This window comes from Elaeis guineensis, chromosome 13, assembly GCF_000442705.2.
Source record: "Elaeis guineensis isolate ETL-2024a chromosome 13, EG11, whole genome shotgun sequence".
Lineage (NCBI taxonomy): Eukaryota > Viridiplantae > Streptophyta > Magnoliopsida > Arecales > Arecaceae > Elaeis > Elaeis guineensis.
The window spans coordinates 61,430,199-61,502,287 of record NC_026005.2 but is presented as its reverse complement, the minus strand read 5'-3'; the positions used below and the strand labels follow the sequence as shown (position 1 = coordinate 61,502,287).

Below are 72,089 nucleotides of genomic sequence, written 5' to 3'. Positions count from 1 at the left end.
CTTATCTAAGAATACTGCTGGACAAATGAGATGGCACAAAGAAGGACCATGCAAGCAGTCCGCTATGCTGTGTCATCCATCGAAAAGCGAGGTATGGAAGCAATTTGATGCTTGCCATCCTTTATTTGCTCAAAAATCATGCAATATCCGGTTGGGTCTATCTACGAATGGTTTTATATCGTTCAATCATGTAGTGGCCCCTTATTCATGTTGGCCAATCTTTATCACTCTATATAATCTACCACTTGGGATGTGCATGAAAGAACATAACATCTTTCTTACATTAGTCATTTTGGATCACAACATCCTGGTAGAATATTGATGTATATCTAAGGCCTCTTGTTGATGAGCTGAAATTATTATGGTCTGATGGCATTCATACTTTTGATGCAACGAAGAAACAGAATTTTATAATGAAGGCTATGTTGATGTGGACCATTAGTGATTTTTCTGTTTGTGGGATGCTATCAGGATGAAGTACTTATGGGAAGCTAGCATGACCCTATTGCATGGAGAATACAAAATCATTTGAGCTTGAGCATGGTCGTAAGCCCTGCTGGCTCAATTGTCATCGTCAATTTCTCTCTGGGCATCATCCTTTTCGAAAGCAGCAAGACAGTTTCAAGAGAAATAAGATAGAGAAGGACCATATGCCCCAGTGCTTCAGTGATATGGGAGTATTTCAGAGGGTATTCCAATTGGACGAAATCCTGTTTGGTATTGAATTGGACAAGCAAAAGCCTCGGGGGTTCGGTACAACTCATAATTGGGTGAAGCGAAGTATTGTCCTACTGGTCCACCAATTTGGTTCGTCATAACCTTAACATCATGCATATAGAGAAGAATGTATTCGATAATATTTTCTACATTCTTATAGATGTCAAGGGCAAAATGAAGGACAATCCCAAGGCTCGAGCAGATATGAAGAACATATGCAAGCATCCTCCATTAGAGTTGGTTAAGGTGTCACCTAAACAATTTATGAAGCCCAAAGTATCTTATACCTTAACAAGGGTACAGCTAAAGCATGTTTGCGAATGGTGTAAAAGCCCTAAATTCCAAGATGGTTATGCAAGTAATCTAACTCGATGCGTTAATATCAAAGATTACAGATTTTATGGGCTAAAGAGTCATGACTGCCATATATTCATGCAACAATTATTTTCATTGTCTTGACGTGATCTTCTTTTCAACTCCATATAGAATTTTTTTACCAAGCTTAGCCTTCTATTCAAAGATATTTATGCTACTGAACTATTCACCGATCACATCTCCAGTCTTGAGGCTAGCAGTGTAGAGACCATATGCAAGTTGGAGAAAATATTCTCTCCCAGCTTCTTTGACTCCATGGAGCACCTTGTGATTCATCTGGCATATGAAGTTAGGATGAGGGGCCTAGTGCAGTACAGGTGGATGTATCCATTTAAAAGATACATGCACAGTCTCAAGAAGAAAGTAAAAAATAAGGCCCAAGTTGAAGGTTCTATTGTGGAGGCTTATATAATAGAAGAGATTTTAAATTTCAGTCGATACTACTTTGATCCCAGTGTGCAGACCAAGCTAACTCAAGTGGGCCAAAATGATGACGGTGGTGCTGAGGGATCAGAGTGGGAGTTCTCAATATTTGTCTATCCGGCTCGAAAATTTGGGCATAAGATTTGTCAGATTTTCTCTAATACTGAACTTCAACAAATAGAGACATGTTTTGCGAAACTACGCGAATGTCGACCCATATATCCTATAAGTGTCCATCACAATTTCAACTCTTTAATCACTTATTTCAGTATACTTATGTATGTTTAGGCAATATAATGAGATGCTAAAAGGAGAAAACTCAAGCATAAGTGATGAAGAAATATCAACACAATGCTAAGAGAACTTTGCATGTTAGTTCCGTCAATTGGTAAGTATCCATTATCATTTTATATGTTTTAATTTCTCCAATTTATTCTTTTTATAATATACAAATTATTCAAAAAAGTGAGTCCATACCAATGAAGCCGAGACCATTAGGTTACGGGCCTGAAAAATATGAAACATGCTATAATGACTATAACATAAATAGTTTCAAATTTCACATCTAGCAATATGAAAATCATAAAAGCACAATGAACAGTAGTGTGTGTATAAAAGGCAACTGGTGGGAACATAAGATAGAGAGTGACTACTATGGAATCCTCGAAGAAGTGATTAAGATGAGCTACATTGGAGGTAATATTGTCATTCTATTTAAGTGCCAATGGTTCGATACCGACAATGGTATGAAAGTTGATCCACGGTATGGGCTTATTAAAATCAAACATGGATCAAAAGCTTATGTCAATGAGCCATTTGTACTAGCTGCACAAACTACTCAAATATATTATACTCCTTTTCCATTAAGAAAAAGAGGAAGAAAAAATTGATGGGTTATATGTAAAATTAAGTTTCGAGCTGTTCATTATGTACTCGAAGAAGAAGAAGAGCTCCAATTACCAAAATACTTTCAAGAGGATGAGATAGTAGGAGTTCATCAATCATTCGATGATTTGGAATTGGATGCTCCAGAAATTCTCCTACGTGAAGATGGCCAATATGAGGAGATAGATCCAACTGAGATTATTTTAAAGGACAATCATCCCCAAGAATGGGAAGAAGAGGAAGAAGAAGAGGAAGAGGTGGAAGAAAAAGAAGAATCAGAAGAAGATTTCAAAGGATACCAAACATCTGAAGAGGCCGATGAGTAATGTTAAGTATATAATTCTTGGATCATTTTAATTACTTGTCTTACATCATTTTAAATCTTGCATTGCTATCTATAATTATATAATTAATTTGATGAATCTATTTATTTTTATTTTCAAAGAGCATACATTATATCTTCCAGAGGTCTGAGCCGTGCCAGTCGAGGATAGAGCTCTCGAGGAGAGAGCGATCACGTGGCTAGCTCGCATGGTTCTGCACCTCTCTCATCGGATGGTAAGCTCTAACACTTAATTTATATATTTTGTTTATATTATTTTATCATTTATTAACTAATATAATATTTTTTGTATTAAATATTTTGCTCTCAGATTTGAAGGATAAAGGGTCACTAGTGACCTCACAGTCGCATGCAGTAGCGACCGTCAGCTCTCAGACACAGTGCCATGGTCGAGGATCCATCTGGCTCGTGGCACCTCTGATTCGGTTAGAGGATAGAGAGATCATCTATATCCAGAGCTGCTCGTAAGTACTACATGCTAAATTAATATGTTTAGAATTTAGTAATTTTAGAATTAACATTTATTCTTCGAAATCAATTTTACGGTACATTCAGAGAGCCTTCTATGTCTCGTGTCGTTATCGAGATCATACGTCAATTGATGCTGGGATCGGTGAACGAGTTCTCAAGTTGGCCGTCGGGAGCTCGTGATGCAGCCTGAGAGATATTTCTAGTAAGTCAAAACTAGTTTAATTTTTAATTTTTCAGTACATTAGTATTTTAATTAGATATTAATATACGCTTACTCTTATCTTGCAGGAGTACTACCGATTCGAGACTCTCCAGGATGAGGAGGCTGACCGTCGGACCTTCGAGGAGGTGGCCACATGGAGGTTCCGAGATAGCCTCTACAGCCTCGGTAATCCACCATTCAGCACACCAATTCTCCATCACCATCGGACTAGAGATTCTTCATGGATCACTGGATGTGGGCAGACATATGGCCGGCCCTTTACGATCAATGGAGTAGCAAAAAATACTCTGATAGGTGATAGAGGGCTCGACAGAATCAGACCATCCAGCAAGATCTGATCACACACGAGCAGCTCGGTCGGCACACATATTGTGTTTGACAAATTGGTAAGAAATCTATATCAAAACTATTCACTAGAATTGTAAAAACTCTTATATGCATGCTTTAATTAATTTAATTTTATTATTTACTTATTGTAGATACGACAGCTGGGTCATCTACCAGATCAGTTGTAGTTGTGGGAGGCCACACACCAGTCTAGGAGGACTGATGACTATTTAGATTCTACGTCGTGACATATCACGATAAGAACTTTAAATTTTATTTACTAATTAAATTATTACAGGATTTAATTTTTATATTAGAACTAATATATTTTTGAACTGTGCAGATGCATTATGCAGAGTACATTGCTGAGAGGTATGGCGATGACCTGTCTTCTCAACCCCTCTTAACCTTGAGGGATGGCTCAATGCCACTGAAGGTGTGAGTAGGAGATAGATCATAAGATTCGGTCATAGCTTCGACCCTCTACTGGCTCGATATCCTTCGACGTCTTCACAGGTCTCAACATTCCAGACCTGCAGCAATGCGCACATGGAGGAAGTCATGCAGAGGCTTCCGAGCCAGCAACCTCAGAGCCTCTTGAATGCCATCCGTGATACGATCATGAAGCTTCTCTGGGATCCACAGCTGTGTGATCGACTGGGCTCGTCATCCCAGCCGTCATATCAAGTAATTATATTACTAAACCCTTTTACTTATTTTAAGCTTTCATATTTAGAAACTACATATATTTAGGTTTGAGTCCAAAAAGGGGATCTAGGGGCTAAAAATTTAATCTAACCGTCTAATAGATGGGCCGAGGGTATTTATAGCACCGTATTATTGAATAGAATATATAGGAATAATCTGTTCAAAAATCAAAAAAATGTATCGAAAGATACACCTCCATATCGAAACTTACTAATATTGTTTTATTTTTTTCGTTACAGGATATTGGAATATTTGGCTCTTATCCACCAGCTGCTGAAGAGGAGCGGGAGGAGGAGGCAGATGATCATGAGGATAGGACCTAATTTTTTTTTGATGTATTATATTTTTTTGATACTGATTGTAAAAAAAATTATATAATTTATATTTTAAAAAATATAATTAATTTTTAATTTTTATTATCATATTATCTTTGGATTTTAATTATAACAAGTATTAGGAACCATAATTCATTATGATTAATTAAAATAAATTTTAAAATATATTTTTATTAATTTTTAAAAAAATAAAATTAATTATTAGCGACAATATTAGCGATGAAGAATACCGTCGCTAATACTTATTAATGACGGCATCAGCGATGATATCGCTGTCTCTAATATTTTTTTAAAAAAATTATTTAATTTAAAAATTAAAAAAATTAGAGACAGCATTAGTGACGGTATTTTTGTCGCTAATAATTATTAGCGACAATATTAGCCATGAAAATATTATCACTAATATTTTTTTAATTTTTTTAAAAATTTAATTTAAAAATTAAAAAATAATTAGCGATGAAGTTATTGTGCTGCTAACACCATTGCTAATAAACATATTAGCGACGGTGACATTTTCTGTCGCTAATAAGAATATTTAGCGACAAGATTTTCTCAAATTGACTGTTACGATGAAATTAGCGACGACAACGTTATTAGCAATGGCAGATGGACTCTTAATGAGGATACATGGCCATTGCTAATAGTCCAGATTCTTATAGTGTCACCCATTGGGTTTGCCTATATGGTGGGGAGGAGAGTTCTTCCCTTAACTTATCCTCCGAATCGAATATTCTCTAATGGGGTTGGAGGCCTTATAGTCACGCCCAGAGGAGATAGTCATGTAGGGACGCCTCCCTCCCAACCCATTTTGTTTTATCAAAAAAAAAAAATAATACGCATAAGTGAAATTAAGAGATCAAATATATCAGATCCCAACATTCATTAGTCTAATAATGATATGCTACTGATCATATTAAATGTCTTAGATTGACATCATGGTTAAAGAGTTTTGAGTCTTTTTATCTCTTGGTCGAAAAAGAGTTCCAAGTATAAAAGTGAAATCATATTTGTGTCATATACATGAATATAAATTTTTGATGTTTCATGTCATGTTTCACCGCAATTACCAGAATAGTAGGTTTAAATAAATAAAAATTGGCATCTAAAACCTCTCTTCTTGGCTAAAGCTGAATGACATCAAAGATTTATATTAAATGATTTTCATAATGTAATTGACAAATATTTGCTAGACTAAATGCTTAAATTAGAGACATAAATAGCATTGAAAGAAGATTCTGATATCCTTATCATTTGGTTGGAGTCAATTGCCAAAGTATGAAACAATACAATTACTTAAACTTATAATATATGCATTTATTAAAGTAAACAATTCAACTAAATGAATAAACTTCGAGTTGGCATTGTGGCAGCTTGAGGTTGAACCAAAAGGCTAGTTCGCCGATCATGACTATATGTATATGACATGGGAGCCATGGTTAAAACTGAAATTGGATTAGATACGAATTAGATACCAGTATATCTATGTTTATATTTATTTTATTTATCGAATATAGATATGGATACAGATGTTAGTCAAATAAAAAAAATTTATATTGATATTTACTTTAAATAGATATAAATATAAATTAGATATCGAAAGTAAAAATATAAAATCTAAAAATAAATTAAATAATTAAACTTTATCATTATAGAATCAAATTATTACTGGATAGATAATAAATCAAGTTAATGAATAGCATGTTCATATGATCATTTGTTTCTCTAATTAAATTTATGAGTGTTATATAAAATTAAATAAGATGATAATTATGAAATCAAATAGTTAGATATGGATCAGATATTTATCTATTTGTATTCATATCTATTTCTCTTTGATGGATATGAACATGACTATGGATATAGATACTCAGATATTGAAATTTTTATCTATATTTAGATATGAAAATAGGTCCAAATGAATATTATACGATCCACTTTCACCCCTAGCCTCTTTTTCTGATTTAATATAAAATAAAAGAGCTAAAGCTGAATTAAAAGAAATTAAGCTAGTAGGTTTACCATTGTGATATACTTACACAACAAAACTTCAACCATACTCATGAACCTATTAGTTTGTGCCCTATAAGTTTCCTTTCCTAGTAATCCTCATCCTCCAATTAACAAAGATACTCAGCCCAGGTGCCTCCTGCGATCCAAACATAGCCATAGTTCTGGAACATCAAGATTCTGAAGCTGTACCGCATGAAAAAGGTAGATACTTTAAATCAGTGCATTTCAAAAAAAAAAAAAAAATCTTAATCTGAATCAGCAAAAACGCCAAAGTCTCAGTCATCCTGAAATAACCCTTCCGTAATTTCTTTTTGAAAAAAAGTACATTTTGGTATTCTGTGGTTAACATGTTTTATTAAAAAGAATCCAATTTTTTTTTTTTTTTTTTGCACTTAAAGATCCGTGGTCTAACATCATTAGCACTTAAGAAAAAATTACCAGACGATGTCAATGATTGCTTACGTGGCAATCTGACATGACAAGATGAGTCCCACATGCAAAAAATTTTTTAAAAAAATCTAATTTATCCAAATAACTATACATCATTTTTAAACTCTAGAATTTCTAATGGTCCCATTTTATCAAAATCATGTAGAACAGAGAAAAAAAAGAGAGTAGGAGAGAGATGAGTTTTAATTCATCGAACTCGCATACATCAGCATTCCAAACTCCAAGCAATGATCGAAGATGCTCGTGTGGTAATGTAGCTCCAATCCAGATATTTTGGTCAGATGAGAATATAGGTAGAAAATACCACAACTGTGCAAAATTTTCAAGTAATTATAAGTGTGGCTTCTTTGAGTAGATTGATTCAAAGGAGAAGCCAATGGGGGCAGAGGTTATTCCCAACTTGATGAAGCGTATCAAAAGCTATGAGAAGGAAATTATGATATGTAAGGTGAGAGAGGCTAAGCTTGAAATGGAAGTGAGTCGAGCAAAGGAGCAAGTCTGTCGTTTGGATAGCACTCTAATATGCTATCAGAAAAAAAATGATCAAGATGCATATGAAGCTAGAACAAAATCATCAAGAGAGAATAAAGAATGTGAAGCACAATTTTTTTTCAGTTATAAGCTTCTTTGTACTTTTGATTGTGCTATTTGTGTTATTGAAAAATTAGTGTAAGTAATGCAAATGGCAGAATATGTTTGCCATGATGTTAAGATGTGATGTAATTGGTGTTAAAATGTAATTGGTGGTGTAGGTGTAGGACATGCCTTGTATTTGACATGCCAGATGTTTGTGAAAATATTTGAATAAAAATATGATATTTTGGTAAACTTGGTTTGATTTGTTAATTGAATTTACAATGAAAATATGATGTTTTGTTAAACTTGGTTTGATTTGTAAATTGAATTTGCAATGAGATATTATGTGTAAATGACCTGTAAATGGAATTGAGAATTACATGACATTGATAGCAAACTGAAAGTACATGGTAATATTACTTCAAAATTATCAATAACCTGAATTACATAATAACTATGCAAATATCACTTAATTATATAATAATCTTTTTACCAATGTTTTGCTGCATTACTTAAACAAAACAAAAAGTACTTATGCAATCATATTGCATATAAAAAGGCCTTTGTAATCACACTGAAAATAAAAAAACCTGTTTAATCTAGCTTCAAACTCATTTACCTATCTATACTAATTACAACCAACAAATAGCTTCAAACTGTTACTCATGTGCCCAAAATACATAACAAGATTTTCAAAACTTATGTTCAATCAAAAGAATTTTCCAAAACCTACAACTATCTCAATGTGTAGCTCATCCATAATAATCTTTAATTGGACTTGTTACGGGCCTTCTTCCTGGGAGAAGTCTTTATTCCTACTTGTTTTAGTTTTCCAATTGGTTGCATGTAGCCAGCTAGCTCATTTGCCCTCTTGACATTTTATAGGTTTGAAGGTGAAATGGTGATAGGTTCAATAAGTGGTTGCTTTCCTTTAGTTCTTACTAGTCTTGGAGGCTTAAATGATCCCATTTTAGCTTGAAAAAATAGATTACAAATTAGTTTATTATTATGAAATTATATTAACTTTTAAACCAGGTTAAATATGATCTCTAACCTTACTTTGTTGTGTAGCTATCTGATTGCTTGCAGTATGAGTGCATTGTCGAGAGCTTTGATGGGTTGCTGGATTGTTGCTTTGCTGTTGACTTAGAAGCATAGACCCTGAATGACAGCTTTGCTGTGTGTTTGGCTGTTCAACTACCTTTTTTGGTCTTCCCTTTTTCTTTTTTATCTCTCCCTATACATACATACATACATACATACATATGTATATGTGTATATATATATATATATATATATATATATATATATATATATATATGTATATATATATATGTATATATATATATGTATATATATATATGTATATATATATATATGTGTATATATATATATATATATAAAAGAGTAAATAAAAATAGTATTTTGATATATTACTGATAAGAATTGATATACTTTTTACCTAAGTTTGCTCTAAACCAACTTGATTACTTTTTCTCCTTTCTGCATTCTGACTCTGAGAATCTGTTTGTTGAGGAACACCTTGGGCTTGTTTGATTGCTCTCATACACTTTTGTTAAGGAGTTTCACCAGTAACAGTTGTTTTACAACCTCTCACATTGTGGCTTTCTTAGCCACAATTACCACAAAATACTAGTTTATCATCTCTTGATACTCTGAATAGATCTTTTCCTTCATCAACACTTCTAATCCTCTTTTGTTTGGGTCGCCTGCTGGTTTTCTCACTATAGGGGGGTAAATATCAGTATATTCTATTTTCTCCCATTCTTGCTGGCTTCGCACTGGATGGATCGCATTATTGTATACTGCCACATATGTGGATTTATGATAATATTGATGCACAAATATCTCTGACTTCTTCCTATTTTCATGTATTGCTGCAATCGTATGTTTATAAGAGATTCCAGACAAATCCTATAGCCTACAGCTGCAAGTGAGTGAATTCAGTTCAACAACATGTGTGTTATAGGAATTCACTTCATACCTTCTTTCTTCCGCTGGAGTACAGAAATAGTTTCTTGCCTCATATTTTTTTTTCTCTAAAAGGTCTTGTATGTTTGGATAAATATCTCTCTTATATTTTAGCATTCCAGTGTATTTCACATGGAAGCATTTCATTAGCCTTCTTTTGATCCACTCAGACATGCTCAAAATAGGCATGTCTCTAGCAGTCTTTATCAATGAGTTGAATCTCTCATTGATATTGTTTTGCAGAGCATCACATTTTGTTCTGATGGAGAAAAATATTCTTGCCCAGCGTCTTGGATCCTTACTCATCAACCAGTCATATGCATTTTCATCATATTCCTTTAATTTTGTCATAGCATAATCAAAAGTCTTCTTTGTCTGCAAACCACATCTTCTTTTTGTACTCTAACCCTCTAAAAATATTATTATAATTCTCGTAAAGATGTTTGACACAATACCTATGCTTTACCCTAGGCATAAGTTCCTGAAATGTCTCTAATAGTCTCTGTGATATAAATTATTAAAATGAGTTTAATTTAAAAAAAGAATTAAAAAATAAGAGATAAATTTTTCATACCTTTTGTTGGTCTGAAATAAAGACCCAACCTGTCTTAGATGGATGTCTAAAAGCTTCAAACAGTAGCTTCAAAAACCATAACCAAGATTCTTTGCATTCTATGTCAACACAGGCAATGGCAAGGAGAAACAAATTCTCAATACCATCTCTTCCAATAGCACACAATAGTTGACACCCATACATGTCTTCAAATGACATCTATCTAAACCAATTATTGACCTCAATCTAGCAAAGCATCCTTGCTTTTGTGCCGAGAACCTCATATACATGTATTGAAATATAGGTACCAAATTTCTGACACTATATTCACCTTGCTCTTCAGTGACATTTTTATATGCTATTGATGCTTCATATATATTTAGGTATGGTAGCACACTCTATTTTTACACAACTACTAGGATTTGTTGCCCTAATAGTAGCTGCATAGTCATACAACCTAGTGTATTGCTACTTCAAATCTCCTAATATAAACTTCTTCGCTTGTCTTTTAGCTCTATAGCAGGAATGATGAAAATCTCAACTCCAAGTTCTCTCTAGATTTTCTTATTCCTTGCATTTACCTCCCAGTCTAGATTATCTCTCACTTTATCTATAAATTTGTTTGATATGTATTTTGAATTCACCAAATTATTCTTGAAACTCCTTGGATACTGATGCTTTGGTTTAAAACTTTTAATTTGGATGGATGTACTTTGTCCCATTTTAGAAGCATGAATTCTGAAGCCACATTTTTTCTTGCAAATGGCTGTTATCTTGGTCTTGAAATTCTTAACAAACTTATAATCAAAATCTCTTTTGACTACCCATTCCTTTAATGCCTATCTGAACACATAGGCATTTGTGAACTTCATCCTCAAGCACAATTGTGGATCCTTCAAACCATTGACCTCATCAAAATCTGGATAAACTTCTTGCTCATCTTTAGAACCTTGAAGGTTATGTAACTCTTCATTAGAGTTTGCATCTTCATTGAATTTATCAAAGTCTTCTTCTTGCAAGTCATTTACCTCAACATCATCTCTGTTTGTTTCACCATCATTTTTTCTTGTTTCTTTAGATAGAGAGTTGCTTGCATCTGCATATGGTACATTGATAAATATATCATCATCACTACCCTCCATATCATTATAGAGCTAACTAGCTTCACTACAATTAAAGTCATTATCATGTAAATCCTCAGATAATTCTTCTGCAGGTTTATAGCCACTATCCATTGAATCTTCACTCCAACTATGCCCTGTTTTAATAGTCTGTCCCATCTTTGAATCTCCATCTCTGTCAGCTGTATGAAACTCACTAGCTTCAAAACCAAACCACCAATGGATAAACGTGCTTCTACAAAGTAAACTTTAATATCCCCCATCCCTTTATTGTAATCTAGCATATTAGCAATATTCAGATCACTCAAAATCTCTTCATAAGATTCTGGTCCTGTCAACCCAGCAATCTTAAACCACATCTGTGCTCCATCTTTGTATCTCCGTTCTTTGGCATATCCCAGCATCTCAAACATTAATAGATAGTCTATGTCAATATTGTCATAGTATGTCACTTCACTACCCTTATAAACCATAGTATCCATAGACTGCCACTTCTCTCTATGGTGAATTGCTAAATTCACTCTTTCAATCATCCTAGTCTGTTAATTACATGAAATTTATATAAATTTTAATAAAGATTCAAATATTGACAGATATATGCAAGACCCAAAATAAATCCATTCGACATGTATGCAAAACCCATAGCACTCCCATTCGAAGACCTATGAAGATGATAAAAGCTCACACTACAACAACTCCTATCTTTCCAACAGATGATAAAAGCTCACATCACAACAACCCAACATATCCTAAACCCATATCAAATCCATTCGAATCTTACCCATTTACATATACATACCTTTTGTCGCAAGAAAGGGATAAAAATATTCGGAGAGGGCTGCCTCCAACAATGACTCCACACAATAATGACTCCACACAACACTTCAGCAACTGGAAGAGAAAAATTGTCCTTATAATTGTAGTCGCTTCTTTAGTGGAGAGAATCGGTAGTCGTTTCTTCGATCATAACTATATGAGTTAACATGACCACAAAAAGTTCGGATTGGAGCTACATTACCACCGAGCATCTTCGATGATTGCTTGGAGTTTGGATGAATTGAAATTCATCTCTCCCACTCATTTTTTTTCCTCTGTTCTATACGATTTTGATGAAATGGGGGCATTAGAAATTCTAAGGTTTAAAAACAATGTATAGTTATTTAGATAAATTAGATTCTATTTTATTTTAAAATTCGCATATGGGATTCATCTTGATACATCAGACTGCCACGTAGGCAACATTAATGTCGTTTGGTAATTTTTTCTTAAGTACTAACGGCGTTTGATTACGGACCCTTAAGTGCAAAAAAAAAAAAAAATCTCAGGCTCTTTTTAATAAAATATGTAAATTATAGGGTATCTAAGTGTATTTTCTTTTTTTTTTTTTGGCAAACTAAATAATCCTTCCGTAATTGAATGGGCTCTATGCAACAGTACATGAACATCCTGTAGTGTAGGGTGTACTCAATTATGAACATTACGCCATGTATATAATGGATGGCCGTGACTCGTGGATTGAACCTCTCCAAACCAACCCAACTTATATAGACTTTTGCATGAACCACCTGATCTCCACGTAGCTAGGGGATCGATAGACTTAAGCATGATTTGTACCATGCAAATTATAGTTATTAGGACATGGCATTTAAAAGTTTTAATACTTTACAGCAGTAAATAGTGGTGCTCAAGTAAACACCGAGGGGTGTTTTGGTCAAATAAGATATCCCATTGAATAATAGTTAATTTGTATATCTTTATATATAAAGAAAGCTAGCTCTTGACCTAAAATCTGAAACCCCATATAAATGAAGGACCCAAAATGTGATGCTTCTATGTGAACACAGAGCGGACACTACCTTCCTTTACAAATTACGACAGATTTTATATTCATCCCTCTCTCCCCTTTCGATTGTTTACTATAAAGAAAATTCATGTACATGGCACATGAAATATACTAGGAGAGGATTTAAAAGCTAAATTCTCCTAGGAGAAGCATTGAAACTACTAGTTTAAAACTAAAAGGATCTATCATAATTATCTGTGAAAGCAAACGGTAATTAAGAATCCATTTTTATTTTAGACACAAGTTATGTTGCAGACTCTCCAAGAAAAAAATCACTCGTCCAGCATGGAATTCTCTTTTACTTGTTTTTGCTCTAGATTTATAACTAACACCATGCATATATGCTCGTATGGAGCATGCAAAAGAAATTTTTCTCATGAGTAGGGGTATGCTTTTCTTTTCAATTAGATAGTGATAAATTGGCTTTATAGAGTTGCATCATTGTAAGGTTTGGCAATTTTTCATGTGACATTGATTTTGTTGGGTGCGAGCCAATTAAATGGCCTCAGATCCCACTAGACCTCTTATGTCCCACCAAATTAAACAGTGGATTAAACCTGGTCGATGGTGAAAATTTAACAGGGTTGCTTCATTTACTTAATTTATTAATTTGATAGATATCATATACAAGACTCCATGACTCCATCCTTCCCAACAGATTTGATACGTTGAAGTACCATCACTAATCGACCAGTCAAAAAGTTCAGGCAAAATATAATTTGCTTTAATTTGATAAATACACTTGGAAACAACTCACTAAGATTACAACTTGAAATTATTCTTGCCTCAGAATCTGGTCTAAAATTAGCAGCTCTACAGATCTTTACAAGTTTCAATGACTCGGTCCGGGTACTCCAATTTTGACTCAAGAGGAGGGAACGATTGAGACATTCTACTGTAGAAGACCAATTGAGCTCCACTAAAACTCTCACGACAACCTCGCCATCTGCCTCACCAACCCCGTAGCTTTCTCTTTGACCAAGTCCTCCCACAGGCTTCTCTTTAAACCCACATGTCAAGTTTGTACAGTTCTTGTATTATTCTTGATCAAACACACATTACACCAAATCTCCAAACTCCTATACTCTTTAACACCCTTCCAAATCTCTCCATCTAAGGTACACCAAGCCAGCAAGATAGTGTGTGTAAGCCCCTGCAATGACCAAAACATGGAACAGCTGATGGCTATGGCCGGCCAGGTCAAACTTTCCCGGCATCCACCGCTCCGGGATCCTTGTCGCGTAGACCAACACGCCGAGCACGTAGAATGCTCCCATCACCATCTCATAACCGGTCGTCAGAACTGCCTCCGGCCGGTCTCCGAACATCATCACCTTGTGCACGATCGGCAGCAATCCTGATAGTCCCATGCACACGAAGAGCCCGGCCCGGACAAACCGGAACTCCGGCGTCTCGAACACCGGCACGAGTGAGACCAGCACGGCGGCTATACCGAAGGCGGTGATGAAGCTGATGTAGAGGGTTTGGAAGAAGGGATCACACATGAAGGAGTAGTAGACAAGAGGGTAGAAGGAGGTGACAATGAGGGCTGTTATGCCACCGTAGTCCAGGCGGAGCATGACGTAGCACGTGTGCTCGGAATGGCACGAGAGGAGGTGGCAGGCACTGCTCATTATGAGGCAAAACATGGCACCACAAAGGTAGGCATAGAAGGGCCATCGAGTAGTGATTTGTCGTGCCTGGTCCGTCTCGATTTTGTTAGTGAGGTTGGCTTGGCGGAGAGAACTCATGGTGACAAGTCCATGGTGGTGGAGATTTAGAGGGTCAGAAACATTGGTGGTGGACGTAAGGTTGGCCAAATGCAATGGTGCTGGAGAGGACACAGTTGTGTCCATTGGGACCATCATCACCGTAAATGCGGTGAGAGAGAGGAAGAGGAAGAATCCAATCAAGTGCCTGAAAACAGGAACAAATTATTAATCAGTTAGATAGAGAAACATGGAATTATATAGATCGTAGTTTGCGTGAGTTGAGATAAGGTTGGTGATGGGAAGCTTACGTCCAGACGTTAATGGTCTCGTTATGGATTGAGAAGATGCTGAGGATGGTCTGTTTTAAGGGCCATTCGGAACGGTAGTAGTTGAGGATGAACTCGTTGTGCTTTAAGAAGTTGGGTAACGAGTGGTAGTCCACAAGCTCGCATTTGGTCTGATGGCATGAGCTTCTCTTTTTCTTCTTCTTTCCATCTTGGAGTGGGGTGAGTAAGAACTGGCCATCATCTTCTGCAAAGGAGGAAGCCTTCTCCACCGCAACAGTGGAAACCATTAGATCGGCGACAACCATGTTGTCAATTTCTCTCCACCAAAATTATATTGATAGCTAGAGAAGTTGATGGAGAGATCGATGGGAGGTGGCGAAATTTTGGACTGCTACTTAGGAGGAGAGGATTGCTGGAGATGGAGAAGGGAAAGGGGTGGTAGGGGGGTATTTATGGGGCGAGGTCTCATAGGGAGAAGAACCATGTGATGTTTCGTAGGAAAGGGAGTGAGGTTACGAAATGGGAAAAGGTCTTAGTGGGAGCGTCGGCCGAAGTGTGCTTGAAAAGGTCAGTTGTCAGCCAGTCAGCTCTCGGAAAATGTTAATATTCTCTAGTTCCCCGTTATACAATGTACATATATGGTAGTATTATTCTAACTCTCATACATAGTAGAAACTAAAAATTAGCTACCAGGAAGGTCAAGTATTCCGCCTATGTACTGACCAACGCTCGTAGCTTTTTAGTTATTGGTCTCGGTCCTCTAAATCTAGTTCACCTTTGAATTGGAAAGGTCCAACATACATAACACCACATAAGGGCTGATTGGATATCCCACCTTGTCTAATCATTCATCATTTGGCAGTACACAGATGGGGGATGATTGCACCAGATGTATCCAATCATAGAGAAAATCAAAACTTGTTAAATATTAGTTAATAATGGCTAGTAGTAACATTATCACGAAAGCTTTTAGGGTGTTCATAAAAAAGAATGAAAAATCTATCCAAAAAGGAAGAAAAAAAAATGGAAGAATGTATATGCTAAGTATATATTTGTGATTAAGGACTCAACTTTATACAAAGAAAATGTTGAATTTAATTACACATACATAACTACAAGCAACATGAGTTACAATTGCTCTTTTTAAATCATGGATTTCATATCTACTAAATGTTGTGATTCAATCGAGGAGAAATAATTCATTCAGTCCGTTCAATTTATCTTTCAAAAAAAATATAAAAAAAGTTAAAAAAAATTTAAAAATAAGATTTATTTTTTTTTTCTTTTATAGATGACAATAGAACCAAAACAAATTAGCTTTATTTATAATGATGAGGTAAAAATCTACTTTTATTTAAATGTAATTTATTACGAATTATTTTTTTATGCCACTAAAAATCTAAATTTTGTACGATTGAACTTCCTTATATTTTTTTTGTATGTGCATACGATTTTTTTTTTTGTTCGTAAACATATGTAAAATTCCCTTTTTAACATGACTTCTTGTGTGAGGGTGGATATTTTTTTTTTTTTTTTGTACATGCAATTCTTTTTTATTAGAAGATTTTTGTGCATATAAATCATTAAAAATCTAGTTTATTACAAATAATTTTTTTTTGTGCATATAGATTCCTTTCCATGCATACATGGATTTGAACTTTTCATGCGTACTTTTTTTTTTCTTGAGTAGAAGGAAATATATGCAAAATTTCTTTCTTAACATTTTTTGAAAAATATCAATTTTCTATAATTTTTTTTTTAATTTATTGTGCTTTGAAGAGGGATTGAATTTTCTTTCTCCTTCTATTTAATAAATATGGTGATATTTTATACATAACCATATTTAAATATCTACAGGAATAAAAATTAGATCCACGAGACTGGAAGAAAATTTTCAGTCCGGTGGAGAGAACACAAGATGTGAGTCAAAACAAGAACCGGCCGGCGGTTAAGTGCCCCACATTGACCACATCATACATCTTTTTTTATTATTTTAAACTTCCATGTATCGATTTAAAGCTTTTAGCTAACGCTATATTTTTTCCGTGTGCTAGATTTGCAACGTCTTCCGTACGGTGGTGTTTATCCGGTCAATTCCCACGATTATATTATTTTTTAAAAGGCGGGTGGGTAACTACTTCTTTTGTCTATTATCACCATCATTTGATCATGTCAATCTCCGTCTTATTATATTCGAATCTATCCTTGGGTCCACCATCAACTCCTCTCACCAAAGACTTGAGGCTAGAGCTATAATTACAAGGGAGACTTTGGTTTCTGACCCATGATCATCTGTTTGTCAAATAATGCTTGTATGCATTAAGTCAATCTCAGGCGCCACTCTGCAACCATCCATCTATGATGCAGGAGTCCATGAAACATATTATTGATGGTGTCAGAAGGCAAAGTTTTTCCTGGTAGCCTTGGTATATCAGCAGGCTGATGTTACTTTTTCAATCATCAGATAACATCATATGCAACATTCAAGGTTTTGTACTCCAGTAGCGTTCTATAAAAGATTTTTTACAAATATAACTAGCCAACAACCCCTTTTGTCCTGGTATTCTATAAAAATGTTATATTTTACAAATGGTAGACTGTGACCAATGAATCTTTGTAACTCGGGTTTGTTTGCATGCTTCTTGATTTGGAAATGGTGTTGGATTTGGACTTTAGGCTCTTTTGATGAAGTTTTCATCGTAATTCTGGAAAATCGAATTATAGATCATCTATTAAAATGTCATAGCATCATGTAGGCATTTGAAGATTATGCATATTAAAATATTGGTGATAAACTCAACATTGCGTTGCGTTAATGGATATGTAGCCCTCTACCTGGTAATTGGAGATTTTAGGTGAGTTTTAGATGGTGCATCCTCATATATTTGAATTTAGATAATTATAATAAAGTGGATCCCCCTCTCTTCCCTCGATCAAAATAAATAAATAAAAAAATAAAAGAAAATAAATTATTGAAAAATGAGGGTACCAACTAGTGTAGTTATTAAAGATATAGAAAGATGGCATTATCTAGATTTAAGTCTCACCTTCATCTGATCTTTGAGCAAGTTTCTCGTTACCTTATTTTTTATCTTAAAATTATTATAGAGATTCCTAAAGGTGCATTTGGTTACATTTTTTGATTTTTAATTTTTTTAAAAAAATATATTTTTTATTTTTTTTGATTTTTGCCTATTGAGTAAAAGCAAAAAAATAAAAAGTATGTTTGGTAACTACGTTGCTATAAAGCAAAAAGCAATGTTTGAGGATGGTAGGTGAAGAGCTCGACGAGGGAGAATGGTTTAGGAAGGGAGAGAGAAGGGGGTGGAGAGGCGAAGAGCTCGACGAGAGAGAAGGATTCGAACTCTTTATCTTTTGGTTTGGCGTTTTAGACGTGCGGAAGTAAAAAAAAATAGAAAAATAAGTTTTGAAAAGCAAAAAAATTTTGTTTTGTATATAAAATAATTATTTTGATTATGTTAATTTTAATTTTTTTGCTTTTTATGATGTTACCAAACATTATTTTTTGATTTTTATTTTTTAAAAATTAAAAAATAAAAAAATATTTTTTAATGACTAACCAAATGCATCTTAAATAAATTAATTTGTATTTCTTTGCTAGAGAAAAAAAAGAAAGCCTCAGATATTGTTTAGACCGTTAGAGCAGATTGGTGAAATGCAGCGAAAGGAATTCTTTTAGAAATATTGTCCACTAAATACTTTTATCCCTGATGTAAGGTTAACTACAAAGGAGCAACTTAATTAGTTTAGCTTCTTTTCTGAGAAAAGGATGCACGGGCCGGGAATTCCCATCAGTTAATTTCATGAAGGATATGGATTGAACACATTTTGTACCATATCTAATCCAAAGAGGACCTAGCACAAGAGTTAAAGACATTAAGCAATATCAGTTGACGATCTTGATAAATTAAAGAAAGATATGTTGGATTAGTGTCCTGGAAAGGAAATTGAATTATATTTTATTTTCTGTTGGCATCTGGAACCACCTACTAGCTCCAAGAATGTGTCACTTAAACTACAAAAATTCTTCTCTCAGAGGCAGACTACAAAAGAATTCTCTCTAATTAAAAATTTTTTCTTTCCTTTTTTTTTATTTTTTATTTTTTATGCAGATGATCACAACATTCTAATATACTGCTTAAAAAGTTAAAAAATAAAAAATTTTATAAGATCCATCGTAGTCCTCACTTCGCTATTGATCCAATCTCCGATATACTCGACAATATATGATGCCATCCAATCTGCTGTACTGTTTACCTTTCAGAAGATATGCCGATCAGACATCTAGTAACCTAGCATCCTGGCTTTCATTAAGTGGAGAGAACCAACCAATCCATTTTGTTCAAGTGGTCTGCCTATATTCAATGGGTATAGGAAATAAATCCGTTAACTTTCACTTTATTTCTTCTTGCTTCACTGACCTATTCTAACAATGCTACCAGATCTGGTTACTATTTTTCAGTGTCTGAATAAAAGCTGGATGGTTTAGGCCTCCCTTTCCATCAAAAGCAAAAAAATTGCTTCCCACATTCAATTTCCTTGCTCCTAACTTAATTAGATAGGCAAATTGAAATGGGCATGATTAAGTTGATATTTAAGTTAGCAACATCACAAGTACCTTTAGTTGAAACAAATGAAAAACAGTTTTTGGACTTCAGCGAATGCTTATTGTAGTACTTTTGAAGAAGTCAAATTGCAACATCTTAAACCATTTCTATCGGTCACGACCCAAACATTACGCGTTAAGTCCGTGATTCTTATCTTATTGATATAGCGTACCATAAATTGGATCATAGTGATTCATTTGGCGCTACTCGTGGCCGGAGGATCATGATTCGTATGAGTTTTCAATATAATAATCAGGCTCTACTTAGAAAACCTAATATCAGTTGGGTTTCTTGATCCTTTATAGATATCCATGATCTATCTATTGTATGACCGATATTGAACTAAATATATACTTGGCAAGTCCTTGTATACCCTCTCTTTGAATCTTGAGCATTTAAATCTATAGAAATCTAATTATAAATATTACGATTAGCCAATATTAATATAAATGATCCCATGCTGCAGTGTCTCCTAATGTTTGGATCCATTTTGATATCATCTTAACAATCTAAGACAGTCATCCAAAACAGCTTTGATATCCAATACATAGCCAAGATTAACATATACCCACATGGATCCTTACATCCACATAATATAACACAACCACAATGGAGATGTTGCTTTTTTTCTGCATATAAAGCACCCAAATTGACTTTAAATTCCTGACTTAGGAGAATTTTTCCGCACTAAATTAAATCATTTAAATCTTAACAAAATGTTTCGGAACATCATAGTGTGAAACACGAAATTTCGGAACCACGTAGAAGTCCGGTCGCCAACCAACAAGCTGGACCCAATTTATGAGCCCCAGACACCGACTTGCCTACCTAACCAAGCCCTTTCTCCCCAAATTCTTTTCTTCTGCCGTCCGTGTGACGTCCTTAATAGAACGGCAACAACCAAAAATTCCAATTCAGGGATCCAAAGCGGGGACTTTGGGCTAAATGCGGACCATTTTGGTGGTGTTAACAGTTAACCGTTGGAATACGATTTGTAGCCTATCTCTTTGAGGGTAATCCAAAAATCTTAGTGATTGGAGATTCCACATGAAGGGTATAGAATGGTCTTGGCACAATCCGGCATCGAGTCGAGTCGAATTTATTGAATGTTTTTTTCTTGGGAAAAAATCATTTCAATGGTTAGACCGATCAATTACGCCAGAAGAATGACTTTGGTGTACCACCTCTATTGAGAATAAGAACTTTCTAGTGGATCTACTCTACCAGGTGGCAAAATCTTGGTCAAGTTCTTTCATGTGGTCAAGTCACTGCTACTATCAGGACAAATAATAAATTATGAGCCTCGAGGTCCAACACGCCATAAATTAACTTTCTAGCTTAGGGCTTTTAATATTTCAGAAGTTACACAGGCTGAGACAGGATAATGTTGGCGTTATCCTGGTACAATAAGTGGAAACTTCATCTCTGAACATTTGTGAAAAGAAGAGAACAAGGAAAAAGGATATTTCGTTGAAAACCAACAAATACTAATTTCATGCACCATTCCATCTCAAACTTTTTTTTATTAAATTATAGTTTCATTTACCATAACATGCTTTTCGGTTTCTCATTATCTTGGTTTTGAAGAGTTGTTAGACTTCTCCAATACACAGTGTATATATATATATATATTATAAGGAAATCATTGGACTTATATCAAATCCTCCGATAAACCTTCCATATGTATAGTTTTATCGAACACCTCAATGGACCTGAGCTACCTTGACGGTCACATGTGCAAATCATAGTTTAATACTTCCATTTGATCCTTTATCCTGCATCATTCTTTATTTTGATGCTTTGTACTTGCTTCTTTATTAACAGTAGTAATGGATCATGCTCAAATTATAGTAATGACCTACCCATGTCCCATCATGATAAGTACGAAACAAGGTGTTACATATGTTATATTGTTCAAATTATTTGTGTCACCTTCCCCATGTTTGTTTTTTGTCTTTGAAAGGACTCTTCAATTTGTAATTAAGGCAACACCTTCGTAGACAACTATCTTATTTTAGGCACGTCCAAAGTATAATGTACATTACTTAATGCTCCTCTGCATATATACACACCATTAATTGATCATTTCTACTCAATTACAATAATGTTCCACTATGTGCCACTCCCATCTCGCAACTTACAACATAACATATTCCACGTTCCAAAAAAAGTCCTTGAAATCACATCGGTACTTGATTAACACGTAGCCCATCATATCTATGGAACCAAATTCAATGAAAAATTATAAGAAGCCTCCAAGCTCTCCCTTATTTAAGTCATATTGACCATCAAAGTCTCCCAGATACTTCACATTCAAATCCTTGGACTTTCCAAATCAAGAGAAAGAAGGCTGCAAGCCATGGACTGTAGACTCTTCTAGCCTCAGGCAATCCAAAAGACCAGTTCCCGTTTTCAAACCACGGACGATCTCCCCCACTTGGAGATAACCACGAAGGCTTGCAATTTTGCGCACTCCTTGGCACGCAAAAGGATAATTGTTTTTTCAGGACATCAACGGGTGAACCATATCTTTCTCAGATCTCAAAGCACGCTAAATAATTTCGTTTATTCACCCGTGCATGACCCGAAGCGACAATCATACACCAACAATAGATTTGCACAAAAGAAGGTGAATCCTTCTTTTGTACGAAAGATACAATTTCTACCCTGCTATAAGATGTTGCCATCAAGAAATTATAATTTAGATGAGAGCCACCAGCTCAGCGGTGGACCAGTCCAACCAGGAAGCAACATGCGAGGGAGCCACCATGTTTGTGTTTTTGTTTTTTTTCCCCTTTGGTTGGACTGGATCTGGTCCAACTTTGCCACCACCGGACCCTCCTTTATAAGAGCCAACCAACCACGTTAAGTTTCTCCAATAGCAGCAATTACTTGGAGAGAGCCAGCGGAATCTTCGCATCTAATTTCCAGGATCAAATCGGAATATAACGCCGGGGGGATTCCAATTCCTTTCCCTCGTCTCCCATAATCTCTCTTCTCCCAGCAGCAATAGAATTCCCACCAAAACAGAGCAGTGCAAGAGAGGGACAGAGAAAGGGAAGGAGAAAGCTTCCTTCTTTCTCTATTCTTCTCGGCTGCAACAAACTAGTTTTGATTTCTTCACCACCATTGGTTGGTTTTCTGTATTTTTTGGGCATTTGGAGAGTTGTCGTGAGGGATTGAGCAATTGTTTGTCGGTGGAATAAGTTAATAGCCAAGTGGAAGGTTTGGTTCCTTGGATCCTTTTGCCAGCTAGTTCTCCAGGCTTCTCGCTTTGATCTTTTATCTGAAATGGATTTCACTTTAATTATGTATGTTGTTGTTTCAGATAATATGAGCTTCGAGGATTCCATGGCGGTTTCTGCGGTGGCCTTTGAGAAAACTTGCTTTATCGAGAGATCTTCTGAAAGCAATGACATGGAGTACTCGAAGGAAGGGGAAACTCAGATAAAGTTTTCCAAAGAAGTTAAGTGTGAGATGGTGGATTTTGATTCTTTGCCGGACTATCTGAAGGACAATGAATTCATCTTGGGTTATTATCGTTGCGAATGGCCTCTGAAGGAGACCATCCTCAGCATCTTCTCCATTCACAACGAGACTCTAAATATTTGGACGTAAGTTTCGTGGTTTCAGATCAGCTCCTCTCTTTAGTTATCCTTTCATTCTATGCTTGATTGTAGTATAGATGAGAATGGAATCAATATAACAATTAGATCAACAAATCCATAGAATTGACGCTATGCCATATTTTTAGCCGGTAGATATGCATATTTTAACAAATTTCCTCCATAAAATCTTCGACTCCTTTCAATCTCATACTTGCCATAATTTTGCATGTTTCAGGCATTTGATTGGATTCCTTATATTTCTTTCTCTGACTGTATTCACTGCAATGATGATACCAAAAGATGCTCCTTTCCCGTCCATGCAACACCCAGGCGAATTAGAGAATGCTATGCCAGCTTTAATAAGTTGGCATCTTCCTGAGCTTCTTGTCAACTGTCTGCCCAAGAGATTCTCCTATGCAAGCAACGTCACCGATCCATGTGTTCTGGTACTTCCTCTCATCCCCATTATCCATTGTTAATGATGCTTAGTCTATTATAATTTGCTAAAAACGGAGCAAGGTGGCGTAATTAGTCAAATCTTCATCTAGTACTAATCCATCAGTTTTATATTCATAGTTGTCTGATAGTAAGACCATGTGTTCTGATACTTCCTTCAGTCCCCAATTTCTTAATATTTGCCAAAAAATAACATAAATTGAGAAATAATTCAATAAAGCAAAACAGAGCAATGATGAATACTAAAGCAAGAACATTAGGTCCAACTAATGCTATTTTTTTATGTTCTATATTCATAACAAGAAAGTATGGAGCATAATAACTTGGAAGATTCATGTTTGGTACAAAATCTACCAGCATAACTATTGTTTTGCGTCATCCTTTCTTTGCTACTAGGATATCTACAGAGGCTAATAACGAGTCCATTTTATTGTAACACAGACAAGCGTGAAGGACGACGTAACCAGCATAATATCGCCACTGCTCATGAAGCCAGTCACTCGCTGGCCTTTCTTTGCCTTCTTATGTGGTGCCATGTTCTGCCTTCTTACCAGCAGTATATGCCACCTTATCTTATGCCACTCTGAACGAATGGCCTTTATCATGCTTCGGCTTGACTACGTTGGGATAGCAGCCCTCATTGTCACCTCCTTCTACCCTCTAGTCTACTACTCTTTCATGTGTCAACCCTTCTATTGCCACCTTTACATGGGCTTCATCACAACATTTGGGGTGGCCACCATCTCAGTCTCCCTAGTGCCTGTGTTCCAGACTGCTGAATTCCGGTCTGTGAGAGCTGGGCTCTTCTTCTGCATGGGAGTATCAGGACTGCTGCCTATAATGCACAAATTGATTGCATTCCATCACCGACCGGAGGTGATCCTCTCGGCGGGTTATGAGTTGCTGATGGGTACATTTTATGGTCTTGGTGTGGTGGTCTATGCTACGAGAATACCGGAGCGGTGGATGCCGGGAAGGTTCGACATCATCGGTCATAGTCATCAGCTATTCCATGTGCTAGTGATTGCAGGGGCTTACACCCACTATCTTGCAGGCCTTGTATACCTCAAGTGGAGGGATTTTGAAGGTTGTTAGTGGTATTATAGACTAGCTTTTGAGACGCCATTCTTTTGTATGAGATTGGCAAAGCTTTTTCATCTGGAGCATGCCATGTAAACTAAAAATCCTTCAGAAATGAATAATAGTCTAAACAGAATGGGAGTCAGGTCTCTGACTTGTATAAGATCAGTGAGTGGTATTGCCATTTGAAGATTTAAAACCCATATTTTCTCCCCTGAATTTTGGATTGTGATGTAATGGATTGTGTCGGTGCATTAAACCAGCCTTGAGACACATAGCATCATCATGCGAGATCAAAAAAATATCAATGTTAAAGTGCCAGATCTCGACACACCAATTTATCTCTAAGCAGGTTCAGCTCGGTATTTTATCAGGCTGAATAAAAGGCATTCTTATGTATTCTATCTGGACGACGTCTCAGCTGACAAAGGAATGTTCAAGTCGAATATGTACCGACCTGAATTATGATGTCTTCTTTATCTGGGATGAATGTTATGGCATCTCTATTTCATCTCGGTCATCTACGGAGGTAAGTTACTATTGTGATAGACTTAACCATTTTGTAAAACATCCTTTCTCAACCAGGCCACAGCTGGTCACGATCTCATGTCTAGCTCATATGCACAGCTGTACGCTAGTTCACTTACAGGTGACTCTCTAACCACCTAACAAACTCCTCTAATGGCCTAACAAACTTTGGAACGGCCTCCTCAGCACCTCTATAAATATAAGGCCAGGAATCCTTCGTCGGTAAGTTTTGCTCTTTGAAATTAGGAAAAACTCTGCCAGTAAGAAATTAAGCCAGATTCTTAGCTCCTACTCAGTTCTCCTTCAGTTTCATCCAATTTCTCTTGCTCTTTCACTCTTTTCCACCTCTATTCTCAAGACTCGAACTGACTTAAGCATTGGAAGGTCAAGAATCTGAGGATCCCCATTTAGTTTCTTGACTGGTTGAAGAGTTTTTGCCAGATCGTAAGGATTGCTTCAGCCCAATCTCACTCAAGTCGATTTACTCTACTCTAAATTTTGAGCCCTAAAGCAACAAATTAGAGCTAGAAGGAGGACCTCTTGATTTCTTCATAGAAAAGATGGTCAAAGCATGAGCTTAGCATCCTTCTCCCTCTGCTCTAGAAGGAGTATCGGAGGCGCCACCGCAACAGTCAATTGCTGTTGATCCTTAACAATTTAGCTTCCTTATTCAGCAAGTCCAAACCCTGACAGCAGCTATTCAATAGCTTTAAAAGAAGGAGGAGCAACCATCTAAAGAGGCTCCTTCCTCAAATGCTTTGTCTCAGCATAGCCTTCAACCAACCCATCAAGATGAACATTACATTGATGAGGCTGACAACGAATTTACCCCCAGCACTCTGAAAGTTCAAAGAGGAGGTGACCTGAAGCACAAGGTACTGGATCTTGAAAGATGTTTGATGGAGCTTTAGATAGGAGGTCGATCTTAGAATAAAGATAATTTCAATCTTCGATCTCTTTTCTCTCATGAGATCTTGAGTGAATCAATTTCAAACTGGTTCAAGATGCCCGCCATTGAGTCTTTTGATAGCTCTGCTGATCCAATGGATCATATCAAGGGTTATAGGACCCTCATGACTTTATAACAGATCTCCGATGCACGACTGTGCATTGCTTTCCTGCAACCCTCAAGAAGGCAGCAAGGGTTTGATTTTCTGGACTCCTACAGGGGTCTATCTCTTCTTTTAAGCAGCTTGGGAGATTGTTTGTCACTTATTTTAGTACTAACAGACCTCACTTGAGGCATGTGGATAGTCTTTTTTCTGTCCAATAGTAGGAAGGAGAAGATTTTTGAAAATACGTGGCTCGTCTCAATACGGTCATCCTATAAGTAAAAAATTTTAATGAACAATTATCATGTCTGCTTTAAAAAGAGGACTCTGGAGCAACTGTCTGATTTTTTTCCTGAATAAGAACTTCTCGGATACTTACGATGAGATGCTTGATAGGATGCGCAAGTATGCCCAAGTCGAAGAGAAAAAAGCAATCTTAAGACAGGTAAAGAAGGATAAAAATAGAAAAAAATGATTGAGAGAGAATGATGAGCAGATTGAAAATTTGAATCGACCCCAAAAAAATTTAAGGTCAAAAGGTCCATCTCGACGCTTTAATTCTTATGCCCTTCTGTCCGCTCCCTGAGCTTAGATTCTGATGAAAATTAAATGAGAGAGATATCTTCGAAGATCTGATCCCTTGAAGGCTCCTCTAGAGAAAAGAGACAAGCAGAAGTATTGCCACTTTCATAGAGATCACGACCATGATACTAAGGAGTGAAGGCAACTACAAGATGAGATAGAAGCCTTGGTGCGTTAGGGTTATCTCAATAAATATGTTAGATCGGTCAAACCCAAGGAGTATAGGCCTCGAGCAGAAGAAATTTCTAATGATCACAACTGATCAACTACTGATGTTATCAATATGATATCTAGCATCATACCCGACACTAATGACCTGCTCTCCAAGAGGTAGAGAACAGAAGATGTTATTTCTTTTTCTAAAAATAATGTAAATGGGATCCAAATCCCTTATAATGATGCTGTCATCATCTCTATGACGATAGCAAAGTATGATGTAAAGAGAATTCTTGTTAATAATGAAAGCTCTATTGATATATTATTCTATGATGCTTTCTTAAAAATAAATCTGACTAGATAACTCAGGCGAATCGGTACTTCCCTCATCCGATTTTCAAAAAATCTAGTGACAGCTGAGGGAGAAATCATTCTACCAGTTATGGCGGGACAAGAACAAGGCAGTCAATAGTGCAGCTCAATTTTTTAGTAGTCAAAGTTCCATCTGCTTATAATGCTATCCTCGACTGACTTGGTCTCAATGCTCTCAAGGCTATTATCTCTACTTATCATCTGCTGGTGTATTTTCTGACTAAAGAGGGAGTTAGTGAGATTCGTGGTAACCAGACGGTGGTTCGATAATATTTTATGATTTTTGCTAAAATAAACCAACCAGCAAAAATTGCACCAGTTGATATACCAGATGCGTTAGATGAGGTCGGAAAAATCTAAGGTGAACTGATGAAAAAACTGGAAGCCATTCCTTTGGGAGATGACCCAAAAAAAATGGTCTAGATCAGTATGAATCTTAAACCTGGCTTAAGAGAAAAAATGATCAAGTTTTTATGAGCAAATACTGACGTCTTTGCTTGGTCGGGCTCTAATATGCCTGACATCTCTGCTGACGTGATTATTCATAAACTAAATATAGATCCAAATTTCAAACCAGTTCAGCAGAAGAAAAGAAGTTTCACTCTGAAAAGGCAAAAAGTCATTGATGAGAAAGTTGACAAGCTTTTAAAAGTAAGATTCATCAGGGAAGCTCATTACCTGAAGTGGATAGCCAATGTTATTATGGTCAAGAAGGCTAATGGCAAATGGAGGATATGCATTGACTATAAAATTCTCAATAAAGCTTGTTCGAAAGATAGTTTTTCTTTATCAAAAATTGATCAGCTTGTAGATGCTACCTCTGGTCATAAGCTCCTCAGTTTTATAGATACTTTCTCAGGCTATAATCAAATCCAAATGGCACCAAAAGATGAAAAAAATACTGTCTTTGTCATTGAAAGAGATTTCTATTATTATAAAATGATGTCTTTTAGTCTTAAAAATATAGGTACAATATTTCAGTACTTCATCAATAAAATTTTCAAGCAATAAATTGGCTAGAATATAGAGGTCTATGTAGATGATATGATAGTAAAGAGCACTGAAGAGGATCGGCATATTACCAACCTAAAGGAAGTATTTGGAGAATTTAGAAGGCACCAAATGAAGCTCAATCCCAACAAATATGCTTTTGGAGTTGGCTCAGGTAAGTTTCTTGGCTTTCTCATTAATCAAAGAGGAATAGAAGCTAATCCTGAAAAGATTAGAGCATTATTAGAAATAAAATTTTTGGCCTCTAGCAAAGAAATCCAGTAGCTCACCGGATGGGTGGCAGCTCTCAGTCGATTTGTTTCCAATTCAACTACAAGATGCCTTCTGTTCTTTAAAATATTGAGAAATATCAAAAACTTCAACTGGACAGAAGAATGTCAGGCTCCTTTCGAAGATCTTAAGAAGTATCTCAACTCTCCACCTCTTCTTTCTAAGCCGGTCGAGGGTGAAGAATTGTGCATGTATATTTCCATCTCACCTTTTGCAGTCAGCTCGGTTCTTATCCAGAAAGAAAGGAGAATTCAAAGGCCTATCTACTACACTAACAAACTGTTGTGATATGCAGAGACTCGGTATAAAAAGATTGAAAAAATGATATATGCTTTGATCGTGGTAGCCCAGAAACTCAGGTCTTACTTTCAAGCTCATATTTGGCAGTATTGACAGATCAACTGCTCAGATCGATATTACAAAGAGTTAATACTTCAGGTCGGATCACCAAATGGACCATTGAACTCAATAAATTTGATATCCATTATCGATCTTGAACTGTAGTTAAAGGCCAGGTATTAGCTTATTTTGTTGTAGAATGCACTGTCCTAGATGACGGGTCGATCCTGGCAAGTCCTAAATATGATGATTCATTCTAGATTCTATATGTGGATGGAGTCTTAAATTCTCAAGAAAGTGATGCCAGTTTGATTCTGACTAGTCCTGAAGGGTTCGTAACTAAGTAAGCCCTAAGATTTAATTTTAACACTTTCAATAATGGTGCTGAATATGAAGCCCCAATGGTGGGTCTTAAGATGGCAAAAGAACTTAGAGTCAAAAAATTAAAGGTTCTTACAGATTCACAACTTATCGTCTGTCAAGTTCGAGATCAATTTGAAGTCAAAAATTTCACGATGGCCCATTACTTGCAGAATGTCAAAATACTATCCAAAAATTTTGAAGAGCTTGAAGTGCTCCAAATTTTTTGATCGAAAAATATCTGAGCTGACGCTCTATCCCATCTTGCCACTTCAGATTTTTTCGAATTAAACCAAAAAATATTGATTGAATAGTTGGACAGGCCTAGTATTGAAATGCTCTCAATATTTCAGATCGGTCATGAGCCGAGTTGGATTGATCCCCTCATGGATTACATATCTAAAAGAGTTCTATCCAATAATTCGATTAAGGCCAGAAGTATTAAAAGATAAGCCCCATGGTATGTTCTCCAAGAAGGCTATTTATATAAAAAATCTTATTCTCTTTCTCTACTTCGATGCTTGACGTCATATGAAGCTGACTACGTACTTCGAGAAGTGCATGAGGGTATATGTGGAAACCATGTGGAGGGTAGGTTGCTTGCTAATAAAGTAATCCGACAGGGTTACTACTAGCCAACTATTTAAAAAAATACAGCTGATCTTGTCAATAAGTGTGACCAATGCCAAAGGTACGCTAATATCCAATATCAACCTACTGCTGAGCTTATTTCTGTTATTACCTCTTGGCCTTTTGCAATTTAGATGATGGATATACTAGGGCCTTTCCCAATAGCGGTAGATCAAAAAAAATTTTGATGGTAGCTATTGATTATTTCACAAAATAGATAGAAGCAGAACCATTAGCCCAAATCACAGAAAAAAGATGCAAGATTTTGTCTAAAAATTCATAATTTACCATTTGATTTACCTCAAATCATCATTACTGATAATGATCGGCAGTTCGACAACCCCAAGTTCAGAGAATTCTGCTCCAAGTTTCATATTGATCACTGACTTACTTTTATTGGACATCTATAGGCGAATGGTGAGGCTGAAGTGATCAATAGAACTATCTTTTATAGTTTAAAGACAAGACTCACCGATGCAAAAGATCTATGGGCTGAAGAGTTGTAGAGTGTACTTTGAGCGTATCTAACCGTACATCAAATTTCGATAGGAGAAACTCCTTTCAGGCTCACTTATGGGACTAAAGCTGCGATCTCAGTGGAGATTGACTTATTATCTGATAGAGTTAGAAATTTTTATGAAGCAACGAACTCTGATCAGTTGAGAATCGATCTGGATCTTTTTGATGAAGTAAGGGAACAAGCCCATGTCAGAATGACGACTTATAAGCAGAGGATCACTAAGTATTACAATGTCTGGATGATGCTGAAGTCATTTCAGAAGGGTAACCTCATCCTGAGACGAGCTGAAGTTTTAAAGCCTATTGAGCAAGGTAAATTAGCTCCCAATTGGGAAGGACCTTATCGAGTCACTGATGTAATTCGCTTAGGAGCCCATAGAATTGAGAATTTAAATGGATCTGTTATTTTTTGTACTTAGAATTCTGAAAATCTCAAAAAATATTATCCATGAAAATATTCTAACGAGCTCTTTCTTATACATCATATCCTCCCATTTATCAAGATTCAGTCCTTAAACCACTTAAGCCCAATCTGGTAAAGCCCCATAGGGCACATGTGTCAATCTGAATTTCTATTCGATAAAGCTCTGAAGGGAATGAACACCAATTTGGATTCCAATCTAGTGAAGCCCCAAAGGGCATAGATGTCAATCCAGATTCCAGTCTGATAAAACTCTGAAGGGTACGAACACCAATCTGGATTTCAATCCGATGAAGCCTCGAAGGGTATGAATACCAATCCGAATTTCAGTTCGATAAAGTTTTGAGGGGCATGAATACTAATCCGGATTCCAATCTGGTGAGGCCTCGAAGGGCATAGATGTTAATCTGAATTTCAGTCCGGTAAAGCTCCGAAGGGCATGAATGTTTATCCAGATTTCAGTCTGATAGAGCCCCGAAGGGCATGAATGTGTCAATCCAAATTTCAGTCTGGTAAAGCCCCAAGCGACATGAATATGAATCCAAATTCCAGTCAGTAAAGCTCTAATGGGAATGAACACCAATCCAGATTTCAATCCGATGAAGCCCCGAAGGGTATAGATGTTAATCCGAATTTTAGTTCGATAGAGCTCCGAAGGACATGACTGTTTGTCCGAATTTCAGTTTGATAAAGCCCTGAAGGGCATGAATATTTATCCAGATTTTAGTCCTATAGAGCCTCGAATGGCATAAATATTTATCTAGATTTTAGTCCGATAAAACCCCAAAGGGCATGAATGTTTATCCAGATTTCAATCTGGTAGAGTCCCGAAGACCATAAGTATTCATCCAAATTTTAGTCCAGAGAAGCCCCGAAGGATTTGATCCCCTCATTGATCAAATCGAATATGAGACTGAAGGGTTTATGTTGATATCTAAAGTGAGATTATATTTGGGTTCTCTTGAAAATATTGATTTTCAGATCAAATTTTAAAGCTTGATCCATCTAAGGTCATGCAAATGAAGGTACATCTAGTCTATTTTTAATTAATTGATGATGGGTGAATTAAGGTTACCAGTCTTCGATTTTGTTGAATTAGTTATTAGTTTTCGATTCTACTGATTTGCAAATATGTATGATTATTTCATCCTAGCAAGTGATGAGATTTGCTAGACTACATGACTCAAGTATGCTTGAGAAAATATCTTTTGCATTGATATTTAAAGAGATTACAAAAATAAGAACCCACATCGAGTTTACATGTTTCAAAAAAGAAAAAGAAGAGAAAAATAAGAAGACCTGTATCTGGTCGGTATATCCCAAGAAGAAAAGAAAATTTCTATTAAATGACCACCGATGCATCGGAGCTCTCCTTAGTTGATTTCTTCTTGGGTTGCTCCAGCTTCCCAGTGTCGGTGATAGCAAGCTCCGCAGTTGGGGTGGGCTCTGGTTTCTTGCCGGCCTTGAAGACTTCAGTCTCCATTGGGGGTACCACAGATATGAGCTCCACAGTGATGACTTCAGTTGCATTCATCTTCGTAGAAGACCGACCTGATTCCTTTGCTGGCTCCTCTGCTACTTTGGGGGGTGATTCAAGATCCTCCTTCACGCCCATCTTGATGGCCACTTTTGGAGTGACCTTGGAGATGTCTATCTCGGGATACAGCTTCTTTATCAGGTTGCGGCACTGGCTGAAGGCATAGTCATACGCACCCTCAGAGTTTTCAGACACTTCATCCTCGAACTCCTCGGAAGCCTTGTACGGTTTCACTACCTTGGCCACCTTGTTTTGTTCTTTTCTGATTTATTTTTTCAAGGCCTCGATGGCCTTCTTGTTAGCTTCATTGGCTTTTTCTGCCTCTTTAAGTCACGTCTCCAGTTCTTTATTTTTGTTAGCAATGGTGTGCAGGTCAAAGATCTTCTTCTCCTGCTCGTTTATTTTTCACTAAAGGTCCAATAAATTTTGGTTCTTCTCCTTGAAGGCCTTCAACTTCTCCTCGAGTTGACATTTGAGTCCGGCAGCGAGCTCAGACTCCTTTCTCTTCTCCTCTTGGAAGATGATTAAATTGTTGTCTATGACCTCTTTAATTTTAAGTAGGTAGATCATGTTCTCATACATGACTTTAAAGTCAACGGCAACCTACAGGATAAAAGATTTAGTTTGATCATTCATCCAAGTGAAAAAAAAAGAAGAAAAATGCTTACATGCATGAGTTGCTCAAATCCATAGTTGACGATCTCCTTTAGTTTATTCTTATGATGCACCTCCAGATCAACAGTCGGCATTACCGATTCAAGGAGATCTTAGCCTAGTCGGGATCGCTCCAGGAGTGACATACTTGTTACAGCATCCTCCTTAGCCGAACTTGATGGGGCCCCAGAGACTGTAGTCAGTTTGTACTCGGGCTCTTTGGAAGGCGGTGTGGGTCGGGCGTTATTATTCTTGATCCTCACCACGGTGGGTTGGCGAGGTGGTTTCAGTGACAGTGCTCGAAGAGAGTTTTACGATTTTCGAGAGGCTTCACTTCTCCCCGAGGTGGTTGGGGAAGGAGTCTTTGATGAAGATCGGGACAACATCAGGGCAGGAAGAGATTTCGCACCCTTGACTCTTTTTGGTGCGGAGACAGTGGCGGACGATTTCAGTTGGTCTTTCCTTTTTCTCTCCTCCATCTTTATCAGATTGAACCTCATTTCTACATTAGATATACATTTCAGAACATTGAAAATAAAAAAAAAAGAAGTTAAAAGTAAAATACTTCAATCTTATCTCAAGAAAAATACAGAATGATGCCGGCATCATACAACGCCTGATTGTTTATCAAAGAAGAAAGCTTGGGTGTTCTGGTGGTGATCAGGGTTGAATGAGCCACCTCATCTTCAGAGAGCATTTCATCATGAGAATTGTGTTTGGTATCCAGACATCCTCAGAAAGTCCTAAAATCTCATGGAATAGGAGTTCGAACAAAGAAAAAATGACTTTTTCAATCGTGAATGGAAGACAGAAAGCTAGATCCAAATTTACAGCCCTTCTGAGGTGAGAAGTACCACCAACTCTTCTCACTCGGTTGCCTTTTCAAAAGGACTAAAGATCTAAACAAGGAGATCCTAAAGTCTATATGGAGGAAATTGCATATGATGATGAATACTATAATCATTCTAATTGCATTTAGAGTTATTTGAGTAAGTTGGACCTTATAGAAATCAAAGACATTACAAAAAAAGGGATGCAATAGAAATTACAGGCTAGACCGAAGAGACTCATCATAAAAGGCTATATAGCCTTCAAGAGATTTAGATATCTGACCTTTCAGATCCGATTCTATCATTTCATATTTATCGGATATGTCGTATTTATCCCTAAGGGTCGTAAGGTTCTCAATTAGAATAGATCCTTCTATTTCTGGATCGAGATAGTCCGTGAGACTACACAAAGGAGATTCTGTGCTGTGATTCAAACTCTCCTCATCTAACAGATCAGTTTTAGGATCCTCTCAGGGTGGATTTCCTACCTCTATGGCCAGTAGGGGTTGGGTCGACCTAACTTGTGGGTCATTTATGGTCTCTTTTCCCTTTCTACTTCTATTGGACATATTTTTTGGAAAAAAATATGGAGAAAAAACAAAAAGACTCGAAAGAGTAAGAGGGGCTACCCTACAGTTGAAAGAGAACGAGGTTGAAAAAGAGAGATGAGGAAGGACTGGTACCTAAAAGAGAAAAAGATGAAATCCTCCCATAGATGAATGGTGGACTCCTCTCCTCCCTCTTTGGTGAGACTCCTCATTGTCTCTAGCATCCATTTGATGTTGAAAAACTTTTGAAAATATTTCGACAGCACCTTTGCACGGTAACAAAAAAAGTGGACAGTGATTGTGGGGCGAAAGCCTTTTATAGGCGAACTGACGGTCTGGATTTACTAATTTTCTTATCGATTTATGATACCTGACGTTAATCCAATGCTTAGTCGGATGGCGGTTTGGCACACCTCCTCCCAGATTCTGTCACGATGGATTGATCCATGCCCAGACTGATAAGCCAACCAGACATTGATAGTGTTGCATTCTCATTTGATGTTTTCAAATCGCCCATCCAAATAATGATGTGGGAAGATCTAATGGATCATTTCCTGAAGGATCAAGTCCTTTTATTTTCAACCAAATAATTAATTTTTATGCTCTCGAGATATGGTGTATTTATTCTAAATGGTGATGACACCAGTCCAAAAAATTTTGATCTAAAACATGGAGATAAGATCTCCTGGTCGGTTAAAAATTGAGTCAAAAGTCAAATATGGAGATAAGATCTCTTGACTGATGAAAATCAGATCAAAAATTCAAGCACAGAGATAAGATCTTCTGATCAATTAAAAATTGAGCCAAAAATCAAATACAGAAATAAGATCTCTTGATCAATGAAAATCAAATCAAAAATTCAAGCATAGAGATAAGATCTCTTAGTTGGTTAAAAATTGAGCCAAAAGTCAAATATAGAGATAAGATCTCCTAACCAATAAAAACTGAGTTGAAAATTCAAGCACAGAGATAAGATCTTTTGATCAGTTAAAAATTAAGCCAAAAGTTAAATGCGAAGATAAGATCTCTTGATCGATGAAAATCGGACTAAAAATTCAAGTATGGAGATAAGATCTCCTGGTCAGTAAAAAATCAAATCGAAAGTCAGGTGTGGAGATAAGATCTCTTGACCTGTGAAAACTGATAAAAATTCAAGAGTGAAAATAAGATCTTCTAATCGGTAAACGATTGAATCAAGAGGCAAACATAAAGATAGGGTCTCCTGGATGGTAGATAATCGAGCCAGAGATGGCCAATTTAGAAATAAGATATCCTGACTGATAAAATCTTGTCTTTATGGCAAACACTTCCTAAATTGGTAAAAATCCTATTTTATAAAGATGCTCTTACTTTCTAATCCGATCAAAAAATTATCACCTGAGACATAGAAAGTGGAGGGCAAAATATTGGTACATTAAACCAACCTCGAGATACGTGGCATTATTATGTGAGATCAAAGAAATATCAATCTTAAAGTGTCAGATTCTGACATACCAATTTACCTGTAAGCAGGTTCAGCTTGATATTTTATCAGATCGAATTAAAGATATCCTTATGTATTCTATTCGGATGAAGTCTCAGCTAATAAAGGAATGTTCAAGTCGGGTATATATTGACCTAAATCCCAATGCCTTCTTTATCCGTGATGAATATTATGGTATCTCTATTTCACCCCAATCATCTACCGAGGTGAGTTACTATTGTGACAGAGTTAACCATTTTACAAAACACCTACAACAACTTCCTTAACTAGGCCACAACTGGCCACGATCTCATGTCCAACTCATATACACAGCTGTATGCCAGCTCACTTATAGGTGCCTCGCTAATCGTCTAACAAACTTCTCTAATGACCTAACAAACTCTAGAATGGTCTCTTCAGCCTCTCTATAAATATAGGATCAGGAATCCTTCATTGGTGAGTTTTGCTTTTTGAAATTAGGAGAAACTCTGCTAGTAGAAAATTGAGCTAGATTCTCGGTTCCTACTCAGTTTTCCTTTAGTTCTATCTAATTTCTCTTGCTCTTTCATTTTTTTCCATCTTTGTTCTCAAGGCTCGAACTGACTTAAGCATAGGAGGGTTAAGAACCAGAGGATCCTCACCCGATTTTTTAACTGATTTTGTAGATTAGAGGAGTTTTCGTCAGATCATCCGGATTGCTCCAGTTCAATTTCACTCAAGTCGATTCACTCTACTCTAGATTTTGAGCTCTGAAGCAATAGATTGGATATTCCATAGCACACTATGCTATCAGACTTCATGACATTGTGGTGTCATTTTGGCTGCAGATTTGTGCTTTCTTTTTCCCACTGTAATATTCGGTTTCTTCCAAAATTAGCTCATGTATCTTTTAGCTTCCAATGGAAATAGAACTACTACCTCATACAAGAAAATATGCATAGAGGAAATTAACTTTTCCTTTTTTAATTTTTCTTATGAGGAATGGAAATCAATCTTTCAATGGGTCCCTCATCAATGTTGACAAACTAATTAATCCTAAATGCTTTAGTGTACTAGGAAATGGTCAACAGTGTATATCAAACTCAATACCAACCTTTAATACGGAGGGGCCCTATAAACCCCACTGCGATGGAGAAAATTATGGTTGCACCACCTGTAGGTTTGGTACACATCTAAAATCAATATACTAGTATTATTCTTATTTATATTTTTGTAAATGTATGTGTGTTAGTAACTACATATGATCTAGAGTAGCAATTTTTGTAGTATTAGTTTGTTTCCCTCTTCGGAGAGTTCTTTTTTATCATTGCAACTCATCCAGAATCCCCAATGTCGGTGTAATAAACAATCAAGATAAACTGGTGACCTCCAACAAATTTGAGTTCTCATACCATATTGAGAGTAACAAAAAAGCCCGAAAAAGACTTCAAACATATAAGAAAAGGGTCCACAATTCATGAAGATTCTTCTTTCATATGATCATAGACAAACCTAATCATTAGGATTTACTATAATCTACACCTCTTTACGGGTAGCCTGTCTACATAGCCCGCTTAAGCCTAAAGACTTTTGGGCCTGATTGGGCCAATGTTTAGACTCAGTGTACTGGGCCAAACCTACCCCGAAAAATAGGCTCATTTAACAAACAAGCTGGTTTAGGCTTTAAAATTAAAGTTTTTTTTTATTTTTTTTATATTATTCATATTTAATATTTTTAATATACTTTTAAGTATTTTATAGTATTTTTAAATAAAATAATTATAATTTTTTTTGAACTATTTAAGAATTTTAAATTTCATCCTAAACTTTAATTTAGTGCAATTAAATCATTGAACTTTTAAATGAGTTCAATTCAGATCCTGACTATAGATTCCATTAGGATGCCATAATGGAATGGTCATATGAGGTCGGTGAGGGCTTATGTAGTAGAAGGGGCTTATGTAAGAAAAAATCTAAAATTCTTCTCCTCCCTTTTGTTCCATCTTCTAAGTAGGATTTCACCTTTCTTAATCTATCCCTCCTTCCTATCGATGATTGTTGATCGATTCTGACTATAAAGATCACACAAGAGTTGGCAGGTCTTCACGTCAGTGTTAAAAAAAAGGACAGGAGAATTGGAAGAGATGGCATGTAGGAGAGTTGGAAGGTCTCCATATGAGTCCCCACTCTCTAGCATCCACTCAACTGCAAGCTACGAAGGTCCCATTCACTGCAAATTTGGTCTTGTAGCTAAAATATGGACTTTATGGAGCAATGATAAATCTGGATGAAGGTTTAGTAGTTATCCAAATTATTAGGTGAGTGTGATCGGTGTCATAAGTTTTTGTTTTCAATTTTTCAAATATTGATTCATTTTGATAGAGATGGCGATGGAGAAACATAGGTTGGTGTGTTTCATAGGATCCAATTGCTAAACAAATACTACTTTTGAGTTTTCTCCTTTATCTTCTTCCTCATTGTCCAAAAAAAATCAAAATTTGAATTATACTGCTATGAGTTGTTTAATTGTATTGATGTTTATGGAGATGAATTTGTGATAGCATGATTCGTACTATAGATATTTCTCCTAAATTGATCCTAAGATAAGAGGTCGAGCCAAAGTAGCTCTACTTGAAAAAAAGAATAAAGCAAAGGACTTAAAAGCCAATATAAGAAGATTGTCTGCTATTATTGAAAGGTATAAAGGAGAAAGTTTTAATTTAAAAGAATAAATAGTAGAACTCAAAAGAAAGATAATCAATTTGTTAAAAGAGATAGAGGATTTAAAAAGAGAGGCCTGTGATTTCAAAGATGAGGCAACAAGGGTAAAGATCAGATGTGTAGAGTTAAAGAGAGAGCTTGGGAAGCATACTACTAGGGAGAAGCTTATGTGATCATAAATGTGGTTTTATTTATTTGATTGATAATGGTGATCATGTTTTGAATGATTACCCTGTATGTTATTATATAATGAGTTTGAAAGTGGTGGTCAGACAGAGGATAAGCTCTACTATATTAAAGCTTTTTGAAATCAGTAAAAAATAAATGTTATGTCAAATATAATGATTTATGTTTGATATTTGCATCTCTTCTTTAGTATATAAGTAATACTGAAATGACATATGCATGGAACTTAAAATATGAAATGGCACGTCCATGAAACTTAAAATATGAAGTGGCACATGCATGAAACTTGAGTGCCATGACATGTCTAGGTGTATTCAGCATCACCCCTTATTGGTGCTTCTTATGAATAGGATGATTTTTAGATGATGCGTATATAGGTTGCTTCTTGAGTTTCATTTAAATGAATATAAAATATGAAATAATGAGATTTCAGAAAGTTTTAATGCTATTGTTGTTGAAATGGCACAACTAAGCTCTAATAGTATATACTATAGCCACTACTAATTCTCCCCAATGTCATTATTATTAAAGTTATTTCATCTAAATATGAAATAGTTAATGTTGAAATCGCACATGCATGGTAGTTGAAATATGAAGCAGCAGACAATGCAATTGCTATAGCCACTATTAAGGTCAACATCTACTACTATTGATACATCCATCGCTACTTCCAAACAATCAAGTGAGGCATGAATTTTACCATAGTTAAGAACAATGTTTGCTCTAAACATTGTGTTAAACATGAACAACCAATATTAGACTTGTAAACCACAGATAGTAGTGAGCCATTATCTAAACAAGTGGAGCTTATGTTGAGGGCAAGTTGTACATCCATTGTCTTAATAAAAGGATCAAGTTTGTGAATATATGAGCATTCCTGAACAATTTGACAAGTGCCAGTGAAACATTTTGAATCCTATATTGTGCCTTTTTGTAAGCTATGATACTGAAACATAATGAATCCCCTATTCTGTCATTGATCTTTGAACTTAAAGTATTATAGATCCACACTGAGTGCTTGGCACCTATTCCAGTAAGAATCATAAAGGATGCATAGCAGCATCTATAAAGAAAAGCATCCCTAATCATGAATCCTACATAATCTTATTGAGCTTTTTAGGAATCATGAAATTGAGCTTATAAAATTATTCTTAAGTTGAGTTGGCTTGTGTAAAATTTGGGGTCTTTTAATTGTTGTGCAGATAAGAGACTTGTAGAGGCAACAATATGAAATAATAAGTATTGGAAAAAAATTTTTCTAGGCCAAAAATAAGAAGAGATCAGGGACCCAATGTGTCATCAGTCTAACCAACCCACTGCCAGTGCTAAAAGGTCTGCAATGGCCATGCTGTCCTATGCATTTCATTCATTTTTGATTGGACATCGCCCACTATGCATATGCTTCGAGAGTTGCCCTGGGTCATTTGAGTCTGATAGGAGGCATTAATGCTTCCCTCTCTTGTCCCATCCTCCCATGGGCAACGAAACAAGACAAAGGGAAGGAGAAAGAGATGGACAGAGAAAAGGTGGCAGGAGAGGAAGAAAAGGGAGAGGGTGCACCTGCATATCCAACTTCTGCCGGTGGGTGCCCATGCTCCCTGTGCTCGTTCGATCCCGATCTCGACCTGAGCCCCATGGCAGTCTTGACCCCATCATCGACTGTCGACCTACTCTCAACCAACCAATCCTTGGCCACTGATCCTAGCATCAGCCTCTATTCCTAGCTTTGGCCATTGGTTTCCAGGAGACTTCTTTATAGCCCCATCATGTCATCCACTAAAAAATAGGAGTAATCATGAGTGAGGCAAGCTCCTCATACTCTCAGCCTCTAGCTATGAACTCATGCCATTAATAAGGGGCCCTCATATGCGATGAGGTGACTACTCACCAAATTCAAGAATGCCTAAAGGCCATGCATGGATTCCAAGGATACTCAATTAAAGGGCAGTAAATCTCTGACAACCCATGCTCCCCCATAGCTCCAACCTCCCTTATAAAAAGAGGTAAACAAAGGACCCACAAGGCATGCAACTTTTCTTTCTCTTGAGTGCTCTTTTTTTCTATCTGTTGGCTAGATTTTTGACTTGAGCATTGGAAGATCCCTACAAGAGCCACCTTCGATCGAAACTTTTTTGGTAGGTCCTACCACCGCCGTCCGACTGTCGCCGACCTACCATCGCCGTCCAATTCTAGCTGATCCAACCTCGAGAAGAAAATCCACACAATAAATTGGTGCTAGATATGTGTGCCTGCTTTTGGGAAAGGGGCATGATGTTCGAGACATGCCGTCTGGTGGAGGTTCTGGTCGGAAATCATGCTCCGCACTAGCTATCGGAGGTAACTCCACTACCCTCTCTACCAACTCTTGGAGAGAACTAGCACCAGTTCAGTGCTCTTACCATCCATATGTGGGTGTTAACTGCGGTGGTCCACACTGTCCGATGATCAAATCTAGCATAGGAAGGAGGTGTCCACCTGCAGATGGCCCTAAATCCTGTAGGGACCATCGGATCCTTGATGTGCTTCGGAAGGCGCTCAAGATCCCTGAGGCCATAAACAACACAAAAGTAAAAGAAAAAAAAAGAGATAGAAGAAGCCGAAGAGGACCTAGCAGAACCAAGCCCTCTGTTCCTCCTGAGTGCCCGGCAAGCAGCATCGGACCCCGGGCACCCAATTCGTCCCAAGGTTGATGCCACCTCTCCCACTCCTCACCGCCTGCCTCAGCAAGGTCAATGTCATCGACACCATCCCCCTTCTCAGTAATGTCCCCATCTGTGCGATCCTCTCCTTTGGCTCCATGAGACCCCATGGTGGGTTCATCATCCCCGATCCTATTATCGAGGAGCTCGATGACATTCTACGAGGAGCACGACAGTAGCAAACTATTCCAGCCAACATACCAGGCCTTCTGCTTCTCCCACATGCCTAGCCGAAGCGAACCCTCTACTCCTCCCATGCACTGCCTACGTACAAGCCCCTCTGAAGCAACCACACTGAACCCCGTTGGCCGCTCCTTCCCAGGGGGTGCCAAGGCCACACGTGGGTGCATCTTAGTCGCATTGAGGCTACCAGCAGGTGGACCACATCGAGCATCATAGGATTCGAATTCGCCTTCACCCATGCTGAATCTCCGAGTCGTCGATCCTTCTCGAGATCAGATGTTTGAAGCCACCATGGGGGCCTGTAAATGGTCGTGCTCTTTGTGTGTGCATCTAGCAATGCTAGGACTATCCTCAAATAGCCCCAAGAACCTGAAGCTTCAAGCTCCTACCAGTTGGTGCCGAGCTTACTAAATTTGATTTTTCCCTTGTCCACATCGAGGACTTGAGGAACTAGGCTCTCCCTGTCAATGCTAGGCTCACTGGTCAAACCTCCTACAAATCTGAACTCTTCCTACACCCACCTCCCCCTAGTTGACTTCAAGTTCATGTTGAGATTTGATGTCTTGAAATTCGATCCATATTGAGCTCACAGCAAGGTCTAGGATGACGAACAAAGTCCAACAAGCCCAAGAACAACCCAAATGAAGTCCAGACGGCAAAAATATGCATAAAAAAAGCTTGAAGCAGGTGGCACGATGCACGAGGTGGTGGAGGTCGGCGATGGGCCGATGGAGGTCGGTGGCGGTGAAGTCGGACCCGATGAATGCGTGCACGTGTGGCCCAGCACGGACGCATGTGCGGGCCGGCCCAGCCTGCACAGGCACCCAGGCCCAACACCCTGCACGGTCCACCGTGGACCACAGGGTGCTGGGTGGTCCATGGAGGCCGTGTGGACCGATCACACGGTTCACGCATGGTCCAGGGGCATTTGTGCATGATCTGATGGTCCAAATCACATGCGGTCGTGATCGGATGGTTGAAACTCAATCCGGACATGATCAGGCTTGATCTGAGGCTGTAGTGTACGATCGGACGGCTCTGGTGCAAGTCAGTCACGATCAGACAACCACGAATGGTTCTAGAATTGATTGGGACTCAGTATTCCTAGTGTAACAGTATTTTTGAGATTTTAAAGTCTATATAGCTCTGATTGATAAGCTGTTTGTTGCATTGGATAGCTGGTGACGTTTTGAAAGTGTAGAAAGGCTTTAAAAGAAATTTTAGAAAGATTTTGTGAGAATTTTGGAGCTTCTTGTTGAGAAACTCTTGTACAAGGGTTGAGTGGTGAGTTCTTCTTGTATTGGTTGTGCTTTATTCTCTCATAGTGAAGCTTATATGCCTCATAGAGATAGGCTTGAGGTTGATCCATATATTTATATTGTATTTCTTATTTTGTTTCTTCTTTTTTTCTGCTATACCGTGTGGTACCGAATTCTGCATAATAATTAGTATCAAAGTAAGGTGGTACCAAAGCATAGGTTGCAGCGGTAGTGATCGAGATAGAAGATAAGGAAGATAAGCATAATCAAGATGGAGATTAATAGGTTTGATGGAAAGAGCAATTTCTTCTTGTGGCAGGCAAGGATGAAGGACGTGCTCATCTAGCAAGAGTTGATAGATGCTCTCTTGTGTGAGAAGAAGTCGACTACCATAGAGGTGTAGGATTAGAGGCGACTCCAGATGCAGGCGGTGAGTATGATCTGCTTGTACCTAATGGATGAGGTAGTGATCCATGTGTTTAGTAAGACTTCTTTGATGATAATATGGTCGAAGCTCGAGGAGTTGTACATGGTGAAGTCTCTGACCAATATCTTTTTTCTCTGGAGGTAGTTCTACCAGCTACGGATGATTGAGGGACAGAGCATGTACGAGTATCTCAGCCATTTTCAGAAGATCCTGACCGACCTCCTTAGCATTGGAGAGAAAGTTGAGGAGAAGATCAGGGTGCTGGTCTTGCTAGCATCGCTTCTCCCTTCATATGAGTCTTTGGTGACTGCTCTTCTAGTAGAGAAAAGTACCATCAAGATGGACGAGGTCGCGGTGATTCTCTAGAATGTGGTTCTCAGGAGAGAGAACCCAACTTCAAGCTCAGGTGGTGGCAGCTCAGCTTTGATGATTTCTGAAGAAGTAGGAGGCGGCAGATAGAGTGACAAGAGATCACGGCAAGGGCAATTCAAGTTCAAGATGAGAGACTTGAGTAAGATCAGATGTTATCAATGTGATGAGTTGGAGCATCTAGTCAGAGATTGCCTTCAACTCAGGGATCAGATGAGGGCTACTAAAGTGACGGTTAGTAGCGAGTCAGAGGATGATGTCTTAGAGATATTTGATGAGGTATCTACTCTTTCCAGCAGTAAATTTTAGATTCTACATGCACCGATCATGTATGTTACAGAGAACAGTAGTTTGACTCCTTGGAGAGCAATGATGGTACTGTTTATCTGCCGGATGAATCGAGCTGTGCGATCAGAGCCATCGGGATGGTCAGCTAAGGACATATAATGGTGTAGTAAAGAGATTGAGAGAGGTCCGATATATATTCGATTTCAGATAGAATCTTATCTCACTGAGCAGACTGGATTCGAGAGGCTACAGGATGGTAGCTGGTAGAGGAATCCTGAAGGTGTTGCATGGTGATAGGGTTATTCTGGAGGAGAAGAAGAGGAAGAGAGGATATTACTACCTGATGGGGAGCTCAGTGCGAGGTGGAGCTTCAGGAGCTAGGAGGAGCTCAGAGCAAGGTGAAACTCCAGATGGAGGTGGATCGGGTACTAGACGGAAGACTCGAGAGGATGAAAGATGACATCGCAAAGTGAAGTTTCTATTATCGTAGGAGACTTCTCCAAGCAGATCTTTGGTTAGAGTGGACACAGCCCATGACGAAGGTGGAATCGAGCGGTCTGACTCGACTCCCAAATTTGCCCATCCATGAGACAGCAGGCATGCCCCAGGGTATGGGGGTGAGATGGATAACAGGCTCTCAGAGACAAATGAAGTTCGAATATCGAGTCGAGATGGAGATTGTTGAGATTTGATGTCTCGAAATTCGATCCATATTGAGCTCACAGTGAGGTCCAGGATGACGAACGGAGTTCAGTGAGCCCAAGAACAGCCCAAACGGAGTCCAGACAGCGAAGATATACGTGAAAGAAGCTTGGAGTAGGTGGCACGACGCACGAGGCAGTGGAGGCTGGCGGCAGTGTAGTCGGGCCCGACGAACGTACGTGCGTGTAGGCGTGGGCAGCCCTGTGCGCGGGTGGACCCAATGCAGGTGCGCGCGAGGGGCACCTGCGTTAAGCCCGCCCAGCCCGTGCGGGAGTCTAGGCCCAGTGCCCTACGTGGTCCATCATGGACCGCAGGGTGTTGGGCGGTCCATGGAGGCCGCATGGATCGATCAAGCGGTCCATGCATGGTCCAGGGGTATTTGTGTACGATCCGACGGTCCACATCACATACGATCGCAATCGGATGGTTGGAACTCAATTCAGACATGATCAGACTTTATCTGAGGTTGTAGTGTGCGATCGGACAGCTCTGGTGTGAGCTGGTCACAATCGGATGGTCACGAATAGTTCTAGGATTGATTGGAACTCAATATTCCTAGTATAATAGTATTTTTGAGATTCTGAAGTCAGAGTGCATACTATTAGCATACTATTAGCATAGCAGGGTGCATACTATTAGCATAGCAGGGGCTGGAGTTTGTTGCTACTGTAGACGTCCTTATCTGACCTCTCCGGATCAATCTACAGGGGGCCACTGCAACCGAAGGGACAGCGACATCAATTGAACTACATCCATTTTCGGTGATTGGAGATGCGGTGCTCTTGTCTAGCCTCGGAGATGAAGCACCTACCTTCATTGGTGCTCTGGCTTTTTCTTAAAAGTCAATGGTCCTGGTGGGTCCTCCGGACTCTGAGGGATTTCCTCAAGCTTCACAGGCCTGGGCTTCATCTTTGGGGCAGCAGTAAGCAAGGTAGAGGTTAGAGTTAGAGAATCGGAGGAAGAATAGATAGTTGAGAGTTTGCACGATGGACCCGACCTCCTTGATTGGCTTAGCACCTTCTTTGGCCTCCAACGCGACAACATACGAGGTTGGATCCAGATGTGCATCCAGCTGCCTCTATTAACGACCCTGAAGCAAGTCCAGTCGGAGTTCTCCCGCATGTCAAAGCCTCCCGGTGCCAAGGTGGCCTCCGCTACGTTTGCCATCCCCGCGTTCGTCCAACTCTTCAGAGCTCTGGCCGCCATGGCCATGACCTGCCTCATCGCAGAGAGGATTAGTGGCCGCAAGCTCCTTTTCGAGGTCTGCAGGGTCACCCCTAGGAAGACATCGGCAACAGGTACAAAAAAAAAAAATGATGAGGATGACCTCTCCCACCATTTTACTGAGCTCAAGGCCAGGGTCTGGGCTGTGATTTGATTCCATCTCAGTGAGAATAGGGAAAGCCAGGGCCCTACTGCACGTATCACTACAAAAGTTTGGTCCCACTCTTTCACTGTGGGGGATGGGATGTTTCCATGAAGGAAAAACAAAACTGGTAAACTCTGGTGGATTGACACACGGCTCCATAAAAGTTAAGGCAAGCCGGCTCCGGGCTCAATTCTCTGCCTCTAGAGAGGCTCTCAATGGACTACAGCAAGAAGTCGAAGCTCGGTTACACCATCTACCCTTCCCCTCAGATCTCCACTTCTATCGTCGAGCCTCGCAACAACGTCCTCTCCACCCACTCCCTCCTCAAGCACACCAACATTTGCCACCATTCCCTGAACAACAAGGTTATCTACGACTTCTACCATTGCTCTCTAGACATCAAACGCCCTACCTACACTAATCCAAAGTTAGATCAAGATCGAGCCGAAGTCAGACTCGGACTAATCTGAAGTTAGATGGAGGATTGATTCGAAGTCATATCCAAATAAATCCGAAGTCAAAATCAAGCAAAATCTAAAAGCTCTCAAACAGAACCTACAACCCTCATGATAAAAGACTTTTAGGCCCTATCTATTATTATGTATCGTTCTTTTTGCTGAACAACATGTCTGTAAATACTAAGCTGAAGTGAAGGTCAAACCAAGGTCACAGAGAAGAGGTAAAGACCAAGCTGAGGCCTATGCCATCAGAGAGAACCTCTAAAAACTAGTCTCCAACAGTTGACATCATCAGAAGGTCAAGATCATCAGAAGGCCAAGATCATCCGAGGACCAATCTAAACAGACCAAAATCAGATTGTCAAGCAAAAAGCTAATAGCTAAAGTAAAGACCAAGTACAACTCACCGCTAAAATAAAGGCTAAAGACGGACTGTATTCAGTTTTATTGAAGGAGCTTTTGATCGGCTTCAAATAAAAGATGGCCTATGTTTGGTCTGATTGAAGGAGCTTTTGATTGATTTTAAATAAAAAATAGTCTGTATTCAGTCCGATTGAAAGTATTTTTGACGGTTTTAAATAAAAGATGACTTGTGTTCGATTCGACTAAATGAATCTTTGATCGATTTTAAATAAAAGACGGTGTATGTTCGGTCTGATTAAAAAATTTTTTGATCAATATCAGACAGAAAATGACCTATGTTCGATCCAACTGAAAGAATCTTTGATTGACTTTATACGGTACAATTGTTGATCAATCAGGAATACAAATTTTATGTTTGGATAAAAAAATATATGATAAAATAAAGTTGAATTTATTTTTAAATTAATAATAAAAGTTTTAATAAAGATGACGCATCAGACATTGAAAAAAAAAAAAAAATCGTGTGCTCAGCTTCGGATGGTGCCGAAGCCGTCCGCGCATGGGTTCATGTATGCCCGTCCATGCGCCAAGCCTCGGCTTAACCGAGTCAAATCCTTTGGTGCACAAGACGCCAGTGTCCCTTCGCAGAGACGCTCAAGCCTAATGCATGCAGTGACGTCCCATCACTTTACAACTAGCACAATAAGACAAACCAAATAAAAGGAGGAAAAAAATAAAAAAGAAAAGAGAGAAGAAAAGAAAAAAAGGCAGGGGAGGCCGCGGACCAACCCCGCGCACTCCCGCGTGGCCGGGGCCGTCCGCGCCGGTCCCTGCACGCCCTCCCTACGGTCCCGCACAGCCGAAGCAACCCGCGACGGCTGCCGATGCCTTGTCCGTGTGCTCTCGTCCGTCCAAGGCCGCCCGCATTGGCCACCGTGCGCTCCCGCGCATCCCCGCATGACCGAAGAAGGCTGTGGTGCCTCCCTACGTGCCCCCCTCGCGCGCTCCCGTGCGTCCAAAGCCACCCTGGTGGCCTCTGAAACCTCCCTGACGAGGCGCCATCCGCTGTGGGGTTATTTGACATCACCGAGGTGGCCCACGGTGGCCCCGCGCTTCCCCACGTGCGCTGTTTCCGTGTGGAAGAGAGATGTAGGGGGGCACGTCCGAACCTGGACGATGCCGATGCCATGTGGATCAGGCTCGCATCCACCGCGTCAGACATGGAAACATGGGCTCAAGCATGACTTAATAATTGTGCCGACTTGGTAAGAAACAAAGAAAGCACCCGAGCCTCCATCTTGAGACAAGCGGATAAAGCCTCAGCCCGTATACCGAGCCTCAGACTCCGACCAAGTTAGAGCTCACAGTGTACGAGATGCCACGCCGCCCTTTATATGTGAATTTTTTTTTTCTTCCATTAATGCCTGACTGTACGCCATCCATGAATCTGGCGCAGGCAGTGGCGGTCCATCATTCTACAAACGATGCGATAGAGAGGAAATGAAGAGGAAGGGAGAAGCAGAGAAGGAGGAAGAGGGGTGGCCCGCCCGGCTGCGCGGCCTTTTCAGGCGCCGAAGTCGGCACCAGAAGTTCCCACACGTCCTAAGCTACCCGCGCCGATCCCTATGCACCCCCTAGCTAGCTCCCACGCTCCCGCACTGTCAAAGCAGCCTGTAATGGCCACTGACGTCCCTCCACGACTCTTCACTTTCGTCTAAAGTCATGCAGACGTTTCTTCAACCGAGAAATATCAAATTTTTATATTTTCAGCCATACTCCCTTCGTTCAAGCTAAAATTTGGATTTTAAAATAAAAGAATATGTGTTGAAAAAAAAATTATCTGAATTGAAGATAAAAAAAAATCAAAAACCTAGCATGTTATCAATCTAACCAATTCACTGTCAATGCTAAAAGATCTTCATCGGCTACATTGTCCCATGCATTTCATTCGTTCTCGATTGTGCGTCGCCCACTATGTATATGCTTCGACAGTTGTCCTAGGTCATTCGAGTCTGATAAGATGCATTAATGCCTCTCTCTCTTGTCCCATCCTCCCATGGGCAATGCAACAAGACAAAGAAAAGGAAAAAGAGATGGACAGAGCAAAGGTGGCGGGAGAGGAAGAAAAGGGAGAGGGTGCACCCGCATATCCAGCTTCTGCCTATGGGTGCCCACATTCTCTGTACTCGTTCAATCCCCATTTTGACCTACGAGCCCCATGATGGCCTTGGCTCCTGCATCGACTGCCAACTCACTCTCGATCGATCAATCTTCAGCCACTGATCCCAACATCGATCTCCATTCCCAGCTTTGGCCATTGGCCCCCAAGAGGCCTCTTTAGAGCTTCATCACGTCATCCACTAAAAAATATGAGTATTCATGAGTGAGGCAAGTCTCCATACTCTCAGTCTCTAGCTATCAATGTTAGATGTATGTCCTAGAAGTCAATCAGATCGACACATTAATTCTTTGTAAGATATAATTTTGTACTTGATCAAATTAATCAGGACAGTTAATTCCATTCATGTAGGGTATGTATCTATGAATCATCCAGAGAATTAATAAGATGATGATATATATTCTCAAGAGTTGAGAATTTGAGGTATGTGTCATTGATGGTTAATTCTTAAATTACTTCCGATCGAAGGATCATCACGGAAACAGTGATTGATTCGATAAGATTGGTGCACGGATCACTTCTTTTAGGATAGACAAATCTCGAATTTACAGTATGGAGATACTAGAGCGAGAGTGCAGGTGGTCGTTAGAAAATAATGATACCAAGCATGACCAACACGAGAAATTATTTGGATGTCTACTCACTCGTCGGTGACATTCTCGATGCTATAGTGTTATGACTAGTGTTTAGACCTACGGTGCCTCGACTGTTCTAATGAGATTACTGTAGTTTGATTGCACCATAATTCGATCTTCTAGCCATACGGAGTCTTGAGATGTATATTGACTGTAGTACGTTTATTATAGGAATAAGGTGTGCACGTAAATGGGATCTATCGATCTTAGTAGTTAAGGAGTAGTCCTATGTGATTTATGAGATCGAAAGATATTGATCCAGATAGAGTGAATGATAGAAAAGAGTTTCCATCAGATTTTACAAATGAACTCAAGTCGAATAAATTTTACATATGACAGATGATGAGATTTGACGAGTTTTTCATAACCTCCATCTTATCGGGACTCACGATAGAAAAATTGAATCACATGATAATTACATCTAGAGGTTTATCTTTCTATTCTATTGGATTGCCACTACATACTGATAGATATCACTGGTGGATTGTAGGACCAACAAAAGTATTTTGATGGTCAATAATTCTTGATTGGTGAGTTGGAATTATTCCAATCCATTAAAAAAAGTTTCAATGATATTTTGATGAAAATCAAAATATTTCTCACTATCAGATAGAATAGAACCTATGGGGTCACACATAAAAAAGATCTTGACTGATTGGATTGTTGAATCACGATTTCAAATCATAAATGCAAGTGATCTTAATTATCAATTTGATTGGTGATTGAACTAAAGTGTAAAAGTTACATTGAGGACTTACTAAGAGTTAGTAAGTTATAAGAGGACTAAATTATAATTGTTGTATATTATTTGATTCGATCAAATATTAGGATTGGATCCTAATCAAATTAAATCAAATTTAATTTAATTAGATTTAGTTTGAGTTTGATTCAAACTAGGTTTTATTAATCTATTGGGATTAGATTTAATGGATACTAGACCCAAACCTATCTAAATAAAGTTTAACCTAATCTTTATCAATGTTTGATTTGGATTAGATCCTAATCAAATGAAATCATATTTAATTTGATTAAATAAGATTTTAATTCAAGTTGGATTGTATTTCATTAGTCTAACAGGATTAGACATAATTTATGATGAAACCTAATCTAAATTGGACTCCAACTTTTACTTAGATTTGGACTTGACCTTGACCAAATCAAATAAGGAGGAGATCAAGCCATAGAAACCCCACGCCCTAATGGTTCCATGCTCCATATTTTTCACGTTGGGAAGGAATTATGGCATGGAGAAAAATAAAGAAGGGGGTGGGCAGCACAAGCTAAGGGAGTTTGAACCCATATCCATCTCTATCTTGTCCCTAACCAACCCTAGTTTGAACTTTTAAATAGATGGGATAGGGTGGGCACCTCCTTATGAGATGAGAACCAAGTTGGATGCCCCGTATCAGCTAGGATCAAAGGAGGTTGGCGTGGAGAAGCAAAGGATGCCCAAGTTTTGCATGGAGGAGAATTTCTACGAGAAGAAATTAAGGGTATGGCGCCCTCTCTCCTCATCTCTTCTTTTTTACAACCAAATGTTGGTTGTTAGGTAACTTATTCACTCTCCCCCTTGTCTAAGAGTTGGATATATCTCTCTCTTTCTCTCTCTTAAATGTATCCAAGAGTTGGACATTAAAATCAGATTTGATCTGATTTATTTTTCTTGATCCAGGAGATGGACAGTTCTCCTCTTCCTCTCCTCAGATCTAGTCCAAGGGTTGGACAAGAAGAAAGAAGAAAGAGATTAGATTTTGTCTTCTTCTGTGGATTTTGATTTTTCTCTTGAGAAGAGAAAAATAAAAAAAAATCAGATTTGATCTTATTTTATATTCCTCCTACAAATTATTTTAATTTTCTTGAGAAGAGAATCAAAAGATCAAACCTATTCGACAATCTAGGAAGCGATTTCTATAAGAGAGCTAGCACCTCGGTGAGATCGAGACCTCCTAAGTAGATCAGTCTCAATAAATATCTATAGAGGTTGGATACTTATGCGGCTATAACGAGATCTCGAAGACATCCACGGACCATCGGATCATGGTGAAGATCGACTCGTGCAAACGTATGAAATTTAATTTTTTTTTAGATCTTTAATCTTGTATTTAATGATGATGTCCTAATCAGATCAGTCTCGATAAATATCTATGGAGGTCGGACACTTATGCGGCTATAACGAGATCTCGAAGACATCCACGGACCATCGGATCATGGTGAAGATTGACCCGTGCAAACGTATGAAATTCAATTTTTTTTTAGATCTTTAATCTTGTATTTAATGATGATGTCTGAATTTTATTTGAGATATGATCTCTTTATGCATGCTAGTAAGATTAGATCTAATTATTGATCTAAATTTTTAAATCATTCTCATATAAGATTATCCTGGCATAACGATTAAAAGATATATTGAATGGTTGTCCTAGAATGATATTGAGAATTCAGATCTGAAATTTTTATTCCGCTGCGATCTTTGCTAGATTAAATTTTTAAAATTTTTACATGCATATCAGAACCCATAAGATGGGATTTTCTTCAATCAACTCATGCCATTAATAGGAAGGGCTCTCATGTGCCATGAGGTGAAAATTCAAGAAAGCCTAAAGGCCATGCACAAATTCCAAAGATACTCAACTAGAGGACAGAAAATCTCTGACAATCCATGCTCTTCCACTGCTTTAGCCTCTTTTATAAAAAAAGATAAATAAAAAACCCCCAAAGTATGTAATCTCTCTCTTAAATGCTCTCTTTTTTCATCTGTTAGCTAGATTTTTGACTTGAAAATCTCTCTCTTAAATGCTCTGTCGGAGTCATCTTTGGTCAGAATTTTTCTTGCAAATCCTACTGCCACCGTCCGACCGTCACCGACCTGTCATCGCTGCCTAACTCCAGCTGATCCAATCTCGAGATAAAAATCCACACCAACAGCAAGTATACATTAAATTAAGAATCTAAATATTTAAAAAGAATACTAATAGGTGTTCTCTGTTATAGATCGAACAAAAACAAATAAATTCTCTCTTCTTTCAAATATTTTTTTCAAAATAAAATATCAATAATCTCTTCAAGGAAAAATTTGTAATAGAATATGATTTAAATACTTTCACAATAAGACTGGTGACTACAAATATAGTGGTACCTACAGGACTCCATGAAACAGTGGCTAAAAAACCAATAATAATTACCGCAAGGCTTTTTTTTAACCTCAAGTGGTTAAGTTTAGAAGGCTATATTGCTTGATGCAAGTAATACTTTCTTCACAACCATAGTGGATGAAACATGATCTAAATATTGAAAAATATATCCTAAAATCAATTATCTATCTGTAGATGATTGAACTTTTTATAATATATTTATGAATTATTAATAAATAAAAATTACTTCTGGCAAGTTCATCATAAAAGTACATCTTCCTTTGAACTCTTATATTATGACAAAGTCCTTAAAACTATAACATAATCGGTAAAGAAGAATTTATCTAATAGTTCTTAAACTTGTTCGTGACCAAATAATACGTTATTAAAAAGGACAATAATATTTATCGAGTATAGGTCATTGTGTGCCATATGGGTTGGTTGTCCTCTTAACTAAGAAGTATGAAGACATTGGTATGATATACAGGTGAGATGTAGGAGTACATCATCACTAAATAGTGACTCACCTGCAGAGTGCTCTACTATTAAGAGCAGCTCGCGAAGGATATGGGCATAAGTATCCCTCCGATCTAAGATCACCACGGTGACTTATAAGCAACTCACTGTATTTTGATGCCGGACTATCTGTATTTCTAATACAGTGATGGAAGGCTACTGGGTACAGTCAAATACTTGTGAAGTTAGTGTGTGAGTCAAGATGGGATTGATCGCTCTAGATTACAGGAGTTAATACATCATTGTATCTTAATCTAGTAAAATCTTGATTAGGATAATTCTTGTGATGTATCACAAGATTTGAAAAAGATTGAAATATAATATGCATGACTATTCTAAGATTGATAGTTAAATCTTAGGTCACCTTAAACATTGGGATCAAAGAGATGAATTATGTGGTAATGATATGCCAAGGTTCTTGAATCACTAATACAAAATAGGACTATGGTAGTGGTTGAAAACCACTGCCGTAGCTCAGAAAATCATTGCCATAGCCTATGGCTGCGGTTAGACAATCACTGCCACTGTGACCGTCGTCGTAGGCCTATGACAATATTTTTTGGGATACGGTAGTGGTTGTGTCAATCGCTATCATAGAAAGGTATGACAGCGATTTTGCAACCACTGATATAGCAATCGCTGCCGTAGCTAAGCTACGGTAGTGGTTATGCCAACCGTTACCATAGATGCTACGACAGTGGTTTGGCAACCACTATCGTAGCTTTTCATCAATCAAAATGATCGGTAGGTAACGGACGATGGTCGAACGACGGGATGGGCGGCCGGCAAGGGGTGACAGTGGCAGCAGTGGTGGGCTCATCAAGGCGATGGGGGTGGCGGTGAATAGTGGCGACGGTGGCGGGTGGGGGAGGCAGTCGGGGGTGGGTGGCTACCGACGGGTGGTGGCAGCGGTCGGCAGGTGACGACGGTGGTGGCAGAGTCTGGGTAAAGGTTGGACCTACGTGGTTGATTACTTAAGTCTTATATATGGACTATTCATTTCTTCCACAATCGATATGGGACTATCACAATCAACCATGGGTTGGACCTACAGTAGCGGTTATCAATAATCCTTGCCATAGGCTAACCTATGGTAGCAGTTATCAGTAATCACTATCGTAGGTCTAATTTATGATAGCAGTTGGTGATAACCGCTACCATAGATAGAGATATGGTAGCAGTTATATCTAACCATTGTCATAAATACGATATGGTAGTGGTTAGTAAACCGCTATCATAGACCTATAGTAATGGTTATTATGCAACCATTGCTATAGAGGTAGAATTTAATTTTTTTCATATTTTTCTCTGAATACGGTATAATTTTAAAATTTAAAATCTATCTTTATCATTCATTATCTAAATAATTATCATTAGAGTATCACCACAAAAGATCATTTTGATCCAACAGCCCTAGATATGTCGATCATTAAAATTTGATTTCGATGGTCACGAACGACCGTATGATAATCTGATAGATCGAAACCATCGATGGCTCTGAAAACTTACAACAATAATCTTAGTGATATTTATATTATACTATCAAAATTTTATTTTAATCGAACATCATTATCATGGTCAATTTAGTACGGGATGATTTAGATCGTTAAATGAAAAATGAGTGATGAAAAGGTCAAACAATATCCGATTATAAGGTTATTTATTAGATAAATGATCTTTGCTACTACTTTGATCATTTGTATGGTGATGATCGTAAAATTTAAATCGCACATATATGAACGATCTCAAACTATATGTCGCTTGCTATTCATTCTTAAATTTCTTAAGTAGTTGTTCTTGTGCTTTTGTAAGATGTGCTTAAGTGAATTCCAACATATACGTATGGTTTGAATTTTATGATCACTACTGTATAAATGATTAAAATATTAATAAAGATCATTGATCCAAAAAATCACCTCAATCGGATGTCGATTGGTCTTGTGATCACTCATTTTTTATTTAACGATTAAAATCATCCCATGCTAAATTGATCACGCTAATGATATCTGATTGAAGTAAAATTTTGATAATATGCTACAAATATCAATGAGATCATCATCATAAATTTTTAGATCCATCAGTAGTTTTTATTTATCAGATCATCGTACCATCATTCTGTAGCGAAAATTTAGTGTAGGGGCAAAATGGTAATTTTAAAATTTTTTCAAAATTACTATTTTATAGTGGAATTATTAATTAATCTCATTAATTAATATTAATTAACTCTATACTAGGATCTAAATATGATACAACAGCATGCATTTAAATTTGAAATTCAAATTTGAATCAGTAAACCTTTTACAGTACTGTGTTCAGAACACATCACCTTTTGCGGGTAGTCGATCACCGCAATCTGATCACCGTCGGGGGACTCTGATCATCATGTCGTAGCCACACAAATATCTGGCCTCTGTGGATCATCCACACGAAGCTCCCGTCTGATCAACTCCTCACGAATGCTAGTTCGTGATTTCACCCTTTTGATGGCAGATGTTGATCGAACTCCTTCGATCAATGTGTGCCGACTCTTCGGATGCTCTGGATTATTTGCACGATTGCTTGAGAGGCTGATAGATCTTTTTCTAAAATTTGGTGAACTCACGACACTCGTGGCACACCAATCTCACTTCCCAAACCCTAGGTAGAAATCCTAGGGTACACACTAGAAACCCTGCGCTCAATTTTCTTTCTTTTCTTTCTTTTTCTCTCGAAAAGTTTTGGATCTTCAACTTGTGCACAAACTTTCCTCACACCCTAAAGTTTCTCTCCTAAAATTTCTACACACGTCTCACCTTTCTTCTCTTTTTAAAACAATGTCGAACGTGTCTTATCCGCGTGAGAGGATAAAGATAAGTGGTTGCACATTTGAATTCAAATCAAATTTGAATTCAAATGCAAAACCAACTCATCCCTATCCACTTGTGCATGAGAAGAGAAGGGGCGTGAGTTGATTTTTGCATGGAGAGTTTACACGAGAAATATTTTCTCATATAAAATATGGGGCGCACAAGATAAGACCATGGCGCATGGATTAGTTGGTTGCTCATTCAAATTCAAACTTTCTTTTGAATTTGAATGGCCAACCAACTTATTTTTATCCAGATATTTGGCGCACAAGGGTGGGCGTGGGATGGCTTCTGTGTAGAAAAAATTCATGAGAAGTTGCTTCTCGTGAATTTAAATATGCACAGAAGAAGTGAGGTGGCGCAGGGAGAAAAGTCAAGGTGGTTTGAACCTAATTGAGCCAATCTAATCTAAATAGGTTAAGCACAATTAGAATAAATTAAATCCAACTTAATTATGCTTAATTAGGCTCAATAAAATCCTTATCAAATCAAGAATTAACTAAACCTAACCCCTGATCAAATCAGGGACTAAACCACCTTAGCGATTAGGTCAACATTTAACCTAATCGGGTCAATCCAAACTGAATCCAATTCAATTGGACTTGATCCAAAAATAATTACTCAATCAAATTGAGTTAATTAGCAATCAAATCACTAATTAAACCTCTCATAAATATTGAGTCCAAATCCGATGGGCAATCAGGCATCAGAGACCATCGATATGAAACCCTGATCAAAGAGTTCAAAATTCAAATTCAAAATTTCAAATTCAAAATTTTGACCTCGGTACCCAAAATGTGTGAAACTCATGATCAGAGAATCCTAATTCTCAATCATAGAGTCCCAGACATATAAGACTCATAATCAGCCATCCAATCAGAAAGAAACCACTAATGTGTGTGACCCCGCAGGTTCGAACCTAAACCGGTAGCACAGGAACCAATTCCTGTACTAATCGAAGTGACCATCTAGCAATGGTACCCGACGATCGGATAGATCAAATAATCACAATCACAATATTCAGAACCTACGTGAATATGGTTACCGTATAATTCATTTCTTTTGACCCCTGTGTTTAGGATGACTCAGGGTTAAACTGTCAACCCTGATGATATCATCCGAATCGTGCTCAACTCAATTAGTCCTGTGACTCCTCACTAGGACTACCCTGGCCAAGGTTTTGCTAAATTGAAACACGACTGTACACAGCTCCTAAACTAGAGTGGTCAATCCCATCTTGACACACGCACCAACAAGTCAAGTACTTGACTACACCCAGCAGCCTTCCGTCATTGAATTAGAAATTCAAGTAGTCCAGTGCCTAAGTGCAGTGAGTTGCTTGCAAGTCACCGTGACGGTCTCAGGTCGGAGGAACATTTATACCCATATCCCATCGGAGCAAATCTTGACAGTAGAAATAGCTCCGGAGTTGGTCACGTTCAGTGCAGATGTACCATTACATCTCACCTGTATGCCACACCAGTGTCTCCACACTCTTTGGTTATGAGGACAACCAACCCATATGGCACACAACGACCTATGCTAGATAAACGTTATCATCCTTGGTAACAACGTATCATTTGGTCGTGAACATGTTTAAGGACTAAGCAACAAATCCTCCTTTGTCGAGTCTAAATAGTCCTAAGAACTTAACCACAACACAGGAGTTCATTAGAAGATGAAACATTTGTGATGAAAAAATACCAAAATAACTTTTATTTATTTATAATTTATGTACTAATACAAAAGGAGCACAACCGTCAACAGGCTGTCGATTGGCTTTGGGATACTATTCCCAACAATCTCTCACTTGGCCTAAAGCCTATCGGTGCAGTATCTAATACCCATCTTCGACTTGTAGTCGTTGAACTCCTTCACCGCAATGGCTTTAGTGAATGGGTCGGCCAGGTTCTCATTCCCATCGATCTTCTGAAGGTCGACGTCACCTCGATCCACGATCTCTCGGATGAGATGGTAGCGGCGCAGAATATGCTTCGTCCGCTGGTGTGCCTTTGGTTCCTTCGCCTGAGCAATGGCTCCAGAGCTGTCGCAGTAGAGCAGAACTGGACCAACAAGGGAGGATGCTACTCCGAGCTCGGTGATGAATTTTCTCAGCCACACCACTTCTTTGGCAGCATCTGATGCAGCAATATACTCCGCCTCGCATACTGAATCAGCCACAGTGTGCTGCTTGAAACTCTTCCAGCAGACAGCCCCACCATTAAGGGTAAAAATAAATCCTGACACACTCTTGCTATCATCGCGATCAGACTGGAAACTAGAGTCTGTAAACCCTATAAGTCTCAAGTCTGATTCACCATATATAAGCCACTGGTTCTTAGTATTTCTTAAATACTTCAGGATGGTTTTAACAACCTTCCAGTGATTCTCTCCTAGATCAGATTGGTATCTACTCACTACCCCTAGTGAGTATGCCACATGTGGTCGTGTACATGTCATGGCGTACATGATAGATCCCACTGCCGAAGCATATGGAATCCTACCCATATGCTCTCTCTCTTGAGGTGTTGTCGGACAATCCCTCTTCGAGAGAGAAATTCCATGGCCTATCGGTAGATAGCCTTTCTTGAAATTTTTCATGCTGAACCTTTTCAGCATAGTATCAATGTACGTGGACTGGGATAAGCCAAGCAACTTTTTGGATCTATCCCTATAGATCCTCATCCCTAGGATGTAGGAAGCTTCTCCCAGATCCTTCATGGAGAACTGTGACGATAGCCAAATCTTTATTCCCTGTAATGCAGGGACATCATTTCTGATTAAGAAAATGTCATCCACATACAATACAAGAAATACTACTACTGGACCATTAGCCCACTTATAAATGCAGGGCTCTTCTCCGTTCTTAACGAAGCCATACATTTTGATCGTCCTATCAAAATGTATGTTCCAACTCCGAGATGCCTGCTTAAGTCCATAAATGGACCTCTGTAGCTTGCACACCTTAGACTCATCTATGGATGTGAACCCTTCAGGTTGTATCATATACACCTCTTCATCCAGCTCTCCGTTTAGGAAAGCTGTCTTCACATCCATCTGCCAGATTTCATAGTCCAGATGGGCAGCTATCGCAAGCATAATCCGAATGGATTTGAGCATTACCACAGGAGAAAATATCTCATCATAGTCTATACCATAACGTTGACGATATCCCTTGGCAACCAGACGGGCTTTATAGGTCTCCACCTTTCCGTCTGCGCCCCTCTTCCTTTTGAAGACCCACTTACACCTTATGGGTTTTACTCCTTCGGGTGGGTCAACCAATGTCCACACATCGTTGACCTTCATGGACTCCATTTCGGATTTCATGGCCTCTAACCATTTCTCAGAGTCAGGTCTCTGCAGTGCATCCATGTAGGTGATCGGATCCTCATCGTTTTCATCAAGTTCGACAGGATCACCATCCCGGACCAAGAAACCATAGTATCTGTCCGGTTGATGTGGTACTCTACCAGACCGCCTTAAGGATGCATAATCAATGGGCTCCGGATCTGATCTAATCAAATTCGATTCAGGTTCAGTAACATGTGTCGGTTTTTCCACCTTTCGAACTTCGTCAAGTTCGACCTTAGAGACAACAGTTTTTTCACTAAGGAACTCTTTTTCTAAAAAAATTGCCTTAAGGCTGACAAACACCTTTTGCTCATCAGTAAGGTAGAAATAATACCCTTTGGTCTCTTTTGGGTACCCTATAAAATTACACTTGTCAGACCTAGGTCCAAGCTTGTCTGTAATTAAACGTTTAACATAAGCCGGACACCCCCAAACTCTAAGGTGCGAGAGTACTGGCTTACGTCCTATCCATATCTCATATGGCGTTTTGGCTACAGACTTACTCGAAACTCTATTTAGAAGGTAACAAGCCGATTTGAGTGCATATCCCCAGAGGGAGATCGACAGACCAGCAAATCCTATCATGGATCGAACCATGTTTAACAGGGTTCGATTCCTTCTTTCAGACACACCATTATGCTGTGGTGTTCCAGAAGGAGTCCACTGAGAGAGAATCCCATTCTCCCCTAGATACGTCAGAAACTCATTGGAAAGGTATTCACCTCTTCGATCAGATCGAAGAGTTTTAAGACACTTCCCAGTTTATTTTTCTACCTCATTTCGGAATAGTTTGAACATTTCAAACGATTCCGACTTATGCTTCATTAAATAGACATACCCATACCTAGATAGGTCGTCTGTGAAGGTTATGAAGTAGAAAAATCCACCTCTTGCACTTGAGCTCATGGGTCCACATACATCAGAATGTACCAGACCTAAGAGTTCACTGGCTCGCTCACCTTTTCCAGTAAAAGGTGACTTGGTCATCTTCCCAAGAAGACAGGACTCACAGGTTGGAAGTGATTCACAATCACTAACTTCAAGAATTCCTTCTTGAGCCAACCTGTTTATCCTGTTCTTATTGATATGACCTAGCCTACAGTGCCAAAGGTAGACTTCTGACACATTATCTATTCTAGAGCATTTACCGAAGTTTTGAACCACATTAACAGGCTGTGATAGTAAGTAAATTCTATTATTTAATTATCCAACAAATATTGTAACACCATTTAAAATGATATTATAAATATTTTTTTTATTAAAAAATCATAACCGTACATAGCCAAAAGGCCTACAGAAATAATATTTAATAAAAAACTTGGACAATAGTGACATTCACTCAGAATTACATTACGAGAATTGATTACAAGACTCATGATTTCTAAAGCTAGAACTGAAACTTTGCTTCCATCTCCAACGTTCAGGAACCTCTCGCCTTCATCAAATCTCCTACTGACCTGCAGACCCTGCATTGAATTACAAATATGATAAGGGCTTCCGGTATCCAATACCCAGGCAGTAGTATCACAAATCGAAAAGTTGCAAGGAGTTATCATATAATTACCTTGCTTCTTCTTTGGCCTGTTCGGATCCAGGGAGGCAATGTATTGAGGACAGTTCCTCTTCCAATGCCCGTGCTTCTTGCAAAAGAAGCACTCCGCCTGGCTTTGATCGTGCTTGCGCTTCTTGGTCTGACCCTGTGCTACTGTCCCAGCATGAGATTGCACCTTCTTATTTTTCTTCTTCTTGTTCTTCTTCCCCTTCCCAAAGGGTTGACGACGAGAAGAAGACCCTCCCACTACATTCACCGACTCCTTATGGAGTTGGTGATCCTTCTCAAAGTTCTACAGCAACCTCAACAATCCGTGGTAGTTTACTGCAGGCTTTGTCATTCGAAAATGAGTAAGGAATGGGAGGAAGGACTTGGGCAAGGAATTAAGGATCGCATCCTTACCGAGCTGCTCGTGCAGAGGAAAGCCCAATTTGCTTAGGCGCTCAATCATCTCGATCATGTACAGTACATGATCAGTGACTGAGGCCCCATCCCTCATCCGAGCATTGAAAATGGCACAACTAATTTTATGCCTTTCAACATCGTCAGGCGTGCCAAAAGAGTCGTTCAATATTTGAAGCATCTCCTGTGGCTGGACGTTCTCAAACCTTCGGCTGAACTCGTCATTCATTGCTGCCAGCATAATACATCGAACGGTGGTGCAGTCATTGAGCCACTTCAAGTAAGTGTCTCGGATCGCCTTACTAGCATTCGGAGCTTGCTCCTCAGGTGCTGGATCCGTTACTACATAAAGGATCCGCTCATGCTCAAGGACGATTTTCAATTTTCGATACCAGCTATCGAAATTAGGTCCCATGAGCTTGTCATTATCTAATAATGACCGGAGCGACAGGGTAGTGGCCATAGCTGCATAAAAGAAAACGAGACCTCTATTAGTACATAAATTAATACTAAAGACTTGGACTTTAGTCTAAAGTTTTTTCCAATATTTTTACGAACTGGTAGCCTCATCCTCCAATTCGAGGAATTACTTTAATTTCTTAATGGGTACTAGAATCCACACAGACTACACACGAGCCCAACTTTGGTTGGTCAACCCATGTGCATCTATGGGTAGGTTCTTAACCAGTTGTTTCTCTAAACAACTTCTAGTAATTGATTTTACCCCAAAACCTAATCAGTAGGCTTTGGCCTCCACTGAAAAGATCTGGTTAGGTCCAACCATTAACATGACTTAATTTAGTGAATCGGACCAATAAATGATCAGGCCCGACTTTGGCCGGCCAACCTAACCACCATCAGAAAGACTCAATCAAATTATCATATTATGAATAATAATTCCATTAGCTAATGAGCACCAGGCCTTTGGGCCTCCAATGATCATTGAACTAATGGACTCATTATCATTCACTTAATGGGAGGCTATGACTTAGTTATCATTATAACTTAATCATTTTAGGGACCTAATAATTTTGAGGATTTTATTAAAGAATAGTAGAGAAGAAATCATCCAGCCAATTTCAATCCTCCCACTGACTTCACCAAGTCAGATTAAAAAAAGATTTAATTAAAGCTGGCATTAGGAGCACCTAAATCAGTCACACTGATTTACCTAATGACATGGGTGAGCTCTAATCATCAAGTGATCTAATCAAAATCTAACTTACCAGATTAGCCAGGTAAGTGAGATCAGTGGTGGGGATTTGCCATTAACTCGTCAATGATCGAATCAATGCGAGTAGCTCCCGCTTAAGAACCACTGGTCAAAACTGCCGAACTTACCTTAGACACCAACCGGTTCATTAGTTTTAATTTTGATCAACTTAGTAAATAGGGCTCCACCGCGTAGCCATGAATTAAGTCCATCTTGGTCTAGTTAAAGACATGGACCCATTCAACTACAACTATTGAAGTTGAGTCTAGAGTATCCTTGACCTAATCTAATTCAACTTTTGATTAGATTTGACCAATTACTCCATTTAGTCTATTTTTTAAGCTAACCTTAGGTCTAACCCAATTATGGACCTAATTCATCTAACCCATTGACTTACAAGTTTATGCAATTGTCTTAGGTCTTAATTCACAATTCTAGACCTACTAGACAACACTTAATTATTTTAATTAAGTACTTGGGCTGATGGGTCAGGGTTTGGCATTTCGAAAATAATTTTTAAATTTTGAAAGATTTTATTTTTTGTTCACCAAATGTGTTGACTCATTTCACAAACGGATCAGCACAATTCATAAACAGCAATCCTATTGCTCATTTCATAACAGAAAATAACTAAAAATAAATCATAAATTTTCTTTTAGATCTAATCTAACATATTCATGATAAATTTTATAATTAAATCCTTTCACTGCTTCATCGGTATGGGATATAATTGCATCGGCACCCCTACCGCCATAGGAGACCCCATCGAATGGGAAGAGAGGGCCTTTAAACCCTACTTTTCTCCTATGACCGGACGGCCATGGCAACCAACCCAATTAGATTACTTGCTACTTGGATCAAGTATATCTAAATATACCAATTTCAAAATTTAAATTTTGAATTTCAAATTTTAAATTTCAAATTTGAGATTTCAACCAAATTTTAAATTTCGAATTTTCAATCTTTGAATTTTAAATTTTGAATTTTGAATTTCAAATTTTAAATTTCGAATTTTAAATTTCAAATTTGAGATTTCAACTAAATTTCAAATTTCAAATTTTGAATTTCAAATTTGAAACTTCTAACAAATTTCAAATTTCAAATTTCAAATTTTTTTTTGAATTTTGAATTTTAAATTTTGAATTTTAAATTTAAACTTATAGATTACACCTTAATCTATGCATGCATATGTATATCATATTCTAGAACCATGCTCTGATACCATTTGTAGCAAAAATTTAGTGCAGGGGCAAAATGGTAATTTTAAAACTTTTTCAAAATTACTATTTTACAACGGAATTATTAATTAATCTCATTAATTAATACTAATTAACCCTACACTAGGATCTAAATATGATACAACGGCATGTATTTAAATTTGAAATTCAAATTTGAATCAGTAAACCTTTTACAGTACTGTGTTCAGAACACATCACCTTTTGCGGGTAGTCGATCACCGCAATCTGATCACCGTCGGGGGGCTCTGATCATCATGTCACAGCCACACAAATGTCTGGCCTCTGCGGATCGTCCACACGAAGCTCCCGTCTGATCAACTCCTCACGAATGCTCGTTCGTGATTTCACCCTTTTGATGGCAGATGTTGATCGAACTCCTTCGATCAATGTGTGCCGACTCCTCGGATGCTCTGGATCATTTACACAGTTGCTTGAGAGGCTGATGGATCTCTCCCTAAAATTTGGTGGACTCACGACACTCGTGGCACACCAATCTCACTTCCCAAACCATAGGTAGAAACCCTAGGGTACACACTAGAAACCCTGCGCTCAATTTTCTTTCTTTTTTTTCTTTTTCTCTCAGAAGGTTTTGGACCTTCACCTTACGCACAAACTTTCCTCACGCCCCAAAGTTTCTCTCCTAAAATTTTTATGCACGTCCCACCTTTCTCCTCTTTTTAAAACAACATCGAACGTGTCTTATCCGCGTGAGAGGATAAAGATAAGTGGTTGCACATTTGAATTCAAATCAAATTTGAATTCAAATGCAAAACCAACTCATCCCTATCCACTTGTGCATGAGAAGAGAAGGGGCGTGAGTTGATTTGTGCATGGAGAGTTTACACGAGAAACATTTTCTCGTGTAAAATATGGGGCGCACAAGATAAGACCATGGCGCATGGATTAGTTGGTTGCTCATTCAAATTCAAACTTTCTTTTGAATTTGAATGGCCAACCAACTTATTTTTATCCAGATATTTGGCACACAAGGGTGGGCATGGGATGGTTTCTGCATGGAGAAAATTCACGAGAAGTTGCTTCTCATGAATTTAAATATGCACAGAAGAAGTGAGGTGGCGCAGGGAGAAAAGTCAAGGTGGTTTGAACCTAATTGAGCCAACCTAATCTAAATAGGTTAAGCACAATTAGAATAAATTAAATCCAACTTAATTAGGCTTAATTAGACTCAATAAAATATTAATCAAATTAGGAATTAACTAAACCTAATCCCTGATCAAATCAGGGATTAAACCACCTTAGCGATTAGGTCAACATTTAACCTAATCGGGTCAATCCAAACTGAATCCAATTCAATTGGACTTGATCCAAAAATAATTACTCAATCAAATTGAGTTAATTAGCAATCAAATCACTAATTAAACCTCTCATAAATATTGAGTCCAAATCCGATGGACAATCAGGCATCAGAGACCATCGATATGGAACCCTGATCAAAGAGTTCAAATTTCAAATTCAAAATTTAAAATTTAAAATTTTGACCTCGGTACCTAAAATATGTGGAACTCATGATCAGAGAATCTTAATTCTCAATCATAGAGTCTCAGACACATAAGACTCATAATCAGCCATCTGATCAGAAAGGAACCACTAATGTGTGTGACCCCGCAGGTTCGAACTTAAGCCGGTAGCACAGGAACCAATTCCTGTACTAATCGAAGTGACCATCTAGCAATGGTACCCGACGATCGGATAGGTCGAATAATCACAATCACAACATTCAGAACCTACGTGAATATGGTTACCGTATAATTCATCCCTTTTGACCCCTGTGTTTAGGATGACTCAGGGTTAAACTGTCAACCCTGATGATATCATCCGAATCGTGCTCAGCTCAATTAGTCCTGTGACTCCTCACTAGGACTACCCTGGTCAAGGTTTTACTAAATTAAAACATGACTGTACACAGCTCCTAAACTGGAGTGGTCAATCTCATCTTGACACACGCACCGACAAGTCAAGTACTTGACTACACCCAGCAGCCTTCCGTCATTGAATTAGAAATTTAGGTAGTCCAGTGCCTAAGTGCAGTGAGTTGCTTGCAAGTCACTGTGGCGGTCTCAGGTCGGAGAGACATTTATACCCATATCCCATCGGAGCAAATCTTGACAGCAGAAATAGCTTCGGAGTTGGTCACGTTCAGTGCAGATGTACCATTACATCTCACCTGTATGCCATACCAGTGTCTCCACACTCTTTGGTTATAAGGACAATCAACCCTTATGGCACACAACGACCTATGCTCGATAAACGTTGTCGTCCTTGGTAACAACGTATCATTTGGTCGCGAACATGTTTAAGGACTAAGCGACAAATTCTCCTTTGTCGAGTCTAAATAGTCCTAAGGACTTCACCACAACACAGGAGTTCATTAGAAGATGAAACATTTGTGATGAAAAAATACCAAAATAACTTTTATTTATTTATAATTCATGTACTAATACAAAAGGAGCACAACCGTCAACAGGCTGTCGATTGGCTTTGGGATACTATTCCCAACACATTCGTGATCGTCGAAATCAAATTTTAATGATCGACATATCAGGTTAGACTTACGGCAGCGGTTATCCGTAATCACTGTCATAGATTATGTCTCCCATAATAGTTATAATAATCGCTGCCATATGTCAGACCTACGACAACGGTTATCTGTAACCGATACGGTAGGCATAGCCTACAGCAGTGGTTATATTAACCACTACTGTAGGTTCGACCTAGGACAGCGGTTATCCACTGCACTATTGCAATAGTTATCCTACTGTAGTGGATAACCATTATCGTAGGTCGAATCTACTGTAGCGGTTAATATAACCGCTATCGTAGGTTATACCTATCACAGTGGTTATAAATAACTGCTACCGTAGGTCCTACCTATGGCAGCGATGATGAATAACCGCTGTCGTAGGTTCTATAGTAGTGATTTTAGAAACCGCTGCCATATAAGTACTGCCATAGTCTCTTTTTGTAGTAGTAAATATTGCTTTATAATTATTCAACTTATCCAGATATCGGATATCATTGCTAGATGGTCACTTCAATTAGTATAGAAAGTGGTTCTGATGCTATCAGCTTAGTGTTTGAACCTATCGAGCATGCACAAAGTCAAACAATATAGAAAAGAATGGATCAGATATTTATATGTTCAATTTGAAAGTATAAAACTTGATTGAATATATAGATTTACTTAATTGAGAATTAAGTCATGGATCATATAGAATTAAATATTGATTATATGTATCTAGCACTACATATGAGGCGCAGATTTGATTCTGGAGATAAATTTGATCAAATATATGATCCAAAGAATTATAAAAGATTGGATTTAGGTCCTAATTACTTTCAATCAGATCTAAGTTAATTGAGCTTAATTTTATTGAGGCTATATTAGGTTAAATATCCAAGTTAGACTTGGATCAAAATTTTAATTAGATTAGGATTAGTAGTCTTTTCAAATTTATTTCGAATTGGATTCGAATTGGATTTGAATTGAGCCCAAACTTGAATCAAATCAAATTTGGTGCAATTAACCATATTTACCAGGTATTCTCTCATCTATATGGCCGATCAAGATGGAGGAGAGGTGCTAGAAATAGCCCCCACCCCTTGGCATGCGGCATGGTGAAGGGAGGCGCAAGTTGGTGCCTCTCCTATTTCAATTAGAAAACCTTATGGTTTAGAGAGTTTGGATTTGATTCAAATATAGAGAGTCCTATTCTTAATCTATAAAAGTATTTGATTTGATCTAGAAACTCTTGTCTATTTAAGGAGGGATGTAGAGAAAAAAAAAATAATCAAGCATTGGTCTAGGCGTGAGATCCTTGGGTGTCTCATCTCCTTGGGCGTCACCTCTCCCTAGGTGTCTCTCTCCTTTTGGGTGTCGTCCCTATCTCTTATGGTGTGGCATGTGGGCTCCTTCTAAGGTCTTAAGATTAGATCTCAAGGCTCTTCTTCTTTCCTCCTGAAGAGTTCTTCATCCCTTTCTTCTACGTTGCTTAGCGTGCATGTGAAGTAAAGGATCTGCACATTCGGATCTCGTGAAGTAAATCGATTGAGGAACCTCTTCTATCTTGATCAAGTCTTCCGTTGTGAATCAAGGTGAGATTTCATAAATATTATAAAAATTTTAATTGCTAATCTATTTAATATTCTTCCTGCCATCCAATGCGATCGAACTATTTTTTCTTCACTAAAATATTAAACTTATAAAGCATCCATAGCCTATTGACCTATAGTGAAACATGATATAAAACATTAAACTTATAAAGCATCTACAGCCCATTGAACTACAGTGAAAAATGATTTAAAGCAGGCCACAAATATTCATAATCCAAGTGCCTTAAAGATGATCTGAAACGTTGAATCTTTAAAGCATCCACAGCCACAGCCCATTAAATCATAGTGAAACATGACTTGAAGAAATGACATAAATATGTACAACCGTAGTGCCTCAAAAATGATCTAAAACATTGAACTACCTCTAGGCCACAAACTTTGCATAGCCACGATCATGTATAACAAAGCATTATGCTAATGAATAAAGCATTATGTCAAAGAACATAACATTGTGCCAAAAACAAAATATTGTGGTAAAGGATTAACTACACATTGAACATTATACAACATTAAAAAAGCAATAGAACTACATTGAAATTTACATTGTCTTAACACTGAATTGCTATTATCTAAAATCCTATCATTGAAGTATAAAAGTCTAAACTGGCATTGCCTAAAAGCTTTCATTGAAGTATAAAAGATTGAACATTGACATATATAAAATAAAAACTATTTTATAACAACTAAACATTCCACCCTTAGTACATTGTCCCACCTAATACAAACTAATAAATATAGGTTACCAAAAATACTATTGCAGATCCAGACTGCTTCTCTAACACCATCTAACATCCATATCAACCAAGATAGCCAACAGTGCTATCCTAAGTGCTTGGTTGATCAGACAAAGACTGAGCAGATCCTTCATTATGGTTTCTCTTTCTTGCATCCATATGAACTTTTAATAAATCTATGGTAACTTGAGTTGCACTTTTTCTACTCATGTGCTTCACCGTACTTGATCTTTGTGAATGCAATCAATATTGAAATTAGCTATGTGAGATTATATAATTGAAGGGATAATAATTATCTTACCATAAAAAATCTCTATCTAGTATTTGGTGAGACATATAATCCATAACCCTCTAATAGGATTTTCTGCATTGCCCTCTTCCTTATTTTAGTAGATTCTTCAATATGCTACTGCTCAGGAGTTGGGGCAATAGCCAGTTGCCCTCTTCTTCTCTTTATTGGCAACTTTACTTGTCTTCTTGTATTGGCTCTAGTAGACATCATCTAGCATATGAAAATTTAACAATGTTATGCAATCAACTAAGTAATAAGTCATTGTTGGTGCAAAAATCCGCTTGCGCCGGAGAAGCTGGAGTCGAGAAAGTCGCGGTCGCCGCCGGAACCTACAAAGGAAGTCTAAACCGGAGGTGGGGTTGCTCCGGCAAGACCCTCCGATGCTCAAGTCAGTTCTCTGCCTCAACAAGAATGGAGTGCTCGAACGGAGAATTTAGCAGAGTTTTTAGATGAAAGATGAGAGCTTATGGAATAACGTATCTGGGGTTTCTCCTTATAGGCGGAGGGGGCGGTAGCCTGATAGCGACATCTGTAACCGTCTGGCAGCGGGCTGCCCAGGGTCAGGCGGAGTTTGTTGCAGAGAGTAGTGGGGTGGACCTGTGGCTATCATCGGGGTGTGCCACGTGGGATCAGTTACGGGGAGTGGAGCGGCGTCCGCTGTCGTGACTCATCTGGAGGTGGTGGAATCGCACAGGATCCATCGCAGGGAGTGGAGCAGAATCATGGCCATTAATACAGCCTGTCAGGGAGTAATGGGGTCGCGTAGGGTCCGCCGCAGGGAGTGGAGCAGTGTTGTGATCGTTACTGCGGCTTGTCAGGGAGTGATGGAGCTGCGCGGAATCTGCCGCAGGAAGTGGAGCGGGATCGTGGTGGTTGTGGCGTCGCGCTTGTGAATGCGGATCTGTCGGCCGAAGCTCGGCACCGGTCGGAGCCGACGACGGAGTCCGGCTCCCGTAGGAGTCCGGGCGGAGCCCTCCTGGGGTTGATGTTGCGGTCGGAGCCCGGTTCCCGTAGGAGTCCGGGCGGAGTCCTCCTGCAATTAAAGTCAGGTGCGGAGTCTGGCTCCCATAGGAGCCCGGACGGATCTTACCGGCGGTTGACGTTGGTGACGAAGCCCAGCTCCTGTAGGAGTCCGGGCGGAGTCCCCCTTGAGGTCGGAGTCGTGGGCGGAGCCCGACTCCCGTAGGAGTCCGGGCGGAGTCCTCCTGGAGTTGATGTTGCGATCGGAGCCCGGTTCCCATAGGAGTCCGGGCGGAGTCCTCCTGTAATTAAAGTCAGGTGCGGAGTCTGGCTCCTGTAGGAGCCCGGACGGATCTTACCGGCGGTTGACGTTGGCGGTGAAGCCCAGCTCCCGTAGGAGTCCGGGCGGAGTCCCCCTTGAGGTTGGAGTCATGGGCGGAGCACGGCTCCCGTAGGAGTCCGGTCGGAGTCCTCCTGGAGTTGATGTTGCGATCGGAGCCCGGTTCCCGTAGGAGTCTGGGCGGAGTCCTCCTGTAATTAAAGTCAGGTGCGGAGTCCGACTCCCGTAGGAGCCCAGACGGATCTTACCGGCGGTTGACGTTGGCGACGAAGCCCGGCTCCCGTAGGAGTCCGGGCGGAGTCCCCCTTGAGGTTGGAGTCGTGGGCGGAGCCCGGCTCCTGTAGGAGTCCGGTCGGAGTCCTCCTGGAGTTGATGTTGCGATCGGAGCTCGGTTCCCGTAGGAGTCCGGGTGGAGTCCTCTTGCAATTAAAGTCAGGTGCGGAGTCCGGCTCCCGTAGGAGCTCGGACGGATCTTACCGGCGGTTGATGTTGGCGACGAAGCCCGACTCCCGTAGGAGTCCGGGCGGAGTCCCCCTTGAGGTTGGAGTCGTGGGCGGAGCCCGGCTCCCATAGGAGTCCGGTCGGAGTCCTCCTGGAGTTGATGTTGCGATCGGAGCCCGGTTCCCGTAGGAGTCCGGGCGGAGTCCTCCTGCAATTAAAGTCAGGTGCGGAGTCCGGCTCCCGTAGGAGCCCGGACGGATCTTACCGGCGGTTGACGTTGGCGACGAAGCCCGGCTCCCGTAGGAGTCCGGGCGAAGTCCCCCTTGAGGTTGGAGTCGTGGCCGGAGTCCGGCTCCCGTAGGAGTCCGGTCGGAGTCCTCTTGGAGTTGATGTTGCAATCGGAGCCCGGTTCCCGTAGGAGTCCGGGCGGAGTCCTCCTGCAATTAAAGTCAGGTGCGGAGTCCGGCTCCCGTAGGAGCCCGGACGGATCTTACTGGCGGTTGACATTGGCGACGAAGCCCGGCTCCCGTAGGAGTCCGGGCGGAGTCCCCCTTGAGGTTGGAGTCGTGGGTGGAGCCCGACTCCCGTAGGAGTCTGGTCGGAGTCCTCCTGGAGTTGATGTTGCGATCGGAGCCCGATTCCCGTAGGAGTCCGGGCGGAGTCCTCCTACAATTAAAGTCAGGTGCGGAGTCCGGCTCCCGTAGGAGCCCGGACGGATCTTACCGGCG

At 38.9% G+C, this 72,089-nt stretch overlaps 2 protein-coding genes across 3 annotated transcripts; one reads left to right on the top strand and one right to left on the bottom strand.

The window, feature by feature from the left end:
- Positions 1 to 14,293: 14,293 nt before the first annotated feature.
- Positions 14,294 to 15,773, bottom strand: LOC105060948 (heptahelical transmembrane protein 4). Its single transcript, XM_010944839.4, has 2 exons — positions 15,373 to 15,773; positions 14,294 to 15,269 (listed from the first exon to the last, which is right to left on the bottom strand). Exons 1-2 carry the CDS (start codon positions 15,654 to 15,656, stop codon positions 14,441 to 14,443), a joined length of 1,113 nt encoding a protein of 370 aa, XP_010943141.1. The 5' UTR covers positions 15,657 to 15,773; the 3' UTR covers positions 14,294 to 14,440.
- Positions 15,774 to 22,878: 7,105 nt separating this feature from the next.
- Positions 22,879 to 25,333, top strand: LOC105060949 (heptahelical transmembrane protein 4-like). 2 transcript variants are annotated; one of them, XM_019845933.3, is made up of 4 exons: positions 22,879 to 23,204; positions 23,308 to 23,593; positions 23,823 to 24,033; positions 24,485 to 25,333. In XM_019845933.3, the coding sequence occupies exons 2-4, from the start codon at positions 23,313 to 23,315 to the stop codon at positions 25,136 to 25,138; spliced, it is 1,146 nt and encodes a 381-aa protein (XP_019701492.1). In that variant the 5' UTR covers positions 22,879 to 23,204; positions 23,308 to 23,312; the 3' UTR covers positions 25,139 to 25,333. The 2 variants fall into 2 exon arrangements, with proteins under 2 accessions (XP_019701492.1, XP_010943142.2); XM_010944840.3 differs by lacking the exon at positions 22,879 to 23,204 and having other exon boundaries at positions 23,289 to 23,593.
- Positions 25,334 to 72,089: the final 46,756 nt, after the last annotated feature.

What these genes read in the sequence shown, in the direction of transcription:
- LOC105060949 (XM_010944840.3), top strand. Translation starts at nt 23,289, where the DNA reads ATGTATGTTGTTGTTTCAGATAATATGAGCTTCGAGGATTCCATGGCG. An exon ending in GAGACTCTAAATATTTGGAC is followed by an intron (nt 23,594 to 23,822) that starts GTAAGTTTCGTG and finishes TGCATGTTTCAG; the next exon opens with GCATTTGATTGGATTCCTTA. An exon ending in TCACCGATCCATGTGTTCTG is followed by an intron (nt 24,034 to 24,484) that starts GTACTTCCTCTC and finishes ATTGTAACACAG; the next exon opens with ACAAGCGTGAAGGACGACGT.
- LOC105060948 (XM_010944839.4), bottom strand. Translation starts at nt 15,656, where the DNA reads ATGGTTGTCGCCGATCTAATGGTTTCCACTGTTGCGGTGGAGAAGGCT. An exon ending in GAGACCATTAACGTCTGGAC is followed by an intron (nt 15,270 to 15,372) that starts GTAAGCTTCCCA and finishes TCCTGTTTTCAG; the next exon opens with GCACTTGATTGGATTCTTCC.